The following is a 72,089-nucleotide window of genomic DNA, read 5'->3' on the forward strand; positions in this document are numbered from 1 at the left end:
ATATATCAGATTAAGACTACTGCCGCCGTCCATGAGGATTCGGGTGAGATGGTATACATAAATTATTGGTGTGAGCACCAAGGCGGCCGAACCTCCAAGCTGGATACTAGTCGGATGATCCCTGCGATCGAAGGTGATCGGGCAGGCCGACCATGGATTGAATTTGGGGGCGATTGGTTCCATAGGGTATACGTCTCGGAGTGCGCATTTGCGCTTCCTCTTTGGTATGTGGGTGGCGTAAATCATGTTTACTGTTTTGACCTCTGGTGGAAAAATTTTCTGTCCCCCAGTGTTCAGCTGGCTAGGTTCGTCCTTGATAACCCACAAGTGTAGGGGATCGCAACAGCTTTCGAGGGTGAAGTACAGCCCAAATTTATTGATTTGACATAAGGGGAGCCAAAGAATGTCGTGAGAAAGGTCACCTCGCTTCTTCATGCACTAGTGGTAACTTATCCAACCCAATTATTATTGATGATATCTATTCTCTTGGGAAGGATAAGGTTGGCAATGTGTTTGCCAAGTTTGTTGGTACTCAAAGTGGTGTCAAGAAAAGAACCATTTGGGTTGCCGAGCCTATTGTGACTAACCTCTTAGGACCCAACTTGGTTGGGGACCAACAAGCTCAAACTTGATCAATAGGTGTTGTTGGAGGGCATTGGAGACTTGGCTACATTATGAAGAATTAAGGGGACTTCATCTTTCTTGTTGTCTCAAGCCAAGTCAATTGGGTTGTCAAGTTTCTATCTTATATCCAATATGCCTCCTTGCGGTAACTTGTACTTAAATTGTTTACATTGAAAGTTACTTGCCCCTTTGCATGATTTGGTTTTGTTCCTTGCATGTGTTTGTATATGATGTGTCTCCAAATTGCCGTTGTGTATGTTGGTTTACACATCATGTACTCGTGTGTCGTTCGTTGAGCCTTAGTGCATCTTGTTTATTTCTTAGTTGGCTCTTGTGAGAGATTAATGGAATATCCATTATGGGGGAGTGGTGTGCTTTGTGCAGCTCACAATCCTATAAATGTGTGCACATGAGTAATACCATCTAGTGTTGATATTTCAAGATTATCTAGTCGCTAGGTGGTATATCTCTCATGAGAAATTCAAATTCTAAAAATTCCATTGATTATCTCGTGTTGGATCCTCTTATTGCCTCTTGTTAAGTTTTCTTCATTGGTATCACATTATGGGGGAGTAATATGCTATGTATATTACTAGCCTAGAAAATGTGTACATTTGAGATGTTGTCACCTAGTGTTGATATTGTAGATTATCTTGTTCCTAGGTGGCATGTTAGCTCTACAAGTTGCAATTTGCTTGTGTGTGGTGTGAAGATGATGTTGGATATCCTTGCTATCTACCATCGGGAATTCTTTCCATCTACTTCTTGTCTTTTGACAATTGGTAGTCATTTATGTGTGGTAGAATTTATTGATCATCTTTACATTGGCTTTTGTTTTACTTGCCTTTTCTCTTGCCAAGGATTGTGTCAACTCCCGTTGTCTTCCATACCACTTGTGGATCTTTTTTATTTCTAGTTCTTGTCTAGTGTTTTCTAGATATAGTGAAAGCAATGATCCCACCTTGTGCATTTTGTATTCAAATACAAATCCTATATAATGCACAACTCGTGGGGGGAGCTATTATATTTTCTTCACTCTTCTTGTGATCCTTATCAAGTGTGTTTTGGTGGAAGGCAAGACATTTCTTTTTGGTACTTTGTGCCATCATGAAACTTTGTTGAGAGCTTGGTATGTTTGGAACCATCCTCTCTTTGGGAGTTTGACATCTTTAGTTTAGTGTGTATCAATGGATATCTCATTCCTTGATGTATCTTTAATGATATCTTCCAAGTGATGATTTCTCCATTTGGTATCCTTTTCACTTGGCATTTCTTCGTCTTTTGGTTTCGGGTTTTGAAAGTCTTGAGCATGCATGTTTACTTCATGTATTTCATTTGGCATGCTTTCTTTCTTTGACTCAATATATAGGGGAAACTCCACCTACTCTCAATTTGGATGAGATGTGCATGAAATTCATTTTCATATCTATACGCACATATTTATGTGGAGTTTGTCCTATGTATTGGTGTTTCTAACTATTTGGTCCCGATGAGTTTGGGTACCGTTTAGTTTGTGTTGTTCTTCTAGGAACATTTGGAGATGCATTGGATGCTCGGCTCACTCACAAGGAAGGTGTTGTCACCATGTGCATATTGGAGTCAAGCTAGGATGATCAATGAACTACTATCTACCTTCAATTGGTATCTACTACATCCTTCCAATGATATCTCGGTAACAAGTATCTATTCATGCTTTCCCCTCTTGCATTCAACCTTGTGTAGGTTGTATCTTGGCATGATATTCATTTCATATCTTGTGATACTTGTTTCCTTTCTCAAAGCATCCCAACGATGATCTCTGTTGCTAGTTATGATGCCCTTGATGGATGTGTGTTTGGACTTCATTTATATACAATAAGACCATATCTAGCCAAGTGCTATGCTTTCAAGCAAATATCTTATTGGTATATTTATGACTTCCTTGTGGATATCTTGTTCCTTCGTGTTGTAACTATTTCGGGTGTACATTCTTCTTTGTAGATATATATATCATCATGATTTCGTCTACATAGAACCTTATACACTTGAGAGAAATTACATCTCTAGTTGATATCCTTTCCTTCACGTCCACCTTGTATTTCTTATGTTATTTCTTTGGTGGCTCCGTGAAAGCTTTTGCCTTGAGTGCGTGTCCTCTATCGTTGCATCTTGATGCACTCTTGTGTGGTGAAGATTATTTTCCTCATGCTTATCTTTACGAGGCTTTTGCCATCTTAATTGGTATCCCTCATCTTGATGAGGCTTTCATCTTCTATCTTCATCACGGGTTGTCACAAGTATATGTTCTTTATATGCTTATTAGTAAGCTTGTGAACCCATTTGCTAGTTGTGTGTGGGAATGATAGGCCTTGCACCGTGTGCCTCTTTCTTTCAAGACTTTATTGATGCTTAATGCTCATCCGTACATTAGTCTTCTCAAGTGCATTGCCTTGACTCACACACATCATTTTGGTTGAGCCAATTCTTAAGTTGCCTCTTTTACTTGTTGCTCAACCATGTGTTTGTTGCAAGTACTAGGCTTTGTTTCCTATATGCTCACTTGCACTTGTTGTAAGTTTCTATTGATTTTGGGGGAGATATGATCCTATTTTGTGCACTTTGTATCCAAATACAAATATTCTTATGTGTAGTAAAATCACGGGGAGCTTCTCTAGTTTCTTTAGAACACTCCTTTGCCCATATCATAATATCCTTTATTCATGTGGCTCGTAGGATCTTTGGTCTAGTTGTTTCAATTGATATCCTTTGATTGCTTGCTTCAATTGGTATCTTTTGATTGCTTGTGTCTCTCTTTGTTATGTCTTTGTGGCATATCTTTCTGTTGCAATCTTTGGGCCTCAATATAGTTTGTCTTCCTCCAAGTACTGACAGTTGGATATGTGTATGGCATTCCACTCTCTTGTTGAGAAATACACAACTTTTGGAGGAACACCTTTTATATTGGTCTTCTTAGCTTTTCGCTCATTTTGGCAATCGATGCCAATGGGGGAGAAGTTTCAGAGAGTTTTGTGGAGAAGTCTTCAGAGTTTTCTCCTTGCTTTGGTTTTGTTCCTAAGCATTTGCATCTCATACGCATGCATTATTGGTTGTTGCATTGCATGGTGATGCATAATTCCTTATATAAACTCTCTTGAAAGTGATTGTCATCAATTACCAAAATGGGGGAGATTGAAAGGACATGCGGTGCCCCCATGTGTGGTTTTGGTAATTGATGATATTCTTTATGGACTAATGGTTGCATTGAGTTATATTTGAAGGATTTGTCCATAGGCATTTCTTAAAGTCCATGTGTTGGTTTCAAGTAGTTTATGTGTTGACCAAGGTGCTATTAAGGAATTATCCAAAGATTGGTCATGTGAGTGTTGAGCTTATTGCAAGCATGTCTTGAAGAAGAAGATTTGTGTGATCATTCATGTTTACCTTCAAGACATCATCCAAACTAAGAGATTTGGAAAGATTCAAGGTTGATCAAGACTAAGTCAAGAGTGAATCAAGTTGATCAACTCACAAAGCGTAAAAGATGTACCGAGAGGGATCAAGTGATCCCATGGTATGGTAAGCATTGTCCATTTCACTTTGTGTACTAACCCATGGTCTACGTGAGAGTTCTATGTGGGGTTAGGTACATGTCCATGGGCTTGCGTCAAGAGGAAGATATCATACAACCCATGGAAAGGATGACATCAAGTAGTGATCGTCATCAAGATTGTCATGTGCAAGTTCAAGTGTAGCATCATGAAGAGATCAAGTGCTTGAAGCTTGCCATCCATTATGGTGTCAATAGACTTGTGAAGATGTGCCGAAGAGTGGCTCACCCATAGTGGAGTATGAGGGAGCAATCATCTAGTCTCCATCGACCCAACGCAATCAAGAAAGGTGGTCCATCTTGTAGAGGACAAGATCGTCATCATCTAGCTCAAGTGGATCATGTGCAAGGCAAAGGTTTTCCCTTGATAGGTTTTCTATTTTACTGGTCTCATGGTGGTAGTTGGGAGATCGGGTTATAGGATCGATAGCCGTACTATCAAGGGGGGCTCTCAAGTGAGTAGCTTGATAATATCGTTCGTCGAGAGCTCAAACCATTGCATCCTTGCATCATGTTTCTTGGTTCTTGTTTGGTTCTCTTTGTGAGTCTTAGAGCTTATGGTCATCTTGATGACAAGCTTGAGTTCATCGAAAACGGAGTTTGCATGCGTCTTCTATGATGTTTTCGGTGTTGGAGGTTTTACCGGTCTTTTCCGAGGAAGGGTTCTCACCATTTTCTTTTGGGCCTTTTCTCATTTGCTTATTATTGGTATTTCTACCAAGATTGTGTTAGCCCTTGTCGCCAGCTTTCCAACAAACTTGGTTTCGTCGAATTCGGAGTCCGAATGCAGAAGTTGTGGTAGTTTTGGTGTTCTGAAAAGGCTGCAGCGATACTACCGCGGGTAGGAGCGGAAGTAATTTTTTACTACCGCCCTTGGGAGTGGTACTACCACTTGGAGCAGTACTACCGCGCCTACTTCCGTGGCTACTTCCGCACGGGACCAAAAACTCGTCACAAGTCCAGCGGTGGTAGGCACGGATGTAATTTCTTAGTACCACTCGCAAGCAGTAGTACCGCTACCCTTAGCAGTAGTACCGCTACCCCTAGCGGTAGTACCGTGATGTCAAGCGGTACTACCGCTCGGTGCGGACTATGAGCATAACGGTTGGATTTTTCCTCACCTATAAAAGGGGGTCTTCTTCCCCATTGAACCTTATCCTTTGAGCTCGTGTTCTTCCCCCATTGTTGACCTTCTCGAGCTTGCTAACTCTCAATCCCTCCATGGATTCTTGCTAGTTTTTGAGGGAAAAGAGAGAGGAGATCTAGATCCACATTTCCACCAATCACGTTCTCCTCTATGTGATGGGAACCCCTTGGATCTAGTTCTTGGAGTTCTTGGTGTTCTCCTTCTTGTTCTTCCTCTCATTTTCCTCCCTAGCATTAGTTGCTTCGGTGGGATTTGAGAGAGAAGGACTTGGGCACTCCGTGTGCCATTGCCATTGCATTTGGTGCATCGGTTTGAGTTCTCCATGGTGATACGTGGAAGTTACAAGTTGAGAAGCTTATTACTCTTGGGTGCTTGGTACCCTTGAGCTTGTTCCTCTTGGGTGCTTGGGCGCCCTAGACGGTTGGTGGTGTTCGGAGCTCAATCATTGTGGTGTAAAGCTCCAGGCAAGCGTCGGGGTCTCCAATTAGGTTGTGGAGATCGCCACGAGCAATTTGACGGGTACCGGTGACCGCCCCCAAGGGTTGCCAAAGTGTACGGGTTCGGTGACCGCCCCCAAGGGTTGCCATTTGTACGGGTTCGGTGACCGCCCTCAAGGGTCCCTTAGTGGAATCACGGCATCTTGCATTGTGCGAGGGCGTGAGGAGACTACGGTGGCCCTAGTGGCTTCTTGGGGAGCATTGTGCCTCCACACTGCTCCAAACGGAGATTAGCATCCGCAAGGGTGTGAACTTCGGAATACATCATCGTCTCCGCGTGCCTCGGTTATCTCTTACCCGAGCCCTTTACTTATGCACTTTACTTTGTCATAGCCATATTGTTTCTTGTCATATATCTTGCTATCACCTAAGTAGTTTTTCTTGCTTAGCATAAGTTGTTGGTGCACATAGGTGAGCCTAGTTGTTGTAGGTTTTGTGCTGACAAATTAACCGCTAGGTTTATTCCGCATTTGTTCAAGCCTCAACCGTAATTATTTTAAAGCGCATATTCACCCCCCCCCCTCTAGGCGACATCCACGATCTTTCACTTGAGTATTAGCAGTTGAGTTGTCAATTCAACCACACCTGGATAACTTAGTATCTACAACAAAGTGTTTAGTAGCAAAAGTGGTATGATAGTAATGGTAACAGTAGCAACAGTAAAGGTAAATGTTTTGGGGGTTTTGTAGTTGTTGTAACAGTAGCAACGGAAAAGTAAATAAGCGAAGAACAATATGTGAAAAGCTCATAGGCAATGGATCAGTGATGGATAATTATGCCGGATGTGATTCCTCATGCAATAGTTATAACATAGGGTAATATAGAACTAGCTCCAATTCATCAATGTAATGTAGGCATGTATTCTGTAAATAGTCATACGTGCTTATGGAAAAGAACTTGCATGACATCTTTTGTCCTACCCTCCCGTGCCAGCGGGGTCCTTACGGAAACTAAGGGATATTAAGGCCTCCTTTTAATAGAGAACCGGACCAAAGCATTAACACATAGTGAATACATGAACTCCTCAAACTACGGTCATCACCGAGAAGTATCCCGATTATTGTCACTTCGGGGCTGTCGGATCATAACACATAATAGGTGACTATAGACTTGCAAGATAGGATCAAGAACACACATATATTCATGAAAACATAATAGGTTCAGATCTGAAATCATGGAACTCGGGCCCTAGTGACAAGCATTAAGCATAGCAAAGTCATAGCAACATCAATCTCAGAACATAGTGGATACTAGGGATCAAAGCCTAACAAAACCCATTACCGTCCAGCAAGCCTACGATGGAATTACTCACGCACGACGGTGAGCATCATGAAATTGGTGATGGAGGATGGTTGATGATGACGACGACGATGAATCCCCCTCTCCAGAGCCCCGAACGGACTCCAGATTAGCCCTCCCGAGAGAGATTAGGGCTTGGCGGTGGCTCCGTGTCATGAAAAGCGATGAAAATTTCTACTTGATTTTTTTCTCCCCGAGACGGTATATATGGAGTTGGAGTTGAGGTCGGAGGAGGTCCGGGTGGCCCACGAGATAGGAGGGCGCGCCCTAGGGGGGCGCCCCCTGTCTCGTGGACAGCCCGTGGGCCCCCTGGCCTTGATTCTTTCGCCAAAATTCTTATTAAATCTGAAAAGTGCCTCCGTGGATTTCCAGGACATTCTGAGAACTTTTCTTTTCTACACATAAAACAACATCATGGCAGTTCTGCTAAAAATAGCGTCAGTCCGGGTTAGTTTCATTCAAATCATGCAAGTTAGAGTTCAAAACAAGGGCAAAAGTGTTTGGAAAAGTAGATACGTTGGAGACGTATCAACTCCCCCAAGCTTAAACCTTTGCTTGTACTCAAGCAATTCAGTTGATAAACTAAAAGTGATAAAGAAAAACTTTTACAAACTCTGTTTGCTCTTGTTGTTGTAAACATGAAAAGCCAGCATTCAAGTTTCAGCAAATATTATGAACTAACCATACTCACAATAACACATAGGTCTCACAATTACTCATATCAATAGCATAATCAGGTAGCGAGTCATAATAATAAAACTCGGGTGACAACACTTTCTCAAAATAATCATAACATGATATAACAAAATGGTATCTCGCTAGCCCTTTCTGAGACCGCAAAACATAAATGCAAAGCACCTTTAAAGATCAAGGACTGACTAAACATTGTAATTCATGGTAAAAGAGATCCAGTCAAGTCATACCCAATATAAATCAATAATAATGAATGCAAATGACAGTGTGCTCTCCAGCGGGTGCTTTTAATAAGAAGGGTGATGACTCAACATAAAAAGTAAATAGATAGGCCCTTCGCAGAGGGAATCAGGTATTTGTAGAGGTGCCAGAGCTCGATTTTAAAATAGAGATTGAATAACATTTTGAGCGGCATACTTTCGTTGTCAACGCAACAACTATGAGATGGCTGTATCTTCCATACTACATGCATTATAGGCAGTTCCCAAATAGAATGGTAAAGGTTTATACTCCCCCAACCACCAACAAGCATCAATCCATGGCTTGCTCGAAACAACGAGTGCCTCCAACATACAACAGCCCTGGGGGAGTTTTGTTTAATTATTTTGATTTGCTTTGATCTTTTTGGATCATGGGACTGGGCATCCCGGTTACGGCCCTTTCTCGTGAATGAGGGGCGGAGTCCACTCCTCGTGAGAATAACCCACCTAGCATGGAAGATATAGGCAGCCCTAGTTGTAACATGAGTTGCTCGAGCATACAAAACAGAATTTCATTTGAAGGTTTGGAGTTTGGCACATACAAATTTACTTGGAACGGCAGGTAGATACCGCATATAGGAAGGTATAGTCGACTCATATGGAACAACATTGGGGTTTTAAGGAGTTTGGATGCACAAGCAGTATTCCCGCTTAGTACAGGTGAAGGCTAGCAAAAGACTGGGAAGCGACCAATTGAGAGAGCGACAACAGTCGTAAGCATGCATTAAAATTAATTCACACCGAATACAAGCATGAGTAGGATATAATCCACCATGAACATAAATATCATGAAGGTTATGTTGATTTGATTCAACTACATGCGTAAACATGTGCCAAGTCGAGTCACTTAATACATTCAAAGGAGGATACACCATCCCATCATACCACATCATAATCATTCTAATAGCATGTTGGCACGCAAGGTAAACCATTATAACACATAGCTAATCAAGCATGGCACAAGCAACTATAATCTCTAAATGTCATTGCAAATATGTTTACTTCATAATAGCTGACTCAGTAACGATGAATCATTATATTTACAAAAACAAGAGAGGTCGAGTTCATACCAGCTTTTCTCATCCCAATAAGTCCATCATATGTCGTCATTATTGCCTTTCACTCGCACGACCGAAGGAAGTGTATAATAATAAGAGTGCACGCGCATTGGACTAAGCTAGAATCTGCAAGCATTCAACTCAAGAGAGAAGACACGTAATATGGCCTCTAAATATAAATAATCAATCAAGCATATGAGAGCCAGTAAGCATTTTCAATATGGTCTTCTTGACCCCCAAAAGAAAGAAAAGAAAATAAAACTATTTACACGGGAAAGCTCCCAACAAGTAAAAGAAGAACAAGAAATCTTTTTGGGTTTTCATTTTAATTTCCACTACAAGCAAGGAAATTAAACTAACTATTTTTTTTGGTTTTTCTTAAGGTTTAACAAACACACAAGAAGAAAACTAGAAAAAGAAATTTAAACTAACATGGATAATACAATGAAAGAGTATGAGCACCGACGACTAGTGTGTGAACATGAATGTAAAGTCGGTGACAAATACGTACTCCCCCAAGCTTAGGCTTTTGGCCTAAGTTGGTTTAATAACAAGGACCGCCTGGCTGATATCCATAAGTGAAATTGGGGTAGTACAGAGATGTAGAGGCGACCGCCTCCTGAGCAGCAGCGTGTTGGCGAGCTGCCTCCATTCCCCACTCGTATTCAGCTGCTTCTTCCCTGGTGACAACATATCTTCCTTTTGCCTGATAATCAAAAAGGTAGGGAGCAGGAAGAGTAACAGGGACGACATTGCGTCTGTCATAGATTAGTCAATAATGGAGGTATTGTTCATTCCTCTCAAGAAATTGATGATCAAGCATAGCTTCTTTATCTAAATAGGAGGTACAATCATATCCCCCCTCGTGGAGCTATATTAAGAAAATTTGCCACACGGGTTGCATAAATTCCTCCAAAGAAATTTCCCTTTTTACTATTATTATGCAATCTACGTGCAACTATTGCCCCCAAGTTATAACCTCTGTAACCAGACACAGCACTCTTGAGGACACAAAGATCAGGGGCACACATGTGACATGCTTCGTCCTTACCGTTAATGCATTTACCAATAAAGAGAGCAAAGTAATGTATAGCAGGAAAATGAATGCTCCCTATGGTAGCTTGTGTTACGTCCCTAGATTCTCCCACAGTAATACTAGCAAGAAAATTTCTAACTTCAGATTTTGGAGGATCATTAATATTACCCCACTGCGGGAGTTTGCAAGCAGTTGTAAAATCCCCTAAATCCATGGTATAAGATGTATCATAAAGATCAAACATAACACTAGGAAAATTATGCGAAGAAATATATTCGAACCTCCGCACAAAGGAATTAGTCAATTGATAATATTGAGGACACTTATCTTGTAAGAAGTCCTCCAGCTCGACATTATGCACATACACGTTAAATTCCTCCTTGAAGCCTGCTTCAAACATAAAATCATCGGATGGCCACTCGCAAGCCCGTACATTTGTGTCCCTTGGCAAGTTAACATCTTGTTCACGTATAGCAATCATGGGACCTTTCTTTGCCAAGGAACCTCCTTGGTACATTCTTCTAAGCATATTTCTTTTTCTGAAAATTTCTGAAATTTTAGTAACTTCAAAATAAAAGTGGATAAAACTAAACAAGATTGATAGCAACTACTCCTACAAGTTCCTAGAGCCTATATCATGCATTGGAATTGCTTGGGACCTAAAAAATTAAACATGCAAGCTCAAGAACATGGTCACCTATGCAGCAAAAATTTGCAATGAATAAAGCACTAGAACAAAAACTAATTGGACCAATGGAGGAGTCACATACCAAGCAACAATCTCCCAAAGCAGTTTTGCAAATGGAGCTTTGAGCTAAGAGATCAAAAATCGCAGCAAAACGAGCTACAACTCGGGCTTGAGCTGGATGGGGATTTTTTTGGGTAGAAGATGAAGTGTGTGGGTGCTGACATAAGTGGAGGGGAGCCACCGGGGCGCACGAGACAGGGGGGCGCCCTACAGGGGGTGGGCGTGCCCTCCTCTCTCGTGGCCTGGTGTTTGGCCCTCCTGCAGTGTTTTCAGTGCCTAAAATCCTCAAATATTCCAGAAAAAATCATACTAAATTTGCAGGACATTTGGAGCACTTTTATTTTCGGACTATTTTTTAATGCACAGATAATTCAGAAAACAGACTGATAATACTATTTTTGCTTTATTTATTCTAAATAAAAGAAAGTAAAAGAGAGGGTACAGAAGGTTGTGCCTTCTAGTTTCATCCATCTCGTGATCATCAAAATGAACCCGCTAACAAGGTTGATCAAGTCTTGTTAACAAACTCATTCCGAATAACACGGAACCGGAGAAATTTTGAATAACACTAAGTTACCTCAACGGGGATATGAAAATCTCCAACAATAAGAATATCATACTTTTTCTTGACAGTAGGGAGAGGAAATTCAAAACCTCCAAAAATGATAGTTGGAACTTTTTCAATAGAATTAATACTATGAACTTTAGATTGTTTCCTCGGAAAGTGTATCGTATGCTCATTACCATTAAAATGAAAAGTGGCATTGCCTTTGTTGCAATCAATAACAGCCCCTGCAGTATTAAGAAAAGGTCTACCAAGGATAATAGACATACTATCGTCCTCGGGAATATCAAGAATAACAAAGTCCGTTAAGATAGTGACATTTGCAACCACAACAGGCACATCCTCACAAATACCGACAGGTATAGCAGTTGATTTATCAGCCATTTGCAAAGATATTTCAGTAGGTGTCAACTTATTCAATTCAAGTCTATGATATAAAGAGAGAGGCATAACACTAACACCGGCTCCAAGGTCACAAAAAGCAGTTCTAACATAATTTCTTTTAATAGAGCATGGTATAGTTGGTACACCCGGATCTCCAAGTTTCTTTGGTATTCCACCCTTAAAAGTGTAATTAGCAAGCATGGTGGAAATTTCAGCTTCCGGTATCTTTCTTTTATTTGTGATGATATCCTTCATATATTTAGCATAAGGATTTACTTTAAGCATATCAGTTAAGCGCATACGTAAGAAAATAGGTCTAATCATTTCAGCAAAGCGCTCAAAATCCTCATCATCCTTTGACTTGGATGGTTTAGGAGGAAAGGGCATGGGTTTCTGAACCCATGGTTCTCTTTCTTTACCGTGCTTTCTAGCAACAAAATCTCTCTTGTCATAACGTTGATTCTTTGATGGTGGGTTATCAAGATCAACAGCAGATTCAATCTCTACATCATTGTTTTTGCTAGGTTGCGCATCAACATGAACATTATCATTAACATTATCACTAGGTTCATGTTCATCACCTGATTGTGTTTCAGCATCAAAGATAGAAATATCATTTGGATTCTCAGGTGTGTCTACAGTAGGTTCACTAGAAGCATGCAAGGTTCTATCGTCTTTCTTCTTCTTCTTCTTAGAAAAACTAGGTGCCTCTAAATTATTTCTCTGAGAATCTTTCTCGATTCTCTTAGGGTGGCCTTCAGGATACAAAGGTTCCTGAGTCATTTTACCAGTTCTAGTAGCCACTCTAACAGCAAAGTCATTTTATAATTCAATTCCTCAAGCAAATCATTTTGAGCTTTAAGTACTTGCTCAGCTTGAGTAGCAACCATAGAAGCATATTTGCTATGTGAAGTTCATATTTATCTCTAGCCAGATTATCACCTACGCGTCCTATCTCGAAAGCATTATTCTTTAACTCTCTACCAACATAAGCATTAAAACTTTCTTGTCTAGCCATAAAGTCATCAAATTCATCTAAGCAAGGGCTATGAAATTTAGTAGAGGGTATTTCAACTTTATCATATCTATAGAGAGAATTTACCTTTACTACATGTGTCGGGTTATCAAGACAATGTGGTTCTTTAGGTGGTATATTAAGACCATGTATTTCTTCAATAGGTGGTAAATTCTTAACATCTTCAGCTTTAATACCTTTTTCTTTCATTGATTTCTTTGCCTCTTGCATATCTTCAAGACTGAGAAATAAAACACCTCTCTTCTTCGGAGTGGGTTTAGAATAGGCTCAGGAGTTGGCTCAATTGGTTCAGGAATTACTTCAGGAACTGGCTCGGGAAGAGTCCAATTATTTTCATTAGTCAACATATTATTCAATAGTATTTCAGCTTCGCCGACTGTTCTTTCCCTGAAAACACAACCAGCACAACTATCCAAGTGGTCCTTGGAAGCATCGGTTAGTCCATTATAAAAGATATCAAGTATTTCATTTTTCTTAAGAGGATGATCAGGCAAAGCATAAAGTAACCGGAGAAGCCTCCCCCAAGATTGTGGGAGACTCTCTTCTTTGATTTGCAGAAAATTATATATTTCCCGCAAGGCAGCTTGTTTCTTATGAGCAGGGAAATATTTAGCAGAGAAGTAATAAATCATATCCTGGGGACTACACACACAACAAGGAGCAAGAGAATTATACCAAGTCTTAGCATCGCCCTTTAATGAGAACGGAAATATCTTAAGGATATATAAATAGCGAGATTTCTCATCATGAGTAAATAGGGTGGCTATATCATTCAACTTGGTAAGATGTGCCACAACAGTTTCAGATTCAAGGCCATAAAAAGGATTAGATTCAACTAAAGTAATAATATCAGGATCAACAGAGAATTCATAATCCTTATCAGTAACACAGAAAGGTGAAGTAGCAAAAGCAGGATCGGGTTTCATTCTAGCATTAAGAGACTGATGCTTCCATTTAGCTAATAATTTCTTAAGATCATTTCTATCATTGCAAACAAGAATTTCCATAGCAGCTTTTTCATTCATAACATAACCCTTAGGAACAACAGGTAAAACATAATCATTGGGGGGACGTTCATCATCACTATCATCAGTAATAGGATCTTCAGTAATATCATTCCCCCTAACTCTAGCAAGTTGTTCATCAAGAAATACACCTAATGGCAAAGTAGTATCACGCACAGAAGTAGTTTCATCATGCATAGCAGAAGTGGTATCATCAATAACATGCGACATATCAGAATTCATAGCAGTAGCGGGTTTAGGTGTCGCAAGCCTATTAATAACGGAAGGAGAATCTAGTGCAGAGCTAGATGGCAGTTCTTTACCTCCCCTCGTAGTTGAGGGCAAAATAGTAGTTCGATCGTCTTTCAAGTTCTTCATAGTGATCAACAGATATAAATCCCAAGTGACTCAGAGAATAGAGCTATGCTCCCCGGCAACGGCGCCAGAAATTAGTCTTGATAACCCACAAGTGTAGGGGATCACAACAGGTTTCAAGGGTGAAGTACAACCCAAATGTCCATGGGGCCGGGGTGATATACAAGAAGGGAGGGGAGGGGTCAACCGCGTGAGATATCAATAGAGACAGATACAGGTAAGAGCACTACAAGCGTACAAGCACTGGGATATGGGGCTGGAAGATGGTGCGAGGATCCAAGTGTAGGGAGACTATGAAGGAGTGCACAAGTGCGAGATTGATATTTAAAAAGAGCGGCCGAGAATGTGCGCGGTTGCGCGCAGTGGCGGAGCCATGAAAATTAAATGAGATAGGGGGCCAAGCATGGCTAATCCTTTACGGGGAGGGCCAATTCATCAACTTAAATCATTTTACCAACAATTGATCTACTGATCACATTCATATTACCCTCAATATATAGTGACGTTAGGGGGGCAGGGCCCTTGCTGCCCCCTATCTTCGCCACTGTGCGCGCGTCTGAGAGATGAAGCGGAAGGCATGGATGATGAGAGGGAGATGATGGATAGATAATGTGGGTGAATTAGCTATGTAATCCTATAGAGAGAGGTAGATTGATTGATGTGTACATGAGAGAGAGGATGAGACCTGACTAGATATATAGATCGGTCGATTTGTGTGGAAAACTGGGAAAGACCTAGCTACATATTGATAATCCCCAAGTGCAGGGAATCATCATAGCAATTTCCAAAGGTGGAAGTGATAAGCATGGAGTGTCGAACCCACAAGGAGCTAAAGGCAAGATCAATATTCTCTCAAGTCCTATCTGCCACTGATACGACTCTACGTACACCGAACGTTTGCTTCCAACTAGAAACGAGAAATAAAACTACGTTGTGGGTATGAAGAGGATAACTTTGTGTGATATCGAAGAGATAAAATATAAAAGTAGGTGTTGTTATCATAAATTTAGAATATATTACTAAATATTATAAATAGCGAGTGTGGAATAATGATGGGTCAGTGTGCGGAATTATCCTAGGAAATTGTTAACAAGACTGGTAATCACTATTGCAATTTCATATGAGGGAGAGGCATAAGCTAACATACATTCTCTTCTTGGATCATATGCACTTATGATTGGAACTCTAGCAAGCATCCGCAACTACTAAAGATCATTAAGGTAAAACCCAACCATAGCATTAACATATCAAGTACCCTTTATTCCCATACGCCATGACCCAGTTATCCGTGTTTATGCTTCTGTCACTCAAGCAACGCAGACAATAAGTAAACCATGGACATATTGCAACACCCTACAGGGGGAATCCCTCACGCTTGCGCGAAACAGAGGGCACAATAGGACAACCCCAAAATAAATCATACAACTCATACCAATCTAGATCATCAATCAACCCAAAGACAAAGGATATCTACTCAAAACATCATAAGATGGCAACACATCATTGGATCATAATATGTGGCATAAAGCACCATGTTCAAGTAGGGATTACAGCGGGGTGCGGGAGAGTGGACCGTGTAAAAGAGATGAGGATGGTGATGATGATGGTGATGTTGATGAAGACGATCACCGCGGCAACGATTCCCCTCCCGATGGCACTCCGGTGACACCGAGAGAGAGGAGGAGAAGTTCTCCCCCTTGTGCTTCCTCCTCCATGGCCTCCCCCTGGATGGGGGAGAGGTTCCCCCTCTGGTCCTTGGCCTTCATGGAGATGATGGCCCCTCCGAGATCCTTCCCCCATGGCCTCCGGTGATGATGGCCCCCTCCGGCAGGGTGCCATAGAGGGCCTAGATTGATTTCTTGTGGCTACAGAGGCTTGCAGCGGTGCAACTTCCGATCTCGGTTATTTTCTGGAGGTTTCTGTATTTATAGGAATTTTTGGCGTCGATCTCATGTCAGGCGGGTCCCCGAATCGTCCACGAGATAGGGGCCCATGCCCAGGGGGTGGGCGCGCCCCCCACCCTCGTGGACAGCCCGGGACTCTTCTGGCCCAACTCTTTTACTCCAGGGGCTTATTTTGGTCCATAAAAAATCATCAAATATTGGCACGTCAATTGGACTCCATTTGGTATTTCTTTTCTGTAAAACTCAAAAACAAGGAAAAAACAGAAACTGGCACCGGGCTCTATGTTAATAGGTTAGTCCCAAAAATCATATAAAATAGCATATAAATGCATATAAAACATCTATGATGGATAATATAATAGCATGAATACTTCATAAATTATAGATACGTTGGAGACGTATCAGCATCCCCAAGCTTAATTCCTGCTCGTCCTCGAGTAGGTAAATGATAAAAGAAATAATTTATGAAGTGTGAATGGTAGAAGGTGCACAAGTCTGATCAATGATAATTTCAATCACCTTTTCTAGCATCATTATATATCAGAGCAGTATCTCAACTCTTAAAACTTCTCATGATCAAGTAACAAGCTATTCACATGTTAAAGTATAGATCATAAACTTTCTTGAAAACTAACAAACCATGCTCTTAGCCATCAAACAATTGCAATTCATCTTATTTTCAGGAAGGGTCTATGTAAGAGCTTTGATTCAGCAAATTCCACATACTCAACTATCATTTAATCTTTCACATTTGCTAACACTCATGTGATATTTATGGGTTCAAAGTTTTAAACGGACACAGAGAAAGATAGGGGCTTATAGTTTCGCCTCCCAACCTTTTACCTCAAGGGTAATGTCAACAATAATAATTTATGAAAACCTACATCCAAGTGGATATATATATCCGGATCGCTCCAACACAAAGTGCTTGCCAAAGGAAAAAGTGTAAAAAGGAAAGGTGATGATCACCATGACTCTTGTATAAGGGTAGAAGATAAAAGTATAAGATAGGCCCTTCGCAGAGGGAAACAGAGGTTGTCATGCGATTTTAAGGTTGGATGCACAAAATCTTAATGCAAAAGTGAAGGAAATATGCCCTAGAGGCAATAATAAAGTTATTATTTATTTCCTTATATCATGATGAATGTTTATTATTCATGCTAGAATTGTATTAACCGTAAACATAATACATGTGTGAATACATAGACAAACATAGTGTCACTAGTATGCCTCTACTTGACTAGCTCGTTGATCAAAGATGGTTATGTTTCCTGACCATAGACATGAGTTGTCATTTGATTAACATGATCACATCATTAGGAGAATGATGTGATTGACTTGACCCATTCCATTAGCTTAGCACTTGATCGTTTAGTATGTTGCTATTGCTTTCTTCTTCATGACTTATACATGTTCCTACAACTATGAGATTATGCAACTCCCGTTTACTGGAGGAACACTTTGTGTGCTACCAAACGTCACAACGTAACCGGGTGATTATAAAGAAGCTCTACAGGTGTCTCCAAAGGTACATGTTGAGTTGGCATATTTCGAGATTAGGTTTTGTCACTCTGATTGTCGGGGAGGTATCTCTGGGCCCTCTCGGTAATGCACATCACTATAAGCCTTGCAAGCAATGTAGCTAATGAGTTAGTTATGGGATGATGCATTACATAACGAGTAAAGAGACTTGCCGGTAACGAGATTGAACTAGGTATTGAGATACCGACGATCAAATCTCGGGCAAGTAACATACCGATGACAAAGGGAACAACGTATGTTGTTATGCGGTTTGACCGATAAAGATCTTCGTAAAATATGTAGGAGCCAATATGAGCATCCAGGTTCCGCTATTGGTTATTGACCGGAAACGTGTCTCAGTCATGTCTACATAGTTCTCGAACCCATAGGGTCCGCACGCTTAAAGTTTCAATGACGGTTATATTATGAGTTTATGAGTTTTGATGTACCGAAGATTGTTCGGAGTCCCGGATGTGATCACGGACATGACAAGGAGTCTCGAAATGGTCGAGACATGAAGATTGATATATTGGAAGCCTATATTTAGATATCGGAAGTGTTCCGGGTGAAATCGGGATTTTACGGAGTACCGAGGGGTTATGGAACCCCTGGGGGCTTAATGGGCCATAGTGGGCCTTAGTGGAGAATAGGAGAGGAGGCCAGAGCAGGGTCGCGCGCCCCTCCCCCCCTAGTCCGAATAGGACAAGGAGAGGGCCCCCCCCCTTTCCTTCCTCTCTATCTCTCCTCTTTCCCCCTTCTCCTAATCCAACAAGGAAGGGAGGGAGTCCTACTCCCGGTGGGAGTAGGACTCCTCCTGGCGCGCCTCCTCCTGGATGGCCGCACCTCCTCCCCTTGCTCCTTTATATACGGGGGCAGGGGGTCACCCTAGACACAACAACAACATATCATTGATCTCTTAGCCGTATGCAGTGCCCCCTCCACCATAGTCCTCCTCGATAATATTGTAGCGGTGCTTAGGCTAAGCCCTGCGATGGTAGAACATCATCGTCATCACCACGCCGTCGTGCTGACGGAACTCTCCCTTGACACTAGGCTGGATCAGAGTTCGAGGGACGTCATCGAGCTGAACGTGTGCTAGAACTCGGAGGTGCCATGCTTTCGGTGCTTGATCGATCGGGCCGTGAAGACGTGCGACTACATCAACCGTGTTGTTCTAATGCTTCCGCTTTCAGTCTACGAGGGTACGTGGACAACACACTCCCCTCTCGTTGCTACGCATCACCATGATCTTGCGTGTGCGTAGGAATTTTTTTGAAATTACTACGTTCCCCAACAGTGGCATCCGAGCCTGGTTTTATGCGTAGATGTTATATGCACAAGTAGAACACAAGTGACTTGTGGGCGATACAAGTCATACTGCTTACCAGCATGTCATACTTTGGTTCAACGGTATTGTTGGATGAAGTGTCCCAGATTGACATTACGTGTACGCCTACGCGAGACTGGTTCTACCGACGTGCTTTGCACACAGGTGGCTGGCGGGTGTCAGTTTCTCCAACTTTAGTTGAACTGAGTGTGGCTATGCCCAGTCCTTGAGAAGGTTAAAACAGCACTAACTTGATGAACTATCGTTGTGGTTTTGATGCATAGGTAAGAACGGTTCTTGCTCAGCCCGTAGCAGCCACGTAAAACTTGCAACAACAAAGTAGAGGACGTCTAACTTGTTTTTGCAGGGCATGTTAGGATGTGATATGGTCAAGACGTGATGTTATATTTTATTGTATGAGGAGATCATGTTTTGTAACCGAGTTATCGGCAATTGGCAGGAGCCATATGGTTGTCGCTTTATTGTATGCAATGCAATCGCCCTGTAATTGCTTTACTTTATCACTAAGCGGTAGCAATAGTCGTAGAAGCAATAGATGGCGAGACGACAACGATGCTACGATGGAGATCAAGGTGTCGCGCCGGTGATGATGGTGATCATGACGGTGCTTCGAAGATGGTGATCACAAGCACAAGATGATGATGGCCATATCATATCACTTATATTGATTGCATGTGATGTTTATCCTTTATGCATCTTATTTTTCTTTGATTGACGGTAGCATTATAAGATGATCTCTCACTAAATTTCAAGGTAAAAGTGTTCTCCCTGAGTATGGACCCTTGCGAAAGTTCTTCGTGCTGAGACACCACGTGATGATCGGGTGTGATAGGCTCTACGTTCAAATACAACGGGTGCAAAACAGTTGCACATAGGGAATACTCAGGTTATACTTGACGAGTGTAGCATATATAGATATGGCCTCGGAACACTAAGACCGAAAGGTCGAGCGTGAATCATATAGTAGATATGATCAACATAGTGATGTTCACCATTGAAAACTACTCCATCTCACGTGATGATCGGACATGGTTTAGTTGATTTGGATCACGTGATCACTTAGATGATTAGCGGGATGTCTATGTAAGTGGGAGTTCTTAAGTAATATGATTAATTGAACTTAAATTTATCATGAACTTAGTACCTGATAGTATTTTTGCTTATGTTTGTTGTAGATAGATGGCTCGTGTTGTTGTTCCGTTGAATTTTAATGCATTCCTTGAGAAAGCTAAGTTGAAAGATGATGGTAGCAATTACATGGACTGGGTCCGTAACCTGAGGATTATCCTCATTGCTGCATAGAAGAATTACGTCCTGGAAGCACCGCTGGGTGCTAAGCCTGCTGCAGATGCAACTGACGACATTAAGAATGTCTGGTAGAGCAAAGCTGATGACTATTCGATAGTTTAGTGTGCCATGCTTTACGGCTTAGAACCGGGACTTCAACGACATTTTGAACGTTGTGGAGCATATGAGATGTTCCAGGAGTTGAAGTTAATATTTCAAGCAAATGCCCGGATTGAGAGATATGAAGTCTCCAATAAGTTCTATAGCTGCAAGATGGAAGAGAATAGTTCTGTTAATGAACATATACTCAAAATGTCTGGGTATAATAATCACTTGATTCAACTGGGAGTTAATCTTCCTGATGATAGTGTCATTGACAGAATTCTTCAATCACTGCCACCAATCTACAAGAGCTTCATGACGAACTATAATATGCAAGGGATGGACAAGACTATTCCCGAGCTCTTCGCAATGCTAAAAGTTGCGGAGGTAGAAATCAAAAAGGAGCATCAAGTGTTGATGATCAATAAGACCACCAGTTTCAAGAAAAAGGGTAAAGGGAACAAGAAGGGGAACTTCAAGAAGAACGGCAAACAAGTTGCTGCTCAAGAGAAGAAACCCAAATCTGGACCTAAGCCTGAGACTGAGTGCTTCTACTGCAAGCAGACTGGTCACTGGAAGCGGAACTGCCCCAAGTATTTGGAGGATAAGAAGGATGGCAAGGTGAACAAAGGTATATGTGATATACATGTTATTGATGTGTACCTTACTAATGCTCGCAGTAGCACCTGGGTATTTGATACTGGTTCTGTTGCAAATATTTGCGACTCGAAACAGGGACTATGGATTAAGCGAAGATTGGCTAAGGACGAGGTGACGATGTGCATGGGAAATGGTTCCAAAGTCGATGTGATCGCGGTCGGCACGCTACCTCTACATCTAATTTTGGGATTAGTTTTAGACCTGAATAATTGTTTTGGTGCCAGCATTGAGCATGAACATTATATCTGGATCTTGTTTGATGCAAGACGGTTATTCATTTAAATCAGAGAATAATGGTTGTTCTATTTATATGAGTAATATCTTTTATGGTCATGCACCCTTGAAGAGTGGTCTATTTTTATTAAATCTCGATAGCAGTGATACACATATTCATAATGTTGAAACCAAAAGATGCAGAGTTGATAATGATAGTGCAACTTATTTGTGGCACTGCCGTTTAGGTCATATTGGTGTAAAGCGCATGAAGAAACTCCATACTGATGGACTTCTGGAATCACTTGATTATGAATCACTTGGTACTTGCGAACCGTGCCTCATGGGCAAGATGACTAAAATGCCGTTCTCCAGAACTATGGAGCGAGCAACAGATTTGTTGGCAATCATACATACTGATGTATGTGGTCCAATGAACATTGAGGCTCGCGGCGGGTATCATTATTTTCTCACCTTCACAAATGATTTAAGCAGATATGGGTATATCTACTTATGAAGCATAAATCTGAAACATTTGAAAAGTTCAAAGAGTTTCAGAGTGAAGTGGAAAATCCTCGTAACAAGAAAATAAAGTTTCTACGATCTGATCGTGGAGGAGAATATTTGAGTTACGAGTTTGGTTTACATTTGAAGCAAAGCAGAATAGTTTCCCAACTCACGCCACCCGGAACACCACAGCGTAATGGTGTGTCCGAACGTCGTAATCATACTTTACTAGATATGGTGTGATCTATGATGTCTCTTACTGATTTACTGCTATCGTTTTGGGGTTATGCTTTAGAGACGACCGCATTCACGTTAAATAGGGCACCATCAAAATCCGTTGAGACGACGCCTTATGAATTGTGGTTTGGCAAGAAAACAAAGTTGTTGTTTCTTAAAGTTTGGGGCTGTGATGCTTATGTGAAGAAACTTCGACCAGATAAGCTCGAACCCAAATCGGAGAAATGTGTCTTCATAGGATACCCAAAAGAGACTATTGGGTACACCTTCTATCACAGATCTGAAGGCAAGACTTTTGTTGCTAAATTTGGATCCTTTCTAGAGAAGGAGTTTCTCTCGAAAGAAGTGAGTGGGAGGAAAGTAGAACTTGATGAGGTAACAGTACCTGCTACCTTATTGGAAAGTAGTTCATCACAGAAACTGGTTCCTGTGACAACTACACCAATCAGTGAGGAAGCTAATGATATTGATCATGAAACTTCAGATCAAGTTACTACTGAACCTCGTAGGTCAACCAGAGTAAGATCCGCACCAAAGTGGTACGGTAATCCTATTTTGGAAGTCATGTTACTTGACCATGGCGAACCTACAAACTATGAGGAAGCGATGATAAGCCCAGATTCCGCAAAATGGCTTGAGACCATGAAATCTGAGATGGGATCCATGTATGAGAACAAAGTATGGACTTTGGTTGACTTGCCCGATGATCGGCAAGCCATCGAAAATAAATGGATCTTCAAGAAGAAGACTGACGCTGATGGTAATGTTACTGTCTACAAAGCTCGACTTGTTGCGAAAGGTTTTCAACTAGTTCAAGGGGTTGACTACGATGAGACTTTCTCACCTGTAGCGATGCTTAAGTCTGTCCAAATCATGTTAGCAATTGCCGCATTTTATGATTATGAAATATGGCAAATGGATGTCAAAACCGCATTCCTGAATGGATTTCTAGAAGAAGAGTTGTATATGATGCAACCAGAAGGTTTTGTCGATCCAAAAGGTGCTAACAAAGTGTGCAAGCTCCAGCGATCCATTTATGGACTGGTGCAAGCCTCTCGGAGTTGGAATGAACGCTTTGATAGTATGATCAAAGCATATGGTTTTATACAGACTTTTGGAGAAGCCTGTATTTACAAGAAAGTGAGTGGGAGCTCTGTAGCATTTCTGATATTATATGTAGATGACATATTATTGATTGGAAATGATATAGAATTTCTGGATAGCATAAAAGAATACTTGAATAAAAGTTTTTCAATGAAAGACCTCGGTGAAGCTGCTTACATATTAGGCATCAAGATCTATAGAGATAGATCAAGACGCTTAATTGGACTTTCACAAAGCACATACCTTGATAAATTTTTGAAGAAGTTCAAAATGGATCAAGCAAAGAAAGGGTTCTTACCTATATTACAAGGTGTGAAGTTGAGTCAGACTCAATGCCCGACCATAGCAGAAGATAGAGAGAAAATGAAAGATGTTCCCTATGCTTCAGCCATAGGCTCTATCATGTATGCAATGTTGTGTACCAGACCTGATGTATGCTTAGCAATAAGATTAACAATGAGGTACCAAAGTAATCCAGGAGTGAATCACTGGACAGCGGTCGAGAATATCCTGAAATACCTAAAAAGGACTAAGAAAATGTTTCTCGTTTATGGAGGTGACAAAGAGCTAGTCGTAAATGGTTACGTCGATGCAAGCTTTGACACTAATCCGGACGATTCTAAATCGCAAACAGGATACGTGTTTATATTGAACGGTGGAGCTGTAAGTTGGTGCAGTTCTAAACAAAGCATCGTGGCGGGATCTACATGTGAAGCGGAGTACATAGCTGCTTCGGAAGCAGCAAATGAAGGAGTCTGGATGAAGGAGTTCATATCTGATCTAGGTGTCATACCTAGTGCATCGAGACCAATGAAGATCTTCTGTGACAATACTGGTGCAATTGCCTTGGCAAAGGAATCCAGATTTCACAAGAGGACCAAGCGCATCAAGAGACGCTTCAATTCCATCCGAGACCAAGTCCAGGTGGGAGACATAGAGATTTGCAAGATACATACGGATCTGAATGTTGCAGACCCGTTGACTAAGCCTCTTCCACGATCAAAACATGATCACCACCAAGGCTCCATGGGTGTTAGAATCATTACTGTATAATCTAGATTATTGACTCTAGTGCAAGTGGGGGACTAAAGGAAATATGCCCTAGAGGCAATAATAAAGTTATTGTTTATTTCCTTATATCATGATGAATGTTTATTATTCATGCTAGAATTGTATTAACCGGAAACATAATACATGTGTGAATACATAGACAAACATAGTGTCACTAGTATGCCTCTACTTGACTAGCTCGTTGATCAAAGATGGTTATGTTTCCTGACCATAGACATGAGTTGTCATTTGATTAACGGGATCACATCATTAGGAGAATGATGTGATTGACTTGACCCATTCCGTTAGCTTAGCACTTGATCGTTTAGTATGTTGCTATTGCTTTATTCTTCATGACTTATACATGTTCCTACAACTATGAGATTATGCAACTCCCGTTTACCGGAGGAACACTTCGTGTGCTACCAAATGTCACAACGTAACTGGGTGATTATAAAGGAGCTCTACAGGTGTCTCCAAAGGTACATGTTGAGTTGGCGTGTTTCGAGATTAGGTTTTGTCACTCCGATTGTCGGGGAGGTATCTTTGGGCCCTCTCGGTAATGCACATCACTGTAAGCCTTGCAAACAATGTAGCTAATGAGTTAGTTACGGGATGATGCATTGCATAACAAGTAAAGATACTTGCCGGTAACGAGATTGAACTAGGTAGTGAGATACCGACGATCGAATCTCGGGCAAGTAACATACTGATGACAAAGGGAACAACGTATGTTGTTATGCGGTTTGACCGATAAAGATCTTCGTAGAATATGTAGGAGCCAATATGAGCATCTAGGTTCCGCTATTGGTTATTGACCGGAAACGTGTCTCGGTCATGTCTACATAGTTCTCGAACCCATAGGGTCCGCACACTTAAAGTTTCAATGATGGTTATATTATGAGTTTATGAGTTTTCATGTACCGAAGATTGTTCGGAGTCCCGGGTGTGATCACGGACATGACGAGGAGTCTCAAAATGGTCGAGACATGAAGATTGATATATTGGAAGCCTATATTTCGATATCGGAAGTGTTCTGGGTGAAATCGGGATTTTACCGGAGTACCGAGGGGTTACCGCAACCCCCCGGGGGCTTAATGGGCCATAGTGGGCCTTAGTGGAGAAGAGGAGAGGAGGCCAGGGCAAGGCCGCGCACCCCTCCCCCACTAGTCCGAATAGGACAAGGAGAGGGCGCGGCGCCCCCCCCCCCTTTCCTTCCTCTCTCTCCCTCCTCTTTCCCCCCTTCTCCTAATCCAACAAGGAAGGGAGGGAGTCCTTCTCCAGGTGGGAGTAGGACTCCTCCTGGCGTGCCTCTCCTGGCCGGCTGCACCTTCCCCCCTTGCTCCTTTATATACGGGGGCAGGGGGCACCCTAGACACAACAACAACATATCATTGATCTCTTAGCCGTGTGCGGTGCCCCCCTCCACCATAGTCCTCCTCGATAATATTGTAGTGGTGCTTAGGCGAAGCCCTGTGACGGTAGAACATCATCATCGTCAACACGCCGTCTGCTGACGGAACTCTCCCTCGACACTTGACTGGATCGGAGTTTGAGGGACGTCGTCGAGCTGAACGTGTGCTAGAACCCGGAGGTGCCGTGCTTTCGGTGCTTGATCGGTCGGGCCGTGAAGACGTACAACTACATCAACCGCATTGTTCTAACGCTTCCGCTTTCGGTCTACAAGGGTACGTGGACAACACTCTCCCCTCTCGTTGCTATGCATCACCATGATCTTGCGTGTGCGTACGGATTTTTTTGAAATTACTACGTTCCCCAACAAAAAGAACGTCACTTTAAATTGCCTCTTATGATAGAGACCTTTATTATGCAGTCTGTCGCTTTTATTTCTTCCCTATCACAAGTTCGTATAAAGCTTATTTTCTTTGCACTAATAGATCATACATATTTAGAGATCAATTTCTATTGCATGCACCGATGATAACTTACTTGAAGGATCTTACTCAATCCATAGGTAGGTATGGTGGACTCTCATGGCAAAACTAGTTTAAGGGATGTTTGGAAGAACAAGTAGTATTTCTACTTGGTGCAAAGAATTTGGCTAGCATGAGAGGGAAAGGCAAGCTCAACATGTTGGATGATCCAAGACAATATAACATTTCGGATATAGGAAAACATATCCCATTAAGTTGTCTTCCTTGTCCAACATCAACCTTTTAGCATGTCATATTTTAATGAGTGCTCACAATTACAAAAGATGTCCAAGATAGTATATTTATATGTGAAATATCTCTTCCTTCAATATTCTTTCATGAATTGTTCAAGTGACCAATTCTGTGTTTGCTAACTTTCAATAAGTTTACTACCTATACTTATTCTATGTGAAGTCATTACTCCCCATGGTATAAGCATATGAAACATATATAAATTCAGATTTATGATATTCAATTCATTAAACCATTTACTCATAGGATATACGTGAAGCGCGTGAGTAAATGACAAACTACTCCAAAAAGATATAAGTGAAGAACACTGAGTAGTCAAATAATTAACTAGCCATGGGAGGATTCTTTTTCACTCAAGATTTCAGATACAATGATTTTATTCAAACAGCAAGTAAAATTGAAAATACTCTCCAAGCAAAAAACATATCATGTGACGAATAAAAATATAGCTCCGAGTAAAGTATACCAATAGTTTTGAAGACGAAAGAGGGGATGCCTTCTGGGGCATCCCCAAGCTTAGGCGGTTGAGTCTTCCTTGAATATTACCTTCGGGTGCATTGGGAATCCCCAAGCTTAGGGTCTTTCCGCTCCTTATTCTCCTCATATCAATATCTCACCCAAAGCTTGAAAACTTCAATCACACAAAACTTAACGGAACTTCGTGAGATAGGTTAGTATGATAAAGAGTAAACCATTCACTTTGGTACTGTCAAAGACAAGGTTCATAATTGTACTCACACAATGCCTACTGTACCATATCATTTCTACAATTTATATTGAGAAATATAAGCCATAGAAACTAGAAAACAAGCAAACTATGCAATGAAAACAGAATCTGTCAGAAACAGAACAGTCTGTAATGATCTGAACAACAACCATACTTCTGCTACTCCAAAAATTATGAAATAAATTGGTGGACGTGTGGAATTTGTCTATTAATATTCTTCAGAAAGAATCAACTCAAAATCACTCTTCTGTAAAAAATGGCAGCTAATCCCTTGAGTGCAAAGTTTCTGTTTTTTACAGCAAGATCACATTAACTTTCACCCAAGTCTTTCCAAAGGTATTACTTGGCAATTTATTGAAAAAAAAGCTAAAAAACAATATTAATACAGTATCTTAATCATGTAAACATACAAATACAGCAAGTGTAGATTTTGGGTTGTCTCCCAACAAGCGCTTTTCTTTAATGCCTTTTAGCTAGGCATGATGATTTCAATGATGCTCACATAAAAGAAAAGAATTGAGACATAGAGAGAGCATCATGAAGAATATGACTAGCACATTTAAATCTAACCCACTTCCTATTCCTAGGGATTTTGTGAGAACATAATTTATAGGAAAAAGAATAAACTAGCATAGGAAGGCAAAACAAGTATAACTTCAAAACTTTAAGCACATAGAGAGGAAACTTGATATTATTGCAACTCCTACAAGCATATATTCCTCCCTCATAATAATTTTCAGTATCATCATGAATGAGTTTAACAATATAACCATCACATAAAGCATTCTTTTCATGATCTAAAGGCATAGAAATTTTACTACTCTCCACATAAGCAAAAATTCATCTCATTCGGAATAGTGGGAGCAAACTCAACAAAATAACCGTCATGCGAGGCATAATCCAATTGAAAATTAAAATCATGATGACAAGTTTCATGGTTAACAATATTCTTTATAGCATACATGTCATCACATTAATCATCATAGATAACAACTTTGTTCTCATAATCAATTGGAACCTCTTCCGAAATAGTGTAATAATTACTAACTAAAGTTGACACTCTTCCAAATCCACTTTCATAAATATCACACTAAGATTCAATACCCTCCAAAATAGTGGGATCACTAATTCCTAAATTTTACACTCTTCCAAACCCACTTTAGATGATAGTATTATTCATACTCCAAAAGATATAAGTGAAGATCATGGAGCATTCTACAATTAATATAGACTAACCAATATCCAAGCTCAAAATATATAAGTGAAGCACACGAATCATTCTGTAAAACCATACTCAAAAGATATAAGTGAAGCACATGAAGCATTCTATAAATCAACAAAGGGATATCTCATACTAGCATGGTTCCTAAAGAAAAATAAAAACACAAGGGACACAAATCATGTGAACAAAACAAAAACCGAGGTATAACGATAATTTTTGAAGAAGAAAGATGGGATGCCAACCGGGGCATCCCCAAGCTTAGATGCTTGAGTATCCTTGAAGTATTTACTTGGGGTGCCTTGGGAATCCCCAATCTTGAACTCTTGCCTCTCTTTATTCTTCTCACATCGGTAACTCCTCGTTCTTCAAACACTTCATCCACACAAAACTTAACAAAAACTTTGTGAGGTCCGTTAGTATAATAAATCAAATCACTACCTTTAGGTACTGTTTCAAACTCATTTCAATTTAATATTATCACTTTATCTACTGTATTCCAACTTCCCCATGGTTCATAGCCCCCGATACTACTCATGGATTCATCAAAATAAGCGAACAACATATAGAAAACAGAATCTGTCAAAAACAGGATAGTATGTAGTAATGTGCAAAAAGTTTCAGACCCATTTGACCTTCCAGTAAAAAATGTAAAATCACGCGCTACAGCCAAAGTTTCTATTTTTGTTCTGCACATAGTAAACAAGCAATCTATTCATCCTAAAACCAAAGCTTGGCACATTATTTTTATAATACAATGGATATATAAAAGGGGGTAATTATTTAAAGAGAAACTTCCATGAAAAATTCTACATTGTTTCCGTGAGCATGAACACAAGTGCTCAAGGTCGACCCTCACTTCTTCAATGCATAACTTTCCAATCACTTCTCTTTTTGAAAAACTTTTTTAGGCATGAGAGGCAAGTAAATTTAAATAGCGAGTGTGGAATGATGATGGGTCGGTGTGCGGAATTATCCTAGGCAATTGTTAACAAGACCAGTAATCACTATTGCAATTCATAAGAGGGAGAGGCATAAGCTAACATACTTTCTCTTCTTGGATCATATGCACTTATGATTGGAACTCTAACAAGCATCCGCAACTACTAAAGATCATTAAGGTAAAACCCAACCATAGCATTAACATATCAAGTCCCCTTTATTCCCATACGCCGTGACACACTTATCCGTGTTTATGCATCTTTCACTCAAGCAACGCAGACAATAAGTAAACCATGGACATATTGCAACACCCTACAACGGGAATCCCTCACGCTTGCGCGACATGGAGGGTACAATAGGACAACACCAAAATAAATCATACAACTCATACCAATCTAGATCATCAATCAACCCAAAGACAAAGGATATCTACTCAAAACATCATAAGATGGCAATACATCATTGGATCATAATATGTGGCATAAAGCACCATGTTCAAGTAGGGATTACAGCGGGGTGCGGGAGAGTGGACCGCGTAAAAGAGATGATGATGGTGATGTCGATGAAGACGATCACCACGGTGATGATTCCCCTTCGATGGCACTCCGGCGCCACCGAGAGAGAGGAGAAGTTCTCCCCCTTGTGCTTCCTCCTCCATGGCCTCCCCCTGGATGGGGAGAGGTTCCCCCTCTGGTCCTTGGCCTTCATGGCGATGATGGCCCATCCGAGATCCTTCCCCACGGCCTCCGGTGATGATGGTCCCCTCCGGCATGGTGCCAGAGAGGGCCTAGATTGATTTCTCGTGGCTATAGAGGCTTGCGGCGGTGGAACTTCTGATCTCGGTTATTTTCTAGAGGTTTCTATATTTATAGGAATTTTTGGCATCGGTCTCACATTAGGGGGGTCTCCGAATTGTCCACGAGATAGGGGCCCACGCCTAGGGGGGTGGGTGCGCCCCCCACCCTCGCGGATAGCCCAGGACCCTACTGGCCCAACTCTTTTACTCTGGGGGCTTATTTTGGTCCATAAAAAATCATCGAAAATTGGCACGTCAATTGGACTCCATTTGGTATTCCTTTTCTGTAATACTCAAAAACAAGGAAAAACAGAAACTGGCACTGGGCTCTAGGTTAATAGGTTAGTCCCAGAAATCATATAAAATAGCATATAAATGCATATAAAACATCTATGATGGATAATATAATAGCATGAATACTTCATCAATTATAGATACGTTGGAGACGTATCATATATACATACACATAGAGGAACATCAATCGTTGCGCATGCATGTGAGACATAAAGAATGCCCGAAGTGATGAAGAAGGGAAGTTGTGTGTGTGTGTGTGTCTGTGTGTGTGTGTGTGTGTGTGTGCATGCATGGGAGACCGACCTGGAGAAAAAGATTGCATGTGTGCGATGGATAATGCCGAGTGGTAGTGTGTGTGCATGCATGCACGAGAGAAAGTTAGTGGTACAATTATATAGAGAAGACGATTGTGTGGGTGTAAAATACTAGGTGAGGTTAATCAATGTAAAGTTAAATTCAAATATTTGAATAAGTGTCGGTGTACTAGAGTAGGGGTACCCTAGTATCCCGAACTTGTGCACGGGCAGTTGCAGCACCCCGCGGCAAGGCTTGCCGGGCGACCGCCAAGGTCCTCCGTGGTTCCCTTGGAGCCATTCAAGAACAAAGTATTCAAGCCAAGGAGACAAGGCCCCGGCAAGAGGAGCTTGCCGGGAAGGCCAACCAAGGCATCCCAAGGAACTTGCCGCGACGCGCCACGCGTCCTGGCAAGGCAACAAGGCCCCGGCAAGAGGAGCTTGCCGGGAAGACCAACCAAGGCATCTCGAGGCCTGGTGAGCGACAAGCTTCCGGGCGCGACAAGACGACGACCGAGGCAAGGCGCTTGCCGCGGCAAGTAACCACTCTGTACCCACGCTCCAGCACATCCGCCAACGTGTCGCTCTAGGGGCCTTCCCAGGCGCGCGTGGCGTGAGGCTGTGCAGCCAGCGGTGCGCGGTGGCATGCGACGCTGACAAGATCTCCATCGTGGCGAACGGTGGCGTCCCTGACGGTCCCTTTCTGCACTGTTTGGGCGACGCAGACGGGCATTTAATGCCTTTGTCCCCTGCCGTCAGGGTTAGGTAGGATACACTGTGCAAGTAGGTGTACCAACCACAACACTTTTTACGCTTTTATCCTTCTCTGCGTTGCCACCTGTCGGTGACCCCTTGAGCATATAAAAGGAGGCCCATGCGCAATGTAAGGGGGGTTCGGCTCATTCGGAAGCCAGAAAAACACTTAGCTCTCTCGAGCAAGAACACAATACAATCAGACAAGCAGCAGTAGGAGTGTTATCTCTCCGGAGAGCTCCGAAGCTGGGTAAACTGCTCGTGTGCTTCGCCTCGATCTGCTCTTCGTGCGATCTCCGCCCCCCGCCGAATCGAAAGGGGCCCAGTTCGCCGGCCCCATAGGTGTTCGTGTATCAGCTTCCCCGACATCTTTGGCGCGCCAAGTAGGGGGCGTCGAGATTGTGTGAACCTGATCCGGCGTCCATACGAGCTAGATCTCCATTCTCTTCATCGACATGCCACCGAAGAAGAAGACTTCGGCGGCAGCAACTCCGTCCATGTCACTTCCACCGCCACTGGAGCAAACAGGTGGTGGGGAGGACACTGGCGGAAGAACGGACGTCGACGAGGGAGCTCACAACGCTGCCAGGTCCAAGGACAAGGCTGCGCAAACCTCGGCGTCCGTACATGTACCGCGCCCATCTCAGGAGGCGCAGGACCAACAGCGTCATGGTATTCGCAGTACCATACGTTCGATGGGACAAGCTCAAGCTGGTGGATCTCGGGGTGCTCAAGACCAGCATGCACGCCAACGTGCTAGCACGAGCGAGACGCGGTCGCCTGGACGGGATGCTGCTCCTTCTAACATAGTTAGAAGTCCGAGCATATCCCGCTCCTCGCACCGTTCGCCACTGCCGCCCACCACTCCAGCAGAAGCTTTGGCGCGAGCTCAACTACTCTTGGATTACCCTCCAGCGGAAGACAAGATCGACCAATGGAGGGCCACCATTCAGAGTCTCGTCGGCTACGCCAACGGCGACACTCCACGGCAGCCGAGCCCGTCGCTACCGCGGCAGGGTTGCTAGCCGCGAGCCGATGGCGACAAGACCAGTGAGGGTGCGACCACCATGCACTCTCCCTCCCGAAGGCCAAGATCGCCGACTCGTCGGATCCACCTCAACAGCGGCTCCACCGCATCGTTGGATCCACGAGCTCATCGCGATCAGCGCCAAGTTCTTCACGATCGACAGCAAGAAGACGCTCGTACTCGCATCGAGCGCCGAAGAGAAGTGCGACATCAATCCGACAAGCGCGCTGGGCCTTCTGTTCACATGCATGCGCCAGGGGAACCAGGCGACCTGCCGTACGCGGTAGGTTTCCCTGCGTTCACTCGTGAACTGCGACAAGTCCAGTGGCCCAGCACGAAGAATTTCAAGCCAGATGTACCAGAGAAGTACGACAGCAAGACGCATCCGTCGGAGTTCCTCAGCATCTACACCATCGCGGTGCATGCTGCCGGGGGACGGGACGACAAGATCCTTGCCAACTACTTCCCGCTGGTGCTCAAGCCCAATGTCAGATCCTGGCTCATGCACTTGCCGGACAACTCCGTATCCTCCTGGGCTGATCTGTGCCATCAATTTGTCGGTGCCTTTACAGGCGGCCACAAGCCTCATGGCCAAGAGAGCGATCTTCATCTGCTCGCCCAGAAGGAAGGAGAGCCCCTGCGCAAGTACATTTAGAGATTCAGCCGCGTACAGCACAACATCCCAGATGTCCACCCTGCTGCGGTAATCAGCGCGTTCCATCAGAACGTGCGAAACCGCAGGATGCGGGAGGAGATGGCGATGTGCAAGATCAGAGACGTCAGTGAGCTATATGCCCTGGCCGACAAGTGTGCACGTGCTGAGGAAGGGAGAAAACTCCCCGGAGAGAACACAGGAGCAGGAGGATCTGATAGTGAGGACACTGCCCCGGCAAGAAAGAACCGGCGGCGGAACAACAGGAAGAAGAAATGCAAAGATGTGCTAGTTGTTGAGCAGTCCGGCAAGAAAGTCGAAGTTGGTAGCTCCGGCAAGGAGGTTGCCGCAGCTGTGGCGGTCGCCGACAAGCAGGACAGCGCCAACAAACAGTATTGCAAGATCCACCGCACCAAGGGCCATGACCTCCAGAGCTGCAAGAAGGTCGAGCAGCTTGTAGAACAGCAAAAGGCTGAATACGAGCGGCGCGACAAGGAAAAGGCCCAGGAAGGTGCTGGAGGAGCCAGCAAGAAACGTCTCGGCTGAGGAGAACGCCACGGCAAGGCCAAGCAGCGGCAAGGAGACAGACCTCCACGCGGCCACGACAAGGATGAAGACGACGACGACGATGAAGATATGGATGAAGATGAAACCGATGAGCAGGAGTTCCAGAAAGCCACGGAGGTCCTGTGCGTTGACGGTGGTGCTTCTCTGCATACTTCACACCACCAGCTCAAGCAGTGGGTGCGGGAAGTCAATGCGGCAGAACCACCCGTCGAGTCGTGCAAGCCTCTGAAATGGTCCAGCACGCCTATCATCTTTGATATTGAGGACCACCCAGATCGCATAACTACGGTCGGGTGCTTGCCGATGTTGGTTTCACCAACTATCCGCAACCTCAAGGTCACAAAGATGCTAGTTGACGGCGGGGCCGGCTTAAACCTGATCTCCTCCGCGGTGCTCCAGAAACTCCAGATCCCTGACAGCGAGCTCGAAGAAACCGGCACATTCCAAGGAATCAATCCGGGAAGGAGCAAGCCGAAGGGAAAGATCACGTTGCCGGTGACATTTGGCAGCGAGTTGAACTTCAGGACGGAGAGGGTCACTTTTGACGTTGCAGACTTCCCATTGCCTTACAATGGGATACTTGGCCGTCCAGCACTCGCCAAGTTCATGGCAGCCTCTCACTATGCATACAACATGCTGAAGATGCCAGGCCCAATAAGTGTCATCTCTGTCCCTGGCGACAAGAAAGATGCTCTTATCTGCGCCGACAAGATCTACCGGGAAGCAGCAGCCGCAACAGATCGCAAGTCACTTGCCGCTGAAGCTCCCGGGGGGAAGAAGAAGACCAAGTCCGGCAAGAGTTCTGATGCCCACTCTGGCAAGCGCACCTCTTCGGAGTGCTGCGCTACCGTCGAGGACGCACCATCGAGCTCCACCAGCAAGTGTAAGAAGACAATGGCAGCTCCACCAGAGACCAAGAAGGTGTCCGCCAAGGAGGACGGCACTGGTGGTACCTTCACCATCAGTGCCACTCTCGACCCCAAATAGGAAAGCGCGCTCGTTGCTTTCCTGCGGGCGAACGTCGACGTGTTTGCGTGGCAACCGTCCGACATCCCCGGTGTTCCCAGGAAAGTAATTGAGCACCACCTTGCCGTCTGTCCTCATGCGCAGCCCGTCAAGCAGAAGGTCAGGAAACAGGCAGTGGAGCGCCAAGAATTCATCGCAGAAGAAATCAAGAAGTTGGAAGCAGCAAGCCTTGTCAGAGGGGTGCTCCATCCTACGTGGTTGGCCAATCCTGTAGTCGTGCGCAAGGCAAACGGGAAATGGAGGCTTGGTATCGACTTTACCGATGTTAATAAAGCTTGTCCCAAAGACCCATTTCCTTTGCCGCGCATCGACCAGATTGTTGACTCCACGGCCGGATGTGACTTGCTTTCATTTCTTGATGCATACTCAGGATATCATCAGATCTTTATGGCAGAAGAGGATGAGGAGAAGACCGCATTCATCACCCCGTGTGGCACGTACTGTTTCGTACGGATGCCTTTCGGTTTGAGGAATGCTGGTTCAACATTTGCAAGGGTAGTCCACCATGCTTTTGAGCCGCAGATGCACAGAAATGTGGAAGCCTACATGGATGACATAGTGGTCAAGAGCAAGGACAGGGCGACCCTGATTCAAGATTTGGACGAAACATTTGCAAATCTGCGCAAGATCAACCTCAAGCTTAACCCTGAGAAGTGCATGTTTGGAGTACCCTCCGGCAAGCTTCTTGGGTTCTTTGTGTCTCAGCGGGGAATTGAAGCCAATCCCGACAAGATCAAGGCCATTGAGCAGATCGAAGCACCAAAGCGCGTCAAGGATGTACGAAGGCTTGCCGGTTGCGTGGCTGCTCTCAGCAGGTTTATCTCTAGGTCTGCTGAGCGCGCCCTGCCGTTTTTCAAAATATTGAAAAAGGCAGGTCCAATGAAATGGACTCCGTAGGCGGAGGTTGCGCTGTAGGACTTGAAGAGATACATGTCCTCCACTCCAACACTTGTCGCACCTAAGCCACAAGAGAAGTTGCTGCTGTATATAGCGGCAACCAATCAAGTGGTTAGTGCCGCGTTAGTGGCGGAGAGGGAGGCAGATGATGAGCCAGCAACCACGGCAGATGCATCCAGCGACAAGCAGGGGGCTTCGCCGACAAGCTCTGGTCCCGTCAAGGATGGATCTGCGCAGGAGCATGATAAGATGCGGAAGAGAATGGTGCAGCGCCCAGTTTACTTTGTCAGTTCCCTTCTGCAGGGGGCTAGGTCAAGGTACTCTGGTGTGCAGAAATTGCTTTTCGGCCTTCTCATGGCCTCGAGAAAGCTGCGCCATTACTTCCAAGCACATGAGATCGCAGTCGTCACTCGTTTTCCGCTGAAGAGGATACTGCAAAATCCAGAAGCGACAGGCAGGATTGTCGAGTGGGCGCTGGAACTGTCAAGCTTTGGCCTCAAGTTTGAAAGTACTTCAACTATCCAAAGCAGAGCATTGGCAGAGTTCATAGCAGAGTGGATGCCAACACAAGATGAAGAAATTCCAGAGACGAGCATCCCCGTCAAGGAAGCAAGCAAAGAGTAGCTGATGTACTTTGATGGTGCCTTCTCGTTGCAAGGCGCCAGAGCGGGCGTGCTACTTATTGCATCCACCGGAGAGCACCTCAAGTACGTAGTCCAAATGCACTTTCCCAAGGAGCAAGCAACGAACAATACTGCAGAGTATGAAGGATTGCTTGTCGGTCTCAGGATCGCGGCAGACCTTGGGATCAAGAAGCTCATTGAAGGGGTGACTCACAGCTTGTCGTCCGCCAAGTGAACAAGAATTATCAAAGTCCATTGATGGAAGCATATGTTGATGAGGTGAGAAAGCTAGAAGAGCACTTTGACGGCCTGCAGATGGAACATGTTCCAAGAGCTCAGAACGACATTGCCGATGGCCTGTCAAAGTGCGCCGCACTAAAGTTACCTGTGGAACCAGGGATCTTTGTGCTCAAGCTGATTCAACCGTCCGTAACGCCATCAACTGGATAGAGCAAGAAGAGGAAGTTGATTTCTGGTGACTACTTTCCGGCAGAGCTCCCAGAAGCCGCCGCCAAGAAGGTCCCCAAGATCAACACCAAGGATGCTGAGGAGCGGTCTGCTCCGACAAGCCTCAGGGTTTGTTCCGTTGAAGCAGACGCTCCCGACAAGTTTTGCTCCGGCAAGCTTGCCGGGGAACCTCAAGCTCCGGCAGAGCCACAAGCCCTTGTCGTAGAAGCAGATGTTCCCGCAGCAGCAGATGTGCCTTTGGTCCTTGTTGTCGAGCCACAAGCTCCAGCATGGGCACAGCACATTGTCCATTTCCTTGAGATAGGAGAACTTCCCGAAGAGCAAGAAGAAGCGGAAAGAGTAGCCCGGCAGTCAAGTATGTACCAGTTTATCGATGACACACTGTACAGAAGAAGACTCAACAGTGTGAAATTGAAGTGTATTCACCGGGAAGAAGGACAGGAGCTGTTGGCGGAGATACATGGAGGCATATGTGGTCACCACATTGGCGTGAGAGCACTTGCCGGCAAGGCATTCCGGCAAGGTTTCTTTTGGCCGATAGCCCTCCAGGATGCAACTGCACAAGTAACCAAGTGTGAAGCGTGCCAGTTCCACTCCAAGCAGATACACCAGCCAGCTCAAGCTCTCCAGACGATCCCTTTATCCTGGCCATTTTCGGTCTGGGGGCTCGATATCCTCGGCCCCTTTCCCCGAGCTGTCGGGGGCTTTGAGTACTTGTACGTTGCAATCGACAAGTTCACAAAGTGGCCGGAGGTGGAACCAGTGAGGAAGGTGATAGCACAGTCAGCAGTCAAGTTCTTCAGGTCGATTGTTTGCCGTTTCGGGATCCCTAACAGGATCATAACCGATAACGGCACGCAATTCACAAGCCGCACCTTCATGCAGTACATCCAAGATCTTGGCGCCAAGGTCTGCTTCGCTTCTGTTGCTCATCCGAGAAGCAACGGTCAAGCGGAGAGGGCAAATGCTGAAGTGCTGCGCGGGCTCAAGACCAGAACTTTTGACAGGCTGCGCAAGTGCGGAAGAAACTGGATCGAGGAGCTGCCGGTGGTTCTTTGGTCGATCAGGACGATGCCAAATCGAGCCACTGGCCAGACACCTTTCGCTCTAGTCTATGGAGCAGAGGCAGTTCTCCCCACGGAACTCGTATACGGGTCGCCTCGAGTGCTTGCTTATGATGAGCTTGAGCAAGAGCAGCTGCGACAAGATGACGTGCTGCTCCTTGAGGAGGATCATCTTCAGGCTGCTGTACGAGCTGCTCGATATCAGCAAGCTTTGCGCCGCTACCATAGCCGCAAAGTTAAAGCCAGAAGCTTCGAGGAAGGCGACCTTGTTCTTCGGCGCGTTCAGTCCGCCAAGAATTCCAACAAGTTGACGCCAAAGTGGGAAGGCCCTTATCGGGTGAAACGAGTCACTAGGCCTGGCGCTGTCCGCCTTGAGACCGAAGATGGCGTACCGGTGAGCAACTCTTGGAACATTGAGCATCTTCGTAAGTTTTACCCATAGGGCGCGGTTGCCGGAACCCGTTCTGGCAACCACCTTTTGTACAAGTCTTGCCGATGTTGCATGTAATCCTTTGTACAAAGCCGGGCGCAGATCCCGTGCATAAGTAAAGCTCATGTGCTCCGCACATCTTGTCAATTTCATGCTTTTTACTTTATATTTGCATGCGTTATCTGACACTTTGTGCAGCACCTACCCCCGGTAAGCAATAACGAGCTATAAGGCTCCATGCCTTTATTCTCTCTTCTTTCTTTTTCTCAAGAAGGGCGGAAGGTTCCCTCGCCCACAAGTTTCCCGGGGGGGAAGGAGAAGATAATGGTGTGGATCAGGCGCCGTTCAAGCAAGTTTTCTCCTTACCGGAAAGAAAATGACAGAAAAGCTAAGTTGTCAAAGTTTGAGCAATCAGTTTTAAATTTTTATGTTATCTTCCTTGAACGACCGTGCTTTGTATGGAAAACCTGTGCGCGGAGGAACCAACTCGTAACTAGTTGCGCCCTTACTTTGTTTCGAGTCCGCTCAACAAATTAAGTGAGCTGCGACTAGTTGCGACAAGGTTTCTTGTCGGAAGCGGCATCGCCAGCAGGCTGCTGATGTCCCGCACTCAGCGCTCGCGGGAAAGGTGCCTGCGCCGACAAGTTCCCTAAAAGCGTAGGGTAAAAACATACAAAGCATGGAATCAAGTAAAGGAAATAACATAGCAAATCTCTACCCAAAACAGAGTTATATTACAAGATAACTTGTCGCAGCTCTAACAGAATGTTCTCATGACATGACCAGCGGCGACAAAGAAAAAGAAAAGAAGGGCGGCGTAATCTACGCGCGCCCTCAACCCTCTTGATCTCGCTCACCTTGTCCACAATGGGTGCGACAAGGGCCTTGAGCGCATCCCGATCAGCATCCGGCGGCAAGGATTTGAGGACGTTGGTGAAGTTGAGGCCTGGATTGCGGAAGGCCACCTTCATCAGCACCTTCTGGAGAGCCCCCGCGCAAATCCTGCACGACTCGTCGGCCAGCTGCTTTGGGATCCTCTCCCGGAGTCGCTGGAGGGCCGTCGCCACGCCTTTGAAGAACAGGCTGAGCTTGGTGCTGGGTTGGAGATGCTCGTCGGAGGGATACCCAAAATCCTCCATCCCCAGCTGCGCCAACTCCCCATCGATGGCAGCGGCAGCATCCACAAGACCTTCAGTCCAATGCTCCACTGTCTCCCTGAAGGCGTCGTGAGCGGCAGCAGCATTCGCCAGCAGCGCCTCATCGGCCTTGATCTTCTCCGACAAGGTCACCTCTCGCTCCCTGGTGACGTCCAGCGTCTGAGTCAACGTGGCCAGCTTCAACTCTAGGTCCACATTGGAATCCTTGGCGGCGCTGAGCTCCTTGCCCCTCTCAGCGAGAAGACCCTGCAGCTCACCATGAGCGGCAGCGTCCTTCTCGCGCTCGCGCTTGAGCACGGCAAGCTCCTCGCCGCTCGCCTTGAGATCTGCCTCCAGCTGCGCCACCTTCATCTCCAGCTCCTTCTTGGCGGCCTCAGCAGCTGCGGCGGCGTCCTTTGCTTCCTTGAGCGCCCCACCTATTGCTTGCTCGTGCGCGGCAAGCTCCTCCTCGTGGCTGTCAAGATTGACCTTGCGCTGCGCCAAATCACCCTCCTGCACAGATAGCCTTTCGGCGACAAGCCTTTGCTTCTCTTCAGCTTCAGCCTTCTCGAGGAGGAAGGCTTTCCGCTCCTCGAGAAGTTGCTCCCGCTCCTCCGCCAAGGACCGGAGAGTTTCCTGCCGGAGGCCCCGGAGCTCCTCCGCGCGCTTCTCAATGTCAACCCTCGCCTTCGCAACGAGCGCCTCTCGGGACGCCAGTTTGGCTTGGCGGGCGCGGTAAAGAGACAGCAGCTTCCACAGCAGCCGCTCCTCCTCAGACTCGTCGCTACTGGTGCTTGGCGCGTCGACAAGCGCCAGCCCAGCGGAGGCGAGCACCTCTTCGTCGAAGGTTTCTCCTTCGACCGGCGCCCTGGAGCTCGACGCCCAGGGGAGCTTGATGAAAATGCCATCGCCGGCCTTCAGGTAGGCGCCGGGCTGCGGCTCTTTGGAGCCTGGCTCTGCAGCAGCGGCGGAGGGATCGGTGGTCGGTGCAGCGCCTGGCGCTCCTGCGGCCTCGGGGCCGTCAGTGCGATTGCCGGATTCCTCGCCAGCTTCTATGGTGGCAGCCTTGGCTGCCTCTTCGCCGGCGGGATCATCAGCACCGGCCTCTTCTTCAGTGGCGGCGGCGTCGTTGTTGTTGCCGCGTGCGTTCTCCTCGCCAGCGTCCTCGTTGTCCGTTGGCTCCGCAGCAGATGGATCTGAGGAACGAAAAAGGGAGAAAAGTCAAGCAAAAATCCAGAAAAGAAAACTAGAAGAAGAAGAACCCAAGGAAAGTTTTCAGGCAAGAAGATTACCTGTGCTAGGATCTGCGGTTGCGGTCTCAACTGCCGGAGGATCACTGGTGCCTTCCCTTGCCGGAGAGTTCTCCCTTGCCGGAGAGCGCTCCCTTGCCGGGGACTCCTCCCTTGGCGGCATAGTCGAAGCAGATGGCACTTCGGGAGCAGCTTCCGGGCATTCCTGGTGGGGCTGTTCTGCTGCTACACAAATCAACAGTCAAGATGTCAGTAGAGAAAAGAGCACCCATGCGCGCCCGACAGCAGGGAGTAAACTATAAACTTACGTTGGGGGCTGCGCTAGGGGCTGCTTTGGGGAGTAGTTGCCGGGTCCGTCAAGGTGGTCTCAGACACACCCCCTGCTGACACGGTGGGATCATCTTCGATGACAATCACCGGGGCCTTGTCTCTTTTCGCTGCTCTCTGGGCCAGCGTCCTGAAAAGGAATGGATTCAGATCGAAGCAAGTCAGATACAAGACGAAAGCAACAAGATAGCAAGAATTGAAGAAATACGAGGACAGCAAGGGGATCTTACTCTTCTTCTTCGTCGTCGGAGCTGAGCGCGGAGAGATCGAAGTCCGGCTCGCCTCCGGTACGGCGAGGCGGAGGAGTAGGCTCCCTAGCCTGCTTGGCAGGGGCAGCAGCAGTGGATCGGGAAGACCCCGCTCCAGTTGCCGCAGCGGCGTGAGGCGCTCCCGCGGCAACGGTGCTTGCCGCGGTAGGGCGTGTCGCGCGGCTCGGTGGCTGTTAACCCGTTTGCCGCCCCGCTGCGTCCGCGGCCTTGCGGAGACGCCTTCTTGGCGGGGCCGGGGGCTCCGCCTGCGGCAAGTTGTCTGAAGGTTTGGGCTCCTCCTCGTCGGGCTCGCTCGGCTCAGCTTCAGGGCCAGCAGGATCTTCCTCGCCGGCAAACTCCTCGCGCTCGGCAAGGCTTGCCGCCTCTGCTGCCTCCGCCTCCTCCACGGTGATCCCGAACTCGCCCGCGGCAGCTGCTGCCGCAGCCTCTTCTGTCCTAGTGGCGATGCGCTGCAGCTCCGCGTCGGTAGTGTCGCGGGTGAGGCTCTTCTGTTCATCAGCGCGGACCGGCACTTCTACCAAGTCGTCGAAGAACGCCCGCACGATGTCATCCGCAGGTTCTTGCCAAGTTGGGGTGATTCCGTGCGAGTCGCACAACGACATCATCGCGCGGATGCGGTCAAGTGAAGAATTGTTGCACAGCGGAACGACATTCCGCGGCAACATAAATGGGTGTTGAGGGTCGCGCTTGATCAGCTCCAGAAGCATCGTGTCCAATTCCAAGACCGTGAAGTTGAAATTGAGGCCCGGGCGCAGCCTCATGATATCCGCCGAGTTCTTGAACTCCCAGGCGGGTCTCCCCCTCTCCTGCAGGGGGCGATGTGGCGGCGAAGGAAATCTGCGCCAACGGCGCCTACAGTGAGCCCGGCAAGCCTGAGGCGAAGGATCCGGGTGACGGCAATCTTCAGCCTGTCGTCCTCCGGGGCCACATTGCTCCAATCATTTCCGCGCACTATTGGGGCTTGGCGCAGGGCAGTGAACGGCTGCGGGTTCTCCTCGGCGATCCAGCACCACTCTGCTCTCCACTCCTCCCACTTGCTACAGAGCTCACCCTCCAGATACGCTTCCTTCTTGCCGACTCTCGAGATCCAAGCAATCCCGCCGGCAAGAGGCTCTCCTCTCTCAACCCGAGGCATGAAGAAGTGGCGGAAAAGGGCCACGTTTGGGTGGACTCTGACAAAGTTTTCGCACAGATGTGCGAAAACTGCCATAGTCAGAACGGCGTTGGGGGTGAAGTCAAGGAGGCGGAACCCGTAGGTGTTCATAATGTCGCAGAAGAAATCAGAAAAAGGCGGGCAGAGCCGGCAGTAGAAGAACAACGCGAAGAAGGGGTACCCGCTTGGAGCCAGTTCCGATGCTGCAGCCGGGAGTACCCTCGTGCGCGGATGCGCACGCGTCTCCGTCGACCAGAAGAGGTAGTAGTACTCCCTCAGCTCCTGCGCACCGAGCTGAGGGGGGAAGAGGGCCCACTCCTTCCGCAGCGCCGCGAGCCGCTGCGCCTCGGCCGACTTCACGCCCTTCTCCTTGTCGGCTTTTGGAGCCATGGCGGAGGTGGTGGGGGAGATCGGCGGCGTTGGTGATGCTGGTGGCAATGGGGGGCGGAGCGTTGCTCTCCTTCGGCTTCAGGAAGAAGGGAGGAGCGGCGGAGATTTTGAAGTTGGAGCAACAGACGGCGAGGTGGGCGAACTGCCCCTGTTTCCTCTGCTCATAAAGAGGGAGGGGGCGGACGTTTCGCCCTTCCGAATAAAGAAACCACCCACGATCTCTCCCACGATGCCGCATTCAACGCGTGCCGTTCGAGGAGGGCGCGGTGGATACGGAGCAGGATACGGCGTGACCCAGGCCGCGTGTGCCCGTGCCCTGTTTTGGGCCTGGCCCAACAGCGCTCGGCACCGTGTGTGGCCCAGTCCCAGGGGCTCCTGTCGGTGTACTAGAGTAGGGGTACCCTAGTATCCCGAACTTGTGCACGGGCAGTTGCAGCACCCCGCGGCAAGGCTTGTCGGGCGACCGCCAAGGTCCTCCGTGGTTCCCTTGGAGCCATTCAAGAACAAAGTATTCAAGCAAAGGAGACAAGGCCCCAGCAAGAGGAGCTTGCCGGGAAGGCCAACCAAGGCATCCCAAGGAACTTGCCGCGACGCGCCACGCGTCCCAGCAAGGCAACAAGGCCCCGGCAAGAGGAGCTTGCCGGGAAGACCAACCAAGGCATCTCGAGGCCTGGTGAGCGACAAGCTTCCGGGCGCGACAAGACGACGACCACGGCAAGGCGCTTGCCGCGGCAAGTAACCACTCTGTACCCACGCTCCAGCACATCCGCCAATGTGTCGCTCTGGGGGCCTTCCCAGGCGCGCGTGGCGTGAGGCTGTGCAGCCAGTGGTGCGCGGTGGCATGCGATGCTGACAAGATCGCCATCATGGCGAACGGTGGCGTCCCTGACGGTCCCTTTCTGCACTGTTTGGGCGACGCAGACGGGCATTTAATGCCTTTGTCCCCTGCCGTCAGGTTTAGGTAGGATACACTATGCAAGTAGGTTTACCAATCACAACACTTTTTACGCTTTTACCCTTCTTTGTGTTGCCACCTGTCGGTGACCCCTTGAGCATATAAAAGGAGGCCCATGCGCAACGTAAGGGGGGTTCGGCTCATTCGGAACCCAGAAAAACACTTAGCTCTCTCGAGCAAGAACACAATACAATCAGACAAGCAGCAGTAGGGGTGTTATCTCTCCGGAGAGCTCCGAAGCTGGGTAAACTGCTCGTGTGCTTCGCCTCAATCTGCTCTTCGTGCGATCTCCGCCCCCCCGCCGAACCGAAAGGGGCCCGGTCCGCCGGCCCCATAGGTGTTCGTGGATCAGCTTCCCCGACAATAAGAGATCATGATGTTTGAAACCCATGCATGCATGAATATAACTGAGATATGTGTGGTGTCGTTTGGAAACGAGCATGCTATATTGTATACACATTGAACAAGGTGAGACTGATTTGAATTTGAGATATAGATGGCAGGCATCGTTTGGCCACATTGCATCCATGCATGGACACACTATTCAAATTGGAGATGATGGGTGGCTTTCCCATCACATATCTATACCCCCTGATATAGTGTGTGAATAACTTTGAAAGATGGTGTTGGATGAACCCAATCCGACGGTGCATAGATGACAAATCTGAGCACTACTAGCCGTTGGATATCATCCACATTCCACCAGATTTTCCCACATGTACAATATAGAAGACTCCATGGTTGAACTTAAGCATAATGCACAAACCTCAAAACACAAGCACTTCTCCTATGTTCTAGAATCTTCGTATCATAATGTCCAATTTTTTTCTAGATGAATTGCCATTATTTTTTTTACTTTATGCTTTACAACGCACAATTTCATGAACCTTAAAATAGTTTAGCTTTTTATAAAATTAATTAATTTTTAATGAGATGAATTATAAGAATTAAACCAACATCTACATCATACATATATGACTCAAAGCTTACATGCTATAATGTGGTATTTATTCATAATTTGGTTGCCAAATCTCATGTGTGCACACCTGTACCTTACTAGTATAAATGGTGTGTGTGTGTGTGTTTGTGTGTGTGTGTGTGTGTGTGTGTGTGTGTTGTGCATGTTAAACACATTGTACATAGTATCACACATGGTTTAGATTCTGAACATCTAGCTAGAGCATACATGTACTATGATTTGAATTCAACATAGAATGGATACATATATTTGAATTCGAGATCGTATGTACATGTAGTTCATATTTATATGGGAATTTACTACTCTCATATTCATGTCATGTGTTGTGAAGATAATATTTAGATGGTTGTATAACTAACTCGAGTACAATCCCATTCAAACAGGGAAAATGTACTCAAATTTAGTCCATGTGCTACATAGTAGGAAATATTTTTTATTGCTGAGGGAAGTGCAAATTGATTTGGTATTATACACGTTAAGCTTGTTGTCCCGATTTTTTTATTTTTTGTTGTTGTTTTTGAATGGCATTTCTAATAATAATATAGTAAAACGGGACATGATTCTCTCTAGTGGGGTGCGAATGGTCTTTTTTGTTTTTGTTTTTTTGTACACGTTAAGCTTGTTCTCCCAAAATTTCAAGCCGCACCTTGTTATGCCGAAATTTCAAGCTAGCATCTATGTCTATCGTGCTGTGAAACTCCCGCCTCTTCAACCTGCGCCTTGTTATCCCGAAATTTTAAAATATATCATTCTCTCGTTCTGCTTCAAAAACTCCCTCCATCTCAACCCGCGCCTTGATATCCCAAAATTACAACGCGTGCGAAAACTCCCACCTCCTGTGAAATCCCGACACACGAAATTCCCGTGATACCCTTGAACCGAAAGAACCGCCTAGTTCAAATCGGTGGGTGTACTTTCGTAACTTACCCCACATTTTGGACAAGCGCATCTCTAAGCCATGGTTCCACCTCCCATCCCCTCTGCCGCCCCCCATTCGTACACCGAGGTTGCAAAAACCCGCGAAGCCCCACACCCTCCTCCGTCCACCACCCAGTCGAAGCCTATTCCCCGACGACATCATCCACCACAGCAGCTCGATGTCCCTCATCCACCACACCGGATGAGGATCCATCATCGATCTCATCGTCCTGCCGGTTCAGCCACCCCGTCCTCCACCTCCAAGGAGCTGCTCCGACGTTCGCCTCGTCTATCACGCCACCTCCATTTACACACCGCCATCTTCACCTGCACCACCGGAAGAGCAGCACCATCACCGATTCCTCGGATGAAGCTGACGCCTAATCGGCGCCACCAAAGAGTTTCTACACTAATCGCTGCATTTTCTTCTTGGTTCCATCTCATGGTGCTTCCGGCGCTCGGTCCCGAGCCGCCATGGCGCGGATCCATGTACGGCAGCGTCGCCGGCCACTTCCTCCATGGTGTCTCTCCCTCAGCAGCGACGCAACATTAGTAGGAGTTGCTGCTGCTACTCCAGCTCTCATTGGCACTGCAGCTGCTGCTTTGGCTCTCGCTCGTGCTGCTGCTCTGCTCTTGCTCTCGGTCCCCTACCTGGTCCACTCTTGCTCTTGCTCGCGTTGTTGATCTTGCTTGCGCTGCTGCTCTACTCTTGCTCGCGTTGCTGCTGCACGAGCAGCAGCTCCGGCTATCGCTCGAGCTACTCCTGCTGCTACCCGAGATGCTGCTACACGACCAGTTGCCCCGGCTCTCGCACGCGCTGCTGCTTTGGGCGCTGCTGCTGCTGCTGCACGACCAGCTGCTTCGGCTGCTCTTTGCTACTATGTTCCATGCCGGAGCGGCTATCGTAGATCACTGCTACTCTGCCACTAGTGCTCGAGGGGGCAAAACTATTAGTGCACTGCTTTTCTGCTACTAGTGCATTCAGTTTCGACAGTAAAATTCAGTTTTGGCAGCAAAATCCAGTTTCAACAGTAAAATTTAGTTTTGACGGTTAAATTCAGTTTTGGCAGTTAAGTTTAGAGATGGGTGGCTCATGTATTTTACATCTAGCACTTTGTGGTTATGTATTCTACATCATCTATTGGAGATGGTATTAGAATTCCACTCAGGTTTGCGTTGTCTCTCTTTTCCTGCTTCAGCCTCGTCATCGTACAACTCACCGAAACTGCTCCAACGACGAAACCCTCCATCACAGTGGAGCAGTACCCTCAGCTCCATCTCCAGATGCCTAAGATCTTCTTCCCTTGCTCCGACAGCCACATCAGCCGCAGTATCCTCAGTGACCAACTCAATGATGCTAAGATCTACATGGCTTCGCCAAAGAGGTTGTACACTTGTTGCATCACTTTTTTACTCTACATGTTATATATATTGTCCATTGAGCTTGCATAGTAACATGAAATACGATTAGTTTCTCCTACTATATGAAAAGCAATGAGGTACCAGGCAACTTAGCTATCCGTGATGGACTCTCTTGAAAGCCATCATTATTTATTTCTTCGTGTTTGAGTTGTGCATTTGTAGATGGGCTGGGGAGTTCAGCTAGTACGGAAGTGGCATGGGTCCAAAGTAGTAGAAGTAGCACAAAAACATTTATGGAGTGTATGATTTTGCCTGTTCAAGCCTGCTTATATAATGGCCACTGCTTGAAAGGAAAAGAGAAGGAAAAACATAGGATTTGGAAGTTTCCTATGGTACTACTATTCATGCATTTGTTTCAAAGGAATGGAGCAAAGGAAAACTGTAGGATTTGTTCCTTTAGTGTCTCCTTCAAAGAAAAACCATAGGAATTTTAATATCCACTTGGCCTCCTTTTCAAATTCCTATTCATGAAGCACAAGACAAAAAGATAGTAGCATAATAGCATTATAACTATACATTTTCTTGTGGTTTGACTTAATTTCACCATGCTTTGCATTCCTGTAATCTTCCAATTCTTGTGAACCAAACACCCAGATTGATAGAAATCATGTGTTTTAAATTCTCTGTTTTGTAGGTGCATTCCTATCATATTCCTATGTATTTCCTATCCCCGCATTGTTAGAATCATCCAATTCAAACAATCCCTTACAAAATTACTTCTGTTATAGATATGTGTCAAAGAAAACCTTGTGTGGTTTATGCCGCTCCTGTTGTGCTATCGTCCACCCCAGCTCAGCTACTCCAACGAAAGAAGGGTTCAGCGCAGCAGGGATCCACCCTCCAGATTGTCTTTTGCCGCCTCAGATCTTCTTCCCTGCCGCTGACAGCCACGACAACTGCATTACCATCATCAACTGAGTAGATGGCCTTGAGGACTACACGGGTCCGCAAGAGAGGACGCACTCTTTTGTGTCTACTTACGTTATGCATCGCTTAATATGGCATGCTACTTTATTGTCCAGTTCACCGATTAGACTCCGAGTCGGGTCCAAACTAATGCTCAAACTTGAGTTTTTACTAGCAATGTGCCCGTGCATTGCAATGGATCCAAAGTAGAATAGTACTTGTTCACAAACTTGAAAGCAAACACTCTTGTTTTGATATACATAGACCACTAAAATATATTACGTTTCACTCAAAATATATTTCTCAGGCTATTTTGATGAGGTGAGGGAGGGGTGTGATTGCTTTCAAGATAAGGGGTTTTCTACAAATTGGAGCAGAGAAGTGGGCTATTGTTGCGAAAATGCCAGAACTTACCTCGCAACCGTTAGATGCAGATCTAATGGTCAAAAATGACGGATGGCAGACACACCATCATCACCAACTGAGTCTTTTATACGAGTAGAGAAATGGTTGTGGGGTACATATTGGGGCCGCAATCAATAGTATCTATCTACTATCTGCTTAATCTTGGGTGTCTACTATGAATTTCATATTGGGTGGGAAACAAACATTAAAGGAGGCATTATCTGTATTTTTTAACTGAAGCTATTATTTGCCTGCTATCATTAGTTTTGGGTCTATCCACAGGTTGCTACCATCACTCTGGATTTGTGCATGCACTCCTTACATAATCTCACTATGTTTTATTCCTATGCATGTCAGTTATTGTACACAATGCTACTGAACATGTACAACAAAAGAGACGAGGCTTGCCTGGCAATAAAATTTCATGCAGATGTCGCTCCATGGTGGGCGCAAAAGCAAATCCCCCTCCCCCCATTCCAGACTGTAATCAAGAGGAAGATAATTGTTCAAAACGGGATTCAGAGGGAGCAGACCACTCCTATTTACCCCCTGAGGTCTTTTGCTCTAACTTGGCATGCTGATGTTGGTCATATCATGCATATGGTGCCTTGCATTTCTTACTTTATACATAAAATATGTCATCTGCTTAGTTTAGACATGCTTTGTGTGAATGCCATATGTTTAGTTTCTATATCATATTTGTAAATCATGCAATGCCATCTTGTTTAGCCAGGCATCATATATTTGAATTTTGCAATACCATCCTGGTTAGCCAGTCATCTTATATGTGAATTGTATCATGCCATCCTTTTTTATTACGTATTAAATTTGTTAACAATGTTAGTAAATTCAATTACTCTTCCTGTGCATTAGCCATTTGAGACGGTCATGGAAAAATCTGGAGTGAAAACAAGGTCTTCGGAGCAGACAATGGTATCTGACGAAGCGCATGTCTTGCTGGTTACGGATAGCTCCTCAAAGGAGGATTCAGAGACAGATGACGAGCCCTATTCCCCCCCATCCCCCGAGGTGCATGTTCTAACTTGGCAGGTTTATATTTCTCATATGGTGTCTTGCATTGCTATGTCATTTGCTTAGTTTAGACATGCTTTGTGTGAATAGCACATGTAGTGTCTAATTACCATATATGTGAATTATGCAATGCCATCTTGTTGCAAGACATTATATATGTGAATTATGCAATGATATCTTGTTGCAAGGCATTATATATGTGAATTATGCAATGCCGCGTTGTTTAGCCAAGCATCATATATGTGAATTATATCATGTCATCCTTTTTTGTATTACATATTCCATTTGTCGACAATGTTTGTATATTCAACTACTCTTCCTGTGCATCAGCCAGAATTGGTGATGGAAAATCTGGAGTGAAAAGAAGGTCTTCAGAGCAGACAATGCTACCTGCTGAAGCAGATATCTTGCTGGTTACAGATAGCTTCTTGGAGGAGGATTCATAGACAGATGACCAGTCCTATTTCCCCACTGAGGTGTATGCTCAAACTTGGCAGGGTTATATATATATTACTCATATCATGCATATGTTGTCTTGCAATGCTTAGTTATTACATCATATACATAATATTGAATGCCATCAGCTTTGTTCACACATCATATATGTGATTGCCCTCTGCTTACTTGCTTAGTATATAAATCATATATTTGAATTATATCATGCAATGATGTTTACATAGATAGCATGTATCTGAATTATGGCATGCCAACCCATTTTCTAAACACATAATATAGTTATATCATCTCATCATGTTTACATAGTCATTATATTTTGAATTATGTCATTCTATCCGTGAATTATATCAAGACATCATGTTTCCATCGACGACATGTATGTGAATTATGGCATGACAACTACTTTAATAGACACATCGTATAGTTATATCATGTCATCCTATTTACATAGTCATCATATTTTAAAGTATGTCATTCTGTTATGTTTAGTTAGCCATCATATATGTGAAATTGTGTCATGCTATCCAGTTTAGTTAGCCATCATATATGTGAAATTGTGACATTCTATCCTGTTTGGTTAGACAACATAAATGTGAATTATTTCATGCCCTGTTTTCTTCCCTACTATCCATTGCACCTTGTCTATCATACAATGTATGTACATTCAATTACTTTTCTTGTTTATCAGCCATTTGAATTGGAGGGGGTGATGGCAGTATCTATGGGAGTAAAAACACGGTCTTCAGAAAAGATAGTGCTACCCGTCGATGCAGATAGAACCACGGTTGTACCTGCCCAAGAACCAGCCCCACCACATATAACCCAGACTCACACAGATTGTACCCCTACCCAGTTGGACAGAGAACCAGCTACACCCCTCCAACCCTAGCAAATAATAACCCAGTTCCAGTTGACGCAGCATTCTCCATCACAGAGCACCCAAACACGAACAGTTAGTAAGGCAACTACAGTGCCCAAAGCACGAGGATCACCACTCCGAACCCCAAGTCAACGCTTAAAGCAGAAGAAGAATTGTTCTCAGGTCAGGTTCCGTAGCTATGGTTCATACTCCTTTTCTCTTGCATCACTGTATTTACTCATAACAACTAATTCCAAATTTGAAGGATGCAATTGAAATCCAATGGCGCAACAGGTATGTTTAAAACCTGTTTCTTTAACAGGTTTGTTGTTGTAACTTGCTCTAAGTTGATTTTAGTTTCAATTGAATAAAGAAGTATGTTCTCATGCCATGCACATTACAAGTGTTGTTAGTGTTGTGTAGTTTCCCACACTTATATTGTTTCTATGCTGCTTTGTCTTAAACAGATATGATTTGAACTATCTCTATCTTGATTTGGCAACATAAACTAGAATGATATAGACCATACAGTGACCATAGCATTTATATATGTTTGTTTCATGTTGTTATCCTGTCCACCTTTCTACTGAACTGGTTTACCAAAATGAGTTTCATATACAACATGGTAAACCTATGATGTGTCTTCTTGTTTCTCTTTTAGAATGCGGACAAAATATTGGAGAAGAGTACCCCGTTATGCAATGGTAAAGGAAGTAATACAAATAAGGTTCAAGATAGTGAGACATCCCCATTGGTCTCCAAGAAAGCTGATAAAAACTATCTTGAAGATAGTGAGACAACCGCAAAGTCATGTCTTGATGTAGTGTTCGAGTTACTGGCCACTACTGCTGGCACAAGCTCATCAAACTCGCTGCCTGAATCAGTTCTGCTTCCCGAGTCTCAACTTCAAGTTGAAAGACATCGATCAGATATGCTGCGACGGGAAGCCGAAGGACTGAGGAAGTCCCTACAGAATTCAGATGCATACTTCCGGTGCAACAACAAGAGCTGGAGGACTTAAGTGCCAAACAAGAGAAAGCTAATAAATTTGCCAAGCGTCTTGTCAGCATGGTGGTCATCTAAGAAATCGTTTCTTGAGCTCTTCTGAAGTGGTTTCAGTTCTGGACTTGTTTTGCTGCCGCGTTTATTTGCACTGGTGGCCAATTCACATGCCCAATGTATGTAATATGCTGCTTTATTCCCCATATTCGCACTGGTGGCGAACTTTGATGCCTAGTGGATGTAATATGTGTAATAGTTGTAATAGCCTAGCGTAAGTTGCTTGCTTATTTTCTCCTTATTGTCTTGTTCATTTGTTTGGTTGTCGTCACTACAGTTATTTTTTTGCGGTTCCGCAGTGGCCACAATAAAATATTTTTAAAAACTAGGCCACAATAACCATGGGAAACATATGGACCATTGTAACCATGGTCCCGCTACCTGCTGTGGTGACCATGGGCCATAGGATCCATGGGCCTTCTATGGGCCGTAGAAACAATGGGCCTTCTACGGGCCGTAGAATAAATGGGCCTTCTACGGGCCAATCGATTGCCCAAACATGAGATGTCCTTATTCATGGACCATTAAGTGGACCGCAATATGGGCCGTAAACGGGCTAGAATCGTTAGTTTATGGCCCGAGCATAACGGGTCCTTAACGGGCCGATATGTATAACGGGCTTAATTCTATCGACACGCAACGGGTTGCTAATGGGTCGTATTTGATGGCGTTATGAAAATAGCCCAACGGATTAACGGGCCACAAACGGGCCAACTGTAACCACGGGCTGGATTTAGCCCTCAAGTGAAACATGCCAGTTATGGACCGTAAGTAATCAAAGGTTGGAAATGACCCAAGAACAAATGGGCCCTTAGAAGGCCGGAAGAGAATATGGGCTGGAAACGGCCCAGCAGAATAATGGGACGTTAATGAGTGTAAAGCTATACACTGTTCATTATGGGCTAGTTTCACCACGGGCCTTTAATGGGCCCAGATTTCAAAGGGCCTCATTTGGGCCGAAATAAATCATGGGCCATACATGGGCCGAAAGTTACAACGGGATGGAATCATATTAGACGACCCAAATGACGCCACTGTGCCAAATTCGAATAGGCCATAATGGGTCGAGTTAGTGGGTTGTAAATGGGTTATATGCGAACAAGTCGTTAACACGCTTTCCATGGGTCGGGTCGCCACCTTTTGACCAAGTCAAACGGGCCGGCCTTTTAACCTGAATGGTCCACTGTTGGGCTGGGCCACATGTTGACTTATTATAGGCGCATCCAATCCATTGGCTGGATGACATCTGTCCCAAGGCTGAGCTGACACGTGGATCCTCCGGCGAATCAGAATTTTACACGTGGAAAATCCTCATTGGTTAGGGCTGTTAACGGGTTATCGTATCCAAACCCGGACCCAAAAGCATAACAGCGACCCGTTACGATTGATGCCACGTGTCGGTTACCCTTGAAGAAAGCACTTCCATGACGCGCCATTTATCGTCATGGAAGTGGACACTTCCATGATGGTAATTTTGGTATTATCATGGAACACTTTTACGATAGCACAGGTATGACTATCTTGATTCTGTCATAAAATCGTCATGGATGTACATGCATGATAGAAAACATGACCTACTATGACAAACACGTATCATCATGGAAGTGTATTTTTTTGTAGTGCAATATAGGAGACACCACTCTCCAAAAGGTAATAGATGTTTTGCTTGATGATGAACTCATTGCTCTTGTGCTTCAAAAGATAGTCTCCTCAACACGCAATCACTCTCTCATAGATTTGGTATGGTGGTGGGAGGAGTGGAGTGGAAAGCAACATGAGGGGGCTAGAAATCAAGGATCTAATGGTTGGACTAGAATGCCTTGATCTCAACACAAGTGTAGGTGGTTCTCTCTCGGAAGATGGATATGGGAAGCGTAGTTTCGTCTTGGTTGCTCTCTCTGAGAGTAGGTGGTGTGGGTGGGGTATATATAGCCATCACCAAAGATCAAGCTATTACACACATTTATGCACAACTTGGTGAGACCGAAAGTAAATCTCAGAGGCACTTATTAGTGTAAAAGATTCGAATGTTAGATGTTTCGGTGAGACCGAATAAATCCACTCGGTGGCTCCAATATGTGATAACCTAAGCAGATTCCTCATCTCGGTAATTCTGATCGATTTCACTCGGTGATTCGAAAGTGAAGTCGATGGGTTACACAAATTGGCAGCTGCACTTCGGTGGGACCGAATGCCATCTTAGTGGAACCGAGTTTCTAGGGTTTAGGTTGTGTCTCTTCCTAGTCTATCTCGATGGGTCCGGGTGTACGTGTTTCGGTGGCACCGAGAATGGCTTTAGAGTTTTTGACACATTGGATTGTGAGAATGTGGTTGATTGCTTTGGAGCAATATCTTCAAGCACTTGAGAAAATGACTCATGATCATAAACTCATCCCCTTTTAATAGTATTGGTTTTCCTATGGACTCAATGTGATCTTTGATCACTTAACTAAAAATGTAGAGTCTTGGAGCATCTATCAATGCTTGTCCTTTGTAGCTTGAGGGGTCACATCTCCATCCATCTACATGCCTAGGTTGAACATTTCCTAAAATATACTTGAGGAAAACATTAGTCCAACAACATGTATGTATACATGAATTACCAAAACCATTGAAAGGATCGAGAAGAGGTGTCTAGAGGCGGAGGGGTGAATAGACTCTAAGCAAGAAAAGTTGCAGTTTTTAATTTCTTAAAGTTGAAGTGGAGTTTTGGCCCAAGTTTAACATTCACAATACATATCAAGCAAGCATGCAAAGAGTATATGAGCAGCGGAAAGTAAAACATGCAAATTGCAAGAATGTAAAGGGATGGGATTGGAGTGTGCAAACGCAATTTGGAGACATGGAGATTTTTGAGCCGTGGTTCCTATAGGTGGTGCTATCGTACATCCACGTTGATGGACACTTCAACCCATGAAGGGTAACGGTTGCGCGAGTCCATGGAGGGATCCACCCACGAAGGGTCCATGAAGAATCAACCTTGTCTATCCCACCATGGCCGTCGCCCACGAAGGACTTGCCTCGCTAGGGGTAGATCTTCACGAAGTAGGCAATCTCCTTGCCCGTACAAACTCCTTGGTTCAACTCCACAATCTTGTCGGAGGCTCCCAAGTGACACCTAGCCAATCTAGGAGACACCACTCTCTAAGAAGTAACAAATGGTGTGTTGATGATGAACTCCTTGCTCTTGTGCTTCAAATGATAGTCTCCCCAACACTCAACTCTCTCTCACAGGATTTGGATTTGGTGGAAAGAAGATTTGAGTGGAAAGCAACTTGGGGAAGGCTAGAGATCAAGATTTATGTGGTAGGAATGGAATATCTTGGTCTCAACACATGAGTAGGTGGTTCTCTCTCAGAAAATGAATGCTGGAAGTGTAGGCACGTTTTGATGGCTCTCTCCATGAATGAAGAGTGGCTGGAGGGGTATATATAGCCTCCACACAAAATCTAACCGTTACACACAACTTACCAAACTCGGTGGGACCGAATCGTGAAACTCGGTCGGACCGATTTAGGAATAATGTGACCGTTAGGATTTTCGGTGGGATCGACATGTCAACTCGGTGGGACCGATATGGTTAGGGTTAGGGCATAACGTAATCTCGGTGAGACCGATTACACAAACTCGGTGAGACCGATTTTGGTAATTGACACAAAGAGGGTTGGTCAGGCAAACTCGGTGGGACCGATTCGCTCATCTCGGTTAGACCGAAATGTTACGAAAGGGAACAGAGAGTTTGCATTGTAATCTTGGTAGGACCGATTACTCAAACTTGGCGAGACCGATTTTGGTAATGGATACACACAGAGAGATACAATCCCATCTCGGTGAGACCGAGATCCCTATCGGTGAGACCGAAAAGACTAGGGTTTGTGGCAGTAGCTATGACATCTGAACTCGGTGGCGCCGGATAGATGGTTTCGATGGGGCCGAGTTTGAATTTTGGTTTAGGTCATATGTGGATGTGAGAAAGTAGTTGAGGGCTTTGGAGCATATCACTAAGCACTTTGAGCAAGCAAGCCATTAAGCAACACCTCATCCCCTCTTGATAGTATTGACTTTTCCTATAGACTCAATGTGATCTTGGATCACTAAATGTAAAATGTAGAGTCTTGTGCTTTGAGTTTGAGCCAATCCTTTTGTCCTTGGCATCTTGAAGGGGTTCCACATCCTCTAGTCCATGCCACTCCATTGTTGAACTTATCTGAAACATACTAGGTAAAAGTATTAGTCCAACAAGAGATATGTTGACATAAATTACCAAAATCACCCAGGGAGCAGTTGTGCTTTCAACCACCAAGGGAGTAAATGTGCTTTCAGATGTGCATAAGATCTATATTAGCTTTGTGCTCTCTATTTTATATAGAAGGAGAGACTGTAAGATGGTTTCTATGGTGTTATAATTGTTACCATTGACGGTTGCAAGAATTGTTCTATCTGGAGATCAAATGTGCTCATCTTATTGTCTTGAATACTCCATTATTAGATTTGTTTGCTTGAATCTATGCAATTCATGCTTACTTCTATCTATACTTGTTGCATTTGCATTCATCCTGGTGAGCATACCTCACACCTGGTGCACTAGGGAAAGCACAACGTTTGTTACCTAACGCTTTCTGCAGGTTTATATCTTTCCACTAGTGGTATCATGTTTGGATCATGCTCATTGCGTGTGTGTGCATTGTTGTGTGTTTATTCTAGTAGTATTCCTTGTTGTTTACCTAACACTAGGATACATCTTCGTGTTTGCGTACCTCAACTGTATGAGCTCTAGCAGTTGTGGTGTTTATGCTTTTGTTTATCATGCTTAGATTGTCTATCATAATATAGGGTGTATCACATAGTTGCACTTAGGAGAATCTTACTTATCCGCAAAGCATAATTTCAAAATAAGAAGTTAAAAGTTATAGCTGCCTATTCACACACACACACACACCCCCCACCCACCCACCCACCACCTCCACCTCCACCCCTAGTTGACCATCTTGATCCTTCAATGGGTTGGTCCCTCATGGTGTATGCGTGTGACCGTTGCACGGATCGTGTGGCTCTATTGTGTAGTGTGGTTCCCTGCCATGTTATGGTGCGTGACTGGTGATAGTTATGTATATGTGCTTTTCCTTCTGCCCTTTGCTATTACAAGAGATGAAACAATATACTAGTCGTTAACACATATTGCGTGCATAGAATTGACTACTGATTGTTCCAAAAAAATGGAGTTTGATGGTTTCCGATGCTAAGCTTGGATGTGACACAAGGTAGTCGTACTAGAAGGTGTGACTCGATCGCCTCCTTTCCAAGGAGAGGTAATGCTTATGCATACTAGGTATTTTGGTTAGACACTTTTTAGCGTCCAAAAAGAAGATAGCTACATCTGAGTTAAACGTAGATATGGAAGTCTTCTTTCATTTAGGGTGGGTGTGACAATACCCTTATGCCATTAGAGATCGGTACAGCCGGTGCTCACACGGATGCATGACATATAGCTAGGGATAAATAGATTATAATGGATATTGTACATGAGTATAGTAAAAATAGAAAAGAAAAACAAAGAAAGTGCATGGTAACAACTAGTTCACAATAGTGTAGATAGTGATAATATATAGGCCGAGTTAACAAACTAATTTAGATTAGAAGTTGTTCAATCTGAAGAAAAAAATTCTCGGGCTATGTTTGAAGTTTTGAGTTGAAAATTTCCATAATTTAATATATTGCGCTCTTGCTATTTGATAGTCACCTGGAAAAAAATCGGTTTAGTCTTTTATTTATTTATTTTTATGTGTGTTTGTTTGTTTCTTTACCTTTCTTTTTAGTTGGTTTTTCATTTTCTTTATGTGTATGTGTGAATGTTGCGTGTGCGCGAGTATATAATATGTGTGTGAATTATGTTAGAGTGTGAAAATTGCACTATTATATATTTATTGTTGCATTATAGAAAAGTGTAACTTTTGTAGATATTATGTGCAATTTTTTATTATCATCTTAAGTTTTTTTTATTTTCTTTCTCTGGCTATACCAATGCCACTAATTCATTATTTCCTTGAAAACTCCATTTTTTGTGAAAATTCCTCTATTATATATTTATTTTACATTTTACAAAAAGCGCATTTTTGTGTGATTTTTATCATTATTTGTTTTATTATTTTATTGTTTTGTTCTTCTTTTATGGTAATACTAGTGTGACTAATTTATTCTTACTTAGAAAACTTCATTTTATATTTTTTTATTCTTTATGTAGTACAACATATTATATATTAGTATAAGGAGAAAAAGAAGGGTTGAGAACGAAAAGAAGCACACGCTAAGCAGATCTTTACCAAAGCCATATATCTATGAGTATCCAAACCAATAATTTTCAAGCACCTGAGATTACACGATGTGCTGCTGTTGCTGCTACTGCTGCTGCGAGTGCCCTCGATTCACTGCACATGTGGTCTAGTAAGAGAGATGAGTACAGAAGGATGGATGACATGCCTGAAAGAAATAAAGTCATTTTAGAAGCAGCGGCTGGGCCTATATGTTGAGTCTACATGCTGAGTTGGACGTGCCTGAGCTCCACGCGTGTGTCCATCCGTATTTTCACATACGTGGCTTGATTTGATTGGAATAAAATAAGGTTCGAGCCCACCCCACTAAAATCAGAAGATGGTCAGATTAAAAAGGAAAAGGAAAAAAAACAGCCGTAGTATGATATGGGAGCACGAATAAAAGCATGAGAAGAGAGCAGGCAAGCCGTATCCGTCAAAGCCAAGGCAAAGGCCAATTCCACGAAGACCTCATGTACGGCTGCAATGAACACGACGATCGAACACGTTTTGCCATTTCCGATCACAAACAGAGATCGACCGAACACGTTATGGCATTTCCAATCACACACAAAAATCGATTTATCGACGTTGTCCAGTGTACATGCGTCCAAATACGTACTGCCTACCCAACCACAGTTGTACACGGAATGGAGACACCTAATTTTGTGTTTTTTTTTGCTAATCATACAAAGGGCTTCTTCTGGTACAGAAATGCACAGGACTTTTCAAATGATTCTTTTCTTTTCCCTTTGAACATGTCTTTTGACAGAAATTGCTAGTACTTACAGTGGTTACTTCATATAGTAGTATTCTTCTCATTATTGCTGGCAACGCTGTAGATTACAGTGGCTCAACGAAAATAACCACCGGGGTTACATGCAGATGCTATAAAACCACGAAGGCTATTAATGCTCTAGTTATGATTGAATGATTTTTGTTTGATACTATGTTTTAAACAGAACCACGGCATGCTTAAAATAAGCTTGATTCCCTATTAGAGATGATAATCAATAATTAGTTCATATTTATCTAGTACAGTACTCGCAGAGTGGCAGCGAATTATAAAGAGGTGAGGAGTTAGACCACCGGTTTAGAAAATCTTTCAAAAGACATTTGTGCCATGCAGCCCTTGGAGCATCTTCAGCCGCGCCCCAACAGACCCTCCACGGACGTTTTTTCGCGCCGGCGCCGAAAAATCTCCCTAGTCGCGTCCCCAGGACGTCGAATTCCGCCGGCTCGGCGCGTTTTTGCGCCCAGCGATCGCAGGCCGAACTCGCGCACTGGGCGGCGCTCGGGGGCTCCGGCGCAAGGAAAAGCGCTCCTGGGGCCACATTCTCAGGCGAAAAGTCAAGCCACTCGTCCAGATTCGCCTCCGACCCCCCGCGCTCGGCCGCCACCCTGCGCCACCCTGCCGATCCCGGCGCCGTCCACCGCCCACCGCAGCTAGGTAGATCATTTCCTGCCGGAAAAAAGAAGGGGTTTCACCGAGGCAGCCTCTCCGCCGCCGTCCGGGCACCTTTTCCGGCGTTCCGGCCGCGCAGGGCCTGTACACCGGCGGGTTTGCGCCCACCTCGCCCGCAAAATGTTCGGTCCGGCCCGGCGATGGACTCCGAAGATGAGGAGGCGCTTGCGGCGTTGCTGGAGGAGGAAGCCGAAGCCGACGTCCAGGAGTAGGAGCATCTCATGGTGCTCGCCGCCCTCGTCGGCCTGCTCGCGAGCAGTGAAAAGCCGCAGCGAGGTGGCACGGCGTCTGGGCGGGTGAAAGCAAAGAACCGGCATCGTCTGGAAGGCTACTGCATGCTCTACTCAGACTACTTCGTCGACGCTCCATTGCACGGTGAGAAAAAAATTCGGCGCCGTTATCGGATGAGCCGAAAGCTTTTCCTCGGGATTGTGAATTCCATCCAGGAGTTTGATAGCTACTTCAAATGCAAGATGGATTGCACCGACACACTTGGATTTATCTCGATCCAGAAGTGCACGACAGCTATGAGGATGCTTGAATACGGAGCTCCCGGTGATTCACTCGACGACTATGGGCGCATGGCCGAGTCCACCACGATTGAGTGTTTCTACAAGTTCTGCAGGGCAGTGGTGGCAGTGTTTGGACCGCAGTGCTTGCGAACACCCAATGCGAAAAGACACTGCTCGGATCTTAGCATAGAATGCAGCAAGAGGATTTCCTGGGATGCTTGGAAGCATCGACTGCATGCATTGGAAATGGAAGAACTGTCCATTTGCTTGGCAGGGGTTGTACGAAGGCGCCAAAAGCGGTTGCAGTATAGTACTTGAGGCAGTGGCCACACATGACCTCTGGATTTGGCACTCTTTCTTTGGGATGCCAGGAACTCACAATGACATCAACGTCCTGCAGTGCTCCCCCGTCTTTGCCAAGCTTGTTGAAGGTCATTCTCCTCCGATGAACTTCGAGGTCAATGGGCGGCAGTACAACAAGGAGTACTATCTAGCTGATGGCATCTATCCGAGATGGTCGATATTTGTGAAGACCATCTCAAACCCTGTGCCAGGAGGCAAGAACGCCTAGTTTGCGAAGGTTCAGGAGGCTTGCAGGAATGATGTCAAGCGGGCATTTGGTGTGCTCCAATCTCGATTTGCTGTTGTGCGGTTCCCTGCTCAGACCTGGTCGAAAGATCAAATGTGGGAGATCATGACTTGATATGTCATCTTGCACAACGTGATCATTAAGAGCGAGCAGGAAGAGCCAATGTTTGACACTAAACCATATTACAGGCAGGGTCCTCTTGCCCAAGTTGATCACCAGCTACAGGCAAACTGGACTGACTACCTCAATATGCGTCAGGAGATCTGAGACCCACAGGTGCATCAAGAACTGCAACACGATCTGGTGGAGCACCTATGGAGGCTCAAGGGCGAGGCTTGGGCGACGCGGGAATGACGTGTGATGAAACTTGAGTTTTTATTTGTTAAACTATATATTTTTTTATTGAACTATTTGTTGAACTATTTGATTTATGTGATGAAACACGCTGAAACACACCGAACCATGCCGAACTATGTGACGAACTAATTGATTTCTATCTGTATGTGAAAATTCACGCCGAAACACGCCGAACCGCGCCGAATATGGGCCGATTCACGCGGATATTGGGCCGTTTTTGGACATAATTCGGCCGAACACTGGACCGAAATCGGCGCCTGGGGGCGACCTGGGGGGCGATGGCTGGGTGTCGAACCACCCCCAGCGCTGAGTTTATCATCGGCTCACTCCCAGGCCACTCTTTTTCGGCACCCTAGGGGGGCGAACGGCTGGAGATGCTCTTACGTAGTTCACAGCGAAAAAGAGTGAGCATATATACAACGAGAGATCATACAATAGACGTTGGATAATCCGACCAAAGGTCATTTGCAACAACAAAAGTGAGATAACATATTGAGTTTTGAAATATAAGAGGATAGGCATTAATAAGTTGACTGCGTAGGAGTACGAAGACAATTTTTATCTTCGCGTTGGCATTACAATTAGAGAAAAGTATGTTTTTGGTCTCTCAAATTTCCCAAAAGTCTACATTTGGTCCCTTAAGAATTTTTCGGCGACGTTTGGTCCCTCAAATTTCAAAACCAAAAAGTCCAAAACCAGTTTTGACAAGAAAACTTGCCTCATGGAAGCTATTTTCCTTGTTCAAAACACGAAAATGAATTGCACATGCAAGGTGGCGGGTTTCTATTGCGGCGCCTCACAACCGCGGTGGATCCTCCACCAGCAGGAGGAGCGCGGCCAGCACAGTGCCTCGCGTCGATGTGGGGGTCCAGCAAAGGTGTGGTCGATGATGCACTGGCTTTTGACGAATCCAAGCAACTCCCGAGGGCTCGCCAGAGTAGGGATGCGACAGAGAGAAGGGACGGGAGGGGCGATGCAGGCAAGGTCTGGTGGCGCGGTGCGATGCGGCTGCCCGGCGGCGCTCGATAGGGGTAGGGGCAGGTGCAGGTCGATGCCGCATCTAGAGGACAAATAAACGAGGACATGTGGCTCATTCTCGTTTCTAAATCTGGTTTTGGACTAATTTTGTCTAGTTTTAAAACTTGAGGGACCAAAGATCAGCGAAAAGTTCTGAAGGTACCAGATGTATACTTTTAGGGAATTTGAGGGAGGAAAACATACTTTTCTCTTACAGTTAAGGGTGTCCGCATCAATAATGCTCATATCGGATTTGTTATTTGTATATTATATAAGAGTGTTTGTCACACATTAAAATAGCAATGTACTTGTCTATTTGTATTACGTTCCCTATGTGCTAAAGTAAATTTGTTTATTTATGTCTCTCATAAGGTTGTTCGATTGTGGTGAGCTTAACTACCAAGAAGACGAGATGAGGAAACAGCCCTTGTGTTGTCCCTAGGGCGGGCGACCCACAAGCACACAAACCCTAGCCACCGGTACCCACCGCTCCTCCCCTCCTTCCTCGTGGCCAGAGTAATTCATCGGGCTAGGCCCAGGTGGCCAACGGCGATTGCAGGGGATCACCTCCCTCTCGTGGCAATCGGGTGGTGTGGGGCACCCAGGCTCACGGGGCCGCGTCTCCTATCTTATACATGACGACTGCTCCCATAGGAGGCATATGACGGTAGCTTGGGCTTGATGGGAGTGTGCGGTGGTGCTGATGTGGAGCCGTTGAGGGCTGGGTGGTGATGTGCGGAACCTCTGTGTGTGAGTCGTTCTCCGGCCAGATCCAATCGGATGTTGTGCTATGGGCCAGTGTGCATCAGCCTCTCTATTGGATGTGGACCACGACGTCAAGGTGCTCGCCTTACACATGTGCGGTGGCCAGCCGATGGCACTACGGTCCAGGACTTGGTGGTGGTGATCCAGATCAGATTGAACGGATGGTGGTGATTGCAAATTATATTACTATGAATCCTACGGCTCCATGATGGTGGTGGTCATCTAAAGGTCTTTCGAAGGGTTCATCCCTCTTCATCCGGTGGTTAACTTTGATGGTGAGATACGAATTATGGACGATGGCTTGATGTAAAGGGATGGTTGTGCAGTGGCGGTGGTCATGTCACATGTAGCTGTTGGGATCGCGAAAAAGTAATGGTGACAACACATGAGTGATTTCAATGGTGGTGCTACTCGAGCACCTGGTCACGAGCTGCGGGGCGAAAGTCTAGGCCAGACCCGAGTGGTTATACCTGGCAATGGTGATGTTTTTCTTACATTGTTAACTTGTCGAAGGCATTGGTCAGATATGCTCGGACTGATTCTTCAGGGTGAAAACCAAAATCCTGGCCTTATGGTTGGCTTCGGTGGTGGTTGCGCTTGAGTGTTGCTCCCTTCTAAAGGTGTTGTTGTTACAGAACCTCATCGTCTATGTGGTGTTATGAGATGGTTGGTGCGGATAATGTCATTGTTCGGAGATCTGCTTGCTTTAGAGCTATTTTATTCTTTCCTCGCCTATGCATAGCTTTGATCTTATATGACTTTGCTAGTTGCCATCGTGTATGTGAGTTTGTGTTAACTGTGTGCATCCTAGCAATGCAGAGGCCGGGTGTGTGCCTGTTGTGTTATGTATCTTCTTGAAGTTTTATTTTGAGCCAATAAAATCCCCCTTTGTCGAAAAATGGTTGTTAATTCTACACATGGATAGAAGTGTGGGATATCTTAAGTTGCCTCGAAACAATTTTGGTGTAATCCAAATTTGGTAGAATAAGAAAAGAGAAAGGGGAAGCAGCGTCGAGGCTGAGACGGGGGCGACTCGGATAACTGTGGTGTGCCCAACGAGGACAAGCTTGGTGGCGAAGGCGAGAAAATAGGCTAGCTCTTATCACCACTCATATTAGATATCTACCTCGCCAAAGGCGGGGACAATGGAGTGAGCGGAGACGTCACAACCGGAGCCCTATGAGGTAGGCGTATGGTCAGGATGAAGAAGAAGACGAGGAGGTCGGATGAGAAGAGTTGGGGATTGTACCTTCTACATGGCCCACCCTCTCCCTCAGTCCACTTTAATAGTATATTCAATACAGGCACAAATGCCCGTGCATTGCAACGGGGGACATTGTTACATGTCTTGATGTCCTTTTTGCATCATGTTTTCCTACGGTTATTTATTATGTTTTGGATCATTATTTCACTTTATGATGCTATTCTAATGCCTTTTCTCTCTCTTATTTTGCAAATTTCACATGAAGAGGGAGATTGCTGACAGCTGGAATTCTTGACCTAAAAAAGCTACAACAAAGTTGTGTTGGGGAACGCAGTAATTTCAAAAAAAATCCTATGATCACGCAAGATCTATCTAGGTGATGCATAGCAACAGGGGGAGAGTGTGTCCACGTACCCTCATAGACCGAAAGCGGAAGCGTTATGTAACGCGGTTGATGTAGTCGAACGTCTTCGCGATTCAACCGATCAAGTACCAAACGCACGGCACCTCCGCGATCTGCACACATTCAGCTTGGTGACGTCCCTCGAACTCTAGATCCAACTGAGGCTGAGGGAGAGTTCCGACAGCACGACGGTGTGGTGACAGTGATGATGAAGTTAACGGCGCAGGGCTTCACCTAAGCACTACGACGATATAACCGAGGTGGAAAACTGTGGAGGGGGCACCGCACACGGCTAAAAGATCAACTTGTGTGTCTATGGGGTGCCCCCTGGCCACGTATATAAAGTAGGGAGGGAGAGAGGAGGTCGGCCAGGTTGGGCACGCCAGGGGGAGTCCTACTTGGACTCCTAGTCCAAGTAGGATTCGCCCCCCCCCCCCTTTTCCTTTCTTCCACCGGGGGAAAGGGAAGGGAGAGAGAGGGAGAAGGAAAGAGGGGGGCCGGCCCCCTCTCCTAGTCCAATTCGGTTTCAGCAAGGGGAGGGCACGCCCCTCCCTTGTGGCCTCTCTCCTCTACTCCAATAAGGCCCAATAGGCCCATTACTCATAATACAAATCATCATCGAACGTTAAGCGTGCCTTACCTTACGGGTTCGAGAACTATGTAGACATGACCGAGACACATCTCCGGTCAATAACCAATAGAGTAACCTGGACGCTCATATTGCTTCCTACATATTATATGTAGGTCTTTATCGGTCAAACCGCATAACAACATATGTCGTTCCCTTTGTCATTGGTATGTTACTTGCCCGAGATTCGATCGTCGGTATCATCATCCCTTGTTCAATCTCGTTACTAGCAACTTTCTTTACTCGTTCCATAATGCTTCATTTCGCAACTAACTCATTAGTCACATTGCTTGCAAGGTTTATAGTGATGAGCATTAGCGAGAGGGCCCAGAGATACCTCTCCGAAAAACGAAGTGACAAATCCTAATCTTGATCTATGCCAACCCAACAAACACCTTCGGAGACACCTATAGAGCATCTTTATAATCACCCAATTACGTTGTGACGTTTGATAGCACACAAGGTGTTCCTCCGGTATTCGGGAGTTGCATAATCTCATAGTCTGAGGAACATATATAAGTCATGAAGAAAGCAGTAGCAATGAAACTGTATTGATCATAATTCTAAGCTAATGGATGGGTCATGTCCATCACATCATTCTCCTAATTATGTGATCCCGTTCATCAAATGAGAACACATGTCTATGGTTAGGAAATATAACCATCTTTGATTAACGAGCTAGTCAAGTAGAGGCATACTAGGGACAATATGTTTTGTCTATGTATTCACACATGTACTAAGTTTCTGGTTAATACAATTCTAGCATGAATAATAAACATTTATCATGAAATAAGGAAATAAATATAACTTTATTATTGCCTCTAGGGCATATTTCCTTCAGTCTCCCACTTGCACTAGAGACAATAATATAGTTCGCATCGCCATGTCATTTAACATCAATAGTTCACATATGTATGTGATTAACACCCATAGTTCACATCGTCATGTGACCAACAACCAAAGGGTTTACTAGAGTCAATAATCTAGTTCATATTGGTATGTGATTAACACCCAAAGAGTACTAAGGTGTGATCATGTTTTGCTTGTGAGAGAAATTTAGTGAACGGGTCTATCACATTCAGAGCCGTATGTATTTTGCAAATATTTTATGTCTACAATGCTTTGCATAGAGCTACTCTAGCTAATTTCTCCCACTTTCAATCTGTATCCAGATTGAGACTTAGAGTCATCTAAATCAGTGTAAAAGCTTGCATCGACGTAACTCTTTACGACGAACTCTTTATCACCCCCATCGCCGAGAAACATTTCCTTAGTTCTCACTAAGGATAATTTTGACCGTTGTCCAGTGATCTATTCTTAGATCACTGTTGTACCCCCTTGCCAAACTCATGGCAAGGTACACAATAGGTCTGGTACACAGCACAACATACTTTATAGAACCTATGATTGTGGCATAGGGAATGACTTTCATTCTCTTTCTATCTTCTGCCATGGTCGGGCATTGAGTCTTACTCAACTTTACACCTTGTAATACAGACAAGAACTCCTTCTTTGACTGATCCATTTTGAACTCTTTCAAAAACTTGTCAAGGTATTTACTCTTTGAATAATTGTATCAAGCGTCTTAATCTATCTCTATAGATCTTGATGCCCAATATGTAAGCAGCTTCATCGAGGTTTTTCATTGAAAAACTCTTATTCAAGTATCCCTTTATGCTATCTAGAAATTCTATGTCATTTCGAATCAATAATATGTCATCCACATATAATATTAGAAATGCTACAGAGCTCCCACTCACTTTCTTGTAAATATAGGCTTCACCACAAGTCTGTATAAGACCACATGCTTTGATCACACTATCAAAGCGTTTATCCCAACTCTGAGAGGCTTGCACCAGTCCATAAATGGACCACTGGAGCTTGCATACTTTGTTAGCACCCTTTGGAATGACAAAACCTTCTGGTTGCATCATATACAACTCTTCTTCTAGAAATCCATTCAGGAATGCAGTTTTGACATCCATCTGCCCGATTTCATAAAATATGGCAACTGCTAACATGATTCGGATGGATTTAAGCATCGCTACAGTTGACAAAATCTCATTGTAATCAACACCTTGAACTTGTCGAAAAACCTTTTGTGAAAAGTCGAGCTTTGTAGATAGTAACACTACTATCAGTGTCCGTCTTCCTCTTGAAGATCCATTTTTTTCTATGGCTTGCTGATCATTGAGAAAGTCCACCAAAGTCCACACTTTGTTCTCATACATGGATCCCATCTCAGATTTCATGGCCTCAAGCCATTTTGCGGAATCTGGGCTCATCATCGCTTCCTCATAGTTCGTAGGTTCATCATGGTCTAATAACAGGACTTCCAGAATAGGATTACCATACCACTCTGGTGCGGATTGTACTCTGGAAAACCTACAAGGTTTAGTAATAACTTCATCTGAAGTCTCATGGTCATCATCATTAGCTTCCTCACTAATTGGTGTAGAAATCACTGGAACTGATTTCTGTGATGAATTACTTTCCAATTCGGGAGAAGGTACAATTACCTCATCAAGTTCAACTTTCCTTCCACTCACTTCTTTCGAGAGAAACTCCTTCTCTAGAAAGGATCCATTCTTAGCAACGAATATCTTGCCTTTGAATCTTGTGATAGAAGGTGTACCCAACAGTTTCCTTTGGGTATTCTATGAAGACGCACTTCTCCGATTTGGGTTCGAGCTTATCAGGTTGAAGCTTTTTCACATAAGCATCGCAACCCCAAACTTTAAGAAATGACAACTTTGGTTTCTTGCCAAACCACAGTTCATAAGGCGTTGTCTCAACGGATTTTGATGGTGCCCTATTTAAAGTGAATGCAGCTGTCTCTAATGCATAACCCCAAAATGATAGTGGTAAACCGGTAAGTGTCGGTGTCAAAATCGGCAGATCTCGGGTAGGGGGTCCCGAACTGTGCGTCTGAGGCTAATGGTAACAGGAGGCGGGGGACACAATGTTTACCCAGGTTCGGGCCCTCTCTATGGAGGTAATACCCTACTTCTTGCTTGATTGATCTTGATGAATATGAGTGTTACAAGAGTTAACCTACCACGAGATCATAATGGCTAAACCCTAGAAGTCTATCCTATGAGATTATGATTGTCCTCCTACGGACTAAACCCTCCGGTTTATATAGACATCGGAGGGGGCTAGGGTTACACAAAGTCTGTTACAGATAAAGGAATCTACATATCTGAATCGCCAAGCTTGTCTTCCACGCAAAGGAGAGTCCCATTCGGACACGGGAAAAAGTCTTCTGTCTTGTATCTTCATAGCCCAACAGTCTGGCCCATGTATATAGTCCGGCTGTCTGAGGACCCCTTAATCCAGGACTCCCTCAGTAGCCCCGGAACCAGGCTTCAATGATGATGAGTCCGGCGCGCAGATTGTCTTCGGCATTGCAAGGCGGGTTCCTTCTCCGAATACTTCAAAGTACCTCACTTAAAGAGCGGTATTCGGCTTTCCATTTAAAGTCGTGCTCCTCGGTTCTGCACCTTCATGATTTCAGCTTCCACGTGTCGAGTGAATGCGAGAGGTCGGGGCATTTTTTCATTTACCACCCTGACCCCATGAGAAAATTGTCTATTTAAGGAGACGGGAATCTTCAGATCCAATCCACACCATCTCCCCTAATCGAGGAATCCTCAGAGCTTGCCCGCGGAAACCACCCCAACATGGCTAGTGCACCCAGCTCTTCCTCCCGCTCTCACGGCCCCAAACAGGGTGATTGGGTAAAGTGTTCTGTATCCCACGACCAACTGGTGAAGCTGCAGACCCAGGGATTTCTTCCCCCGCAGATCTAGTCCCCATTCGAGCCGGATTGGCTTCTTTCAACGATGGGGAGCAGGCGGAGAAGTTCCCCAACCCATCCAGGGGGGAACGAGTATGTTTTGTTCCCTATTTGTTGAGAGGCGTTGGATTTCCAATCCATCCATTCCTCCGAGGGCTTCTGGAGCACTATGGCCTCCAACTGCACAACTTTACACCTGCCTCCATCCTACATATTGCGGGTTATGTTGCTCTTTGCGAGCTATTTCTGGGTTGCGAGGCCCATTTTGAGTTATGGAAGAAGTTGTTTTGCCTCGTCCCTTGTAATCAGGAGGGGCAATATTCCAAGTGGGCGGAGACGAGATATGGCGCATCGCCGGGACCAGATACCTATCCGGTACGCCGAAGAAGGCATCCGAAGAATGGCCTTCCGAATGGTTTTATGTTGAAGACGTATCCCTTCCTGATCCAATCCGGAGGGGTCTTCCTGAATATTCAAGTACTCCATTGAAGAAGCGCTTCAGCTGGCGTCCTCGGAGCCCCAGGGAGGAAGATAGCATGGAAGTCCACCAACTGATGAGAAAGATAAAGACGCTCGCTCAATCCGGATTGTCGATAGTTGAGGTTATGGAGATATCCATAATGCGAGGGGTTCAGCCACTCCAATACCGCGGGCGCCCTATGTGGCAGTTCAATGGAGAAGATGATGCCACCCGCTATGGTCTAAAGGGTCCGGACACTTCCGCTGCTTTGGCGAAAATATTGTCCGAATTATACAAAGGGGAAGAGGAGGAGTTCATCCACATTAAGCCCAGGGATGGATTTTCCATGTACAACCCTCCTAGCTGGGTGAGTTTCCGTCCCACTACTCTACTCCATCAACTCCCTGAATCCTTTTTCATAAATATTAATCCGTCATTTATAACAGGAATGGCGAAAAGTCACCAGGGAGATCCACAGCCCCGCACCACATCTAGAGGACCACAACCAGGCCCTTGATCCCGAATTCGAAGAGGATCCGGATATATTAGTGGAGCTCGGGGAAGGGGTGTTTTACCAGGCGAGCTATGACGGCACCGAAGTGGCCATCATTGCTGGCTATCCCGGTCTCCTCCCTGCGTTGCATGTAAGTAATTACAAAACTTGTCCTTTGGGAGAAATCCCCCTTCCGCCTTGCCCACCGCACTATATTATGCTCTAAAGGGGAGGCGATCGGCGCGCCATGCTGCACCTGAGGTGACACGCAAGAAGGCGGCGCCAGAAGGCTTTTTCATTCATAACATAACCCTTAGGAACAACAGGTAAAACATAATCATTGGGGGGACGTTCATCATCACTATCATCAGTAATAGGATCTTCAGTAATATCATTCCCCCTAACTCAAGCAAGTTGTTCATCAAGAAATACACCTAATGGCAAAGTAGTATCACGCACAGAAGTAGTTTCATCATGCATAGCAGAAGTGGTATCATCAATAACATGCGACATATCAGAATTCATAGCAGTAGCGGGTTTAGGTGTCGCAAGCCTATTAATAAAGGAAGGAGAATCTAGTGCAGAGCTAGATGGCAGTTCTTTACCTCCCCTCGTAGTTGAGGGCAAAATAGTAGTTCGATCGTCTTTCAAGTTCTTCATAGTGATCAACAGATATAAATCCCAAGTGACTCAGAGAATAGAGCTATGCTCCCCGGAAACGGCGCCAGAAATTAGTCTTGATAACCCACAAGTGTAGGGGATCACAACAGCTTTCGAGGGTGAAGTACAACCCAAATGTCCATGGGGCCGGGGTGATATACAAGAAGGGAGGGGAGGGGTCAACCGCGTGAGATATCAATAGAGACAGATACAGGTAAGAGCTCTACAAGCGTACAAGCACTGGGATATGGGGCTGGAAGATGGTGCGAGGATCCAAGTGTAGGGAGACTATGAAGGAGTGCACAAGTGCGAGATTGATATTTAAAAAGAGCGGCCGAGAATGTGCGTGGTTGCGCGCAGTGGCGGAGCCATGAAAATTAAATGAGATAGGGGGCCAAGCATGGCTAATCCTTTACGGGGAGGGCCAATTCATCAACTTAAATCATTTTACCAACAATTGATCTACTGATCACATTCATATTACCCTCAATATATAGTGACGTTAGGGGGGCAGGGCCCTTGCTGCCCCCTATCTTCGCCACTGTGCGCGCGTCTGAGAGATGAAGCGGAAGGCATGGATGATGAGAGGGAGATGATGGATAGATAATGTGGGTGAATTAGCTATGTAATCCTATAGAGAGAGGTAGGTTGATTGATGTGTACATGAGAGAGAGGGTGAGACCTGACTAGATATATAGATCGGTCAATTTGTGTGGAAAACTGGGAAAGACCTAGCTATATATTGATAATCCCCAAGTGCAGGGAATCATCGTAGCAATTTCCAAAGGTGGAAGTGATAAGCATGGAGTGTCGAACCCACAAGGAGCTAAAGGCAAGATCAATATTCTCTCAAGTCCTATCTGCCACTGATACGACTCTACGTACACCGAACGTTTGCTTCCAACTAGAAACGAGAAATAAAACTACGTTGTGGGTATGAAGAGGATAACTTTGTGTGATATCGAAGAGATAAAATATAAAAGTAGGTGTTGTTATCATAAATTTAGAATATATTACTAAATATTATAAATAGCGAGTGTGGAATAATGATGGGTCAGTGTGTGGAATTATCCTAGGAAATTGTTAACAAGACTGGTAATCACTATTGCAATTTCATATGAGGGAGAGGCATAAGCTAACATACTTTCTCTTCTTGGATCATATGCACTTATGATTGGAACTCTAGCAAGCATCCGCAACTACTAAAGATCATTAAGGTAAAACCCAACCATAGCATTAACATATCAAGTACCCTTTATTCCCATACGCCATGACCCAGTTATCCGTGTTTATGCTTCTGTCACTCAAGCAACACAGACAATAAGTAAACCATGGACATATTGCAACACCCTACAGCGGGAATCCCTCACGCTTGCGCGAAACAGAGGGCACAATAGGACAACAGCAAAATAAATCATACAACTCATACCAATGTAGATCATCAATCAACCCAAAGACAAAGGATATCTACTCAAAACATCATAAGATGGCAACACATCATTGGATCATAATATGTGGCATAAAGCACCATGTTCAAGTAGGGATTATAGCGGGGTGCGGGAGAGTGGACCGTGTAAAAGAGATGAGGATGGTGATGATGATGGTGACGTTGATGAAGACGATCACCACGGCAACGATTCCCCTCCCGATGGCACTCCGGTGACACCGAGAGAGAGGAGGCGAAGTTCTCCCCCTTGTGCTTCC

This window comes from Triticum dicoccoides, chromosome 3B (genome assembly GCF_002162155.2).
Source record: "Triticum dicoccoides isolate Atlit2015 ecotype Zavitan chromosome 3B, WEW_v2.0, whole genome shotgun sequence".
Lineage (NCBI taxonomy): Eukaryota > Viridiplantae > Streptophyta > Magnoliopsida > Poales > Poaceae > Triticum > Triticum dicoccoides.